At 38.3% G+C, this 72,089-nt stretch overlaps 2 protein-coding genes across 2 annotated transcripts; both read left to right on the top strand.

Moving 5' to 3' along the window:
- Nucleotides 1-6,197: 6,197 nt before the first annotated feature.
- Nucleotides 6,198-20,258, top strand: RAB21 (RAB21, member RAS oncogene family). Its single transcript, XM_027721941.2, has 7 exons — nucleotides 6,198-6,529; nucleotides 13,274-13,333; nucleotides 13,521-13,628; nucleotides 16,224-16,287; nucleotides 17,095-17,149; nucleotides 17,564-17,652; nucleotides 18,565-20,258. The coding sequence occupies exons 1-7, from the start codon at nucleotides 6,383-6,385 to the stop codon at nucleotides 18,702-18,704; spliced, it is 663 nt and encodes a 220-aa protein (XP_027577742.1). The 5' UTR covers nucleotides 6,198-6,382; the 3' UTR covers nucleotides 18,705-20,258.
- Nucleotides 20,259-33,431: 13,173 nt separating this feature from the next.
- Nucleotides 33,432-68,921, top strand: TBC1D15 (TBC1 domain family member 15). The gene is made up of 17 exons (XM_027721946.2): nucleotides 33,432-33,515; nucleotides 44,696-44,794; nucleotides 45,041-45,115; nucleotides 45,836-45,974; nucleotides 47,794-48,004; nucleotides 51,098-51,197; nucleotides 52,206-52,403; nucleotides 53,945-54,073; nucleotides 55,876-55,979; nucleotides 56,268-56,362; nucleotides 57,752-57,868; nucleotides 60,605-60,705; nucleotides 61,414-61,513; nucleotides 61,793-61,890; nucleotides 66,085-66,201; nucleotides 66,811-66,897; nucleotides 67,550-68,921. The coding sequence occupies exons 1-17, from the start codon at nucleotides 33,489-33,491 to the stop codon at nucleotides 67,754-67,756; spliced, it is 2,004 nt and encodes a 667-aa protein (XP_027577747.1). The 5' UTR covers nucleotides 33,432-33,488; the 3' UTR covers nucleotides 67,757-68,921.
- Nucleotides 68,922-72,089: the final 3,168 nt, after the last annotated feature.

Here is a 72,089-nt window from a genome sequence, read left to right as displayed (position 1 = left end):
TTCTATCACTACAGCTCTCCACTTCTCATAACAAAATGCAAACATTTTAAAAAAAAATACTTGATTGGTCAAAGCAGCAAGAAGATATTTTTTTAATGGGATGCATTCTGCTGAAAGTAATATGCAGTTGACCTTGATAAACTCTTTTTTGCATTTTGTCTATGTGACTTTCTTGAAACTGGGTTATTCATTAATTAGAAATTTCTAAGGGAAGAAATTATGAAGGAAAGGAATGGGCTGGCAGATTCTATTTTATTTGTTTGGTCAGTAGAAATGAAACCACTTGCCTTAAGAGTTTGCATGATAATCCTGGTGTCTAGTTACTTGTCCTTTATACAATATTTTAAAATGCAAGACCGAGCAGGAATGGTAATTGACCATGTAATTGTTGTTGCTGGTTTGTTTACCTGCTCATTGACAGTATCTGCACAGGAAAGTGCTTCAAGGAACACTTTACAAAGGAAAATATCTATAAAATTAATATATTGTGAGAGTAGCAGGAAGTTTTATATCAATTTATATTAATGGCGATATTAAATTTTTTTTCTTGTTTTGAGGACTGCTTTAGGATAAATTGCTTCAATTTAAACCATACACTGTAGTCCTGGGGTTGCTCCACACATTCCCATGAAGTATATGTTTAGAATACAAGTTTTCCTCCAAATTTTAAAAGTCTTAGTTGAAGGCACTACATTTTGGTGAGATGTGGTTTTCATTTGAGCCATTAATAATTCTGACTAGCTTTTTTTTCAGCAGTAAATATGATGAATACATTATAAAAAAAGAAATTATTTTAAAATTATTATTAAGTTTCAGAGCTAGTAGAGATGGTCAATCTCCTGTGAACTGGGCCTGATGACTGCCTGAAATACAATATGTGTCTGGCCAAAGTCATGCCATTGAGCTATCCATCAACCCTCATGCAAAGCTGCCAGAAGATGATGAATTGTTTGCTTCACTTGATAATTTGTCTTTGTTTTAACAACTTTTGTTTCATTTTGAATCTGAATGCTCTGGCTTTAGATTCCTCCTATTAGTTCTTTCTTTGCACCTATTCCTGCTACAGCACTGATGAGCTGACCAAAGTGAGCCTTTTCCTGCTCTGTGCCCTGTTTTTAAACTGCATGCCAAATTCCAGTACTACTTTTATCGACACTATGCACTGAGATAAAATAACCTCTTCATTACTTCCTTATTTCATATCCAGGAATTACCTCCACCCTTTTGCTGAAGTCATATACTTAGATACCTGTTAGGTTTTGACTCTGTAATTCTTTACATCGACTAAGAGTTAACAATTTTACATTCTTTACAATGTTTCTACTTTTCAGATGACAGCATTTTATACAGTTTTTGCTGGCTACCCTATTCTTACCACTGTTTATTACACTGACAGTACCACATCAAGTTTGATTAGCACTGATTTTATATTTACTTTACAGGCCATTTAGGAAACCCAAAAAGCCCTAAAGGAAACATCAGTTTTCAAATACACCTGTCTCACTGATAACTACTCTGAACCACTCATCCAGTTCTTGACGCAGTGAATTTGTGGTTTATTGCATTATAAAGCAATTATTTTTCTGATTGTTAACATGTGGTGCTAAGTCAAGAACCAGAAAAAATTAGTACAGCTATGACGTTACCTTTGAACAGTCAAGTCTGTACTCTCATCTCAGTCTCCTTTGATGTGACCTGTTTTTTCCTTTAGATTTTGTTGACTGGCACTCATAATATTTGAATGCTTCATCTAAGTATTAGTCTTTCTTTTGCATCATTACTTTTCTTCATGTCATCATCTGCTCCTCCCCACAGGGGAAGGTATGAATGCCGTGGTGAAGATGGGTGTATCAAGGCTTGTGTGTGTACAGAAGGCTGTGCAAGCCTATGTGCAACAGGCAATTATCATTACCAAATAGTTGGTCAGCAAACAGGCTGGTTGCTGTTATACAGATGATGATTTGGATGAAGATATATAGTTGATTAAGTAAGCCTTCCATGATTCAAAACAGATTTGCTCAGAGCAGCTCATTCCTATCCTCTCAGATAATCACTGCTTAACTGAAGCTCAGTAGCACTGAAACCAGTAGGCTTTAGGATGTCCCTGAGAAACTCTGTTGGCTCCCATGCTTCATTTCCATGTTCTCATTCCTGCTATAAGACCTCTTGGAAAATTTACTGGCTTATCAACCAGTAAATAAAACCCTTTCTTTTACTATTACTGCCGTGACTGACTCACAGTCAGCAAAATGCAAGATTTCACTGCGGATCTGCTTGCACACCACTGTCACCGAGCAGAGTCTGAGCGAGCCCATGGTGCCACTGACTTCCCTATCTCCTGCTGCACCATGCAGCAGCAAGTTACTCTGGTAGAAAGTTTCATCTGTTATACACTCCGGGAAGTAAATACAGCTGTGGGTCTGTCCTTGAAAGTGTCTGCTTCTGTATTTGAAAACATTGTCATGATTGTTTAAATAAGGTTTGCCAATGCCTGGTATTACTCTAGATAGCTTATGATTGCATGGGTCCCATTTTTACTTTTTAAATTTTGACCAGTTCTGCCTTCCTCTGGAATTTCCCTGGTCTGCCAGCATGTGTTTAATGTGTTTAAAATGAGCATTTCCACTTTTTCTTCTTCCTTTTTTTTTAATGTTTTCATTCTTAGTATGGTTATAACATAGATCTAGTAAACAGACTTCTGGGGGAGGGAAGTTTTGTCTTTCTAACTCTGACACTTTAAAACTTATTAACTTCGTAAGCCATGGGTTTACCCTCTCCTAGAGGGTTAGGGCCTCTCATTTAGAGCTGAAACAGAGCTTTTGCCCCTGCAAGTGAAAACACCAAGAGCAAGGGGTCAATGCATGGTGGAGCAGCTGTTCTTAGCACACATCCACTTGTCAATGAGAGGATCTGTCACGATTGCATGGGGATGATATTTGGCATTGTCATATGTGTTGCCCTGTAGGTATGAAAAAGATAATGCAAAGTGGCAAAGAATTCAGAACTGCTTACCCTGGGGGAATAACGTTTACAGACAATTCCTGTTCAACATGGAGAATTGAACTTTTAGAAAATACTAATCTTTTTTGTTACAAGAAAAAAACTCAGTTGTTCCTTGTTGGCATTGTTTCTTAGCTAGAAATTAGATTCTATGTTTTGCTTATTTCTAAATTATAAATTAATTTCACGCTGCACAAAGCCTCCAAGGGCACTACTGGACCTGTCAAATATATCCCTGTGGGTACATGAAGGCTCTCAGCAGTCAATGAGTAGATGAAACACATTCAGAAAAGTCCCTCTCAGTCAAGATTCTTTCTGAATTATTTGGGTTTTTTTCTCTTCAGGTTCACATGCATTACTCTTCATCTTTATTCTTTATCTTCTGAACCTGAATAGCCATCTTTCTTTTTGACAATACTGCTAAGTTCATTTTAAGTGGGTCTTTGTTGTTGTTGGGCTGGGGTTTTTTCCCTGTTCTGATTTCTTGCTTTGTTGGACATCTTGTACTCTTGTGGAGATTGATCTTATACAACTGTACATTATTTGGCAGAGATTTAGTACTATGTTTCTTTTCCAAGTAAATCTGATAAAATCAGAACGTTTTACTGTAAGTATGGCAAATTATGCTCAAAAATATTTTCCAAGGGAAAAAATGGAAATATAAGACTGACATTATTTGCAAATCAACTGCTACTTTTATAATTTGCAGGAAACTTATAATTATCCCAGAAATCAGTTATGTGTCATCCATGGCATGGAAGGTGCTGCTTATGCTGTTATAGGTTTGACCAGCTAGAGTATCTTCTCTGACAACTACTGCATGCACTTCAGTTCACAGTGGAATTAATACATCTAATATTTTTATAAGGAGATCTAATAATGAAAGCTGGAAGTAGTACATTATTTTCACTTTCGGAGATGACACCACCTGTGAAGTAAAAGACTTAAGTAAAATCACAGAATCACAGAATATTCTTAAGTTGGAAGGGACCTACAAGAATCATTTAGTCCAACTATTACCAAGAATGATAAAAGGTCATGGCAATGGATACACTGGTGTTATTTGTTTGCACCACTTAATAACATACAGAATATTGTAGCATCTTTGTGAAATATAAAATATGTCTCAAAAGACATTTTTCATGCAGATGTAATCAGCAACACAGTTAACACAGAAGGTCTGTAAAAACATTTTTTGGAAACGGTGTAAAAAGGAGAAGCGCACTAAATTACAGGAAAAAGAGCCATTCTCTTCTGAATTCGCTGAAACAAAAGAAACACTTCCCAAGTTAAATTAACACCATTAAAATAACTTGGTAACTGTCACAGATATTTAAACCTGCAGATTACAGTGAAATGTGACACTTCGGGTAGCTCTGACAGAACTTTCTATTATCAGCCAGATCAGCCTTCTAATTTCATTTAGTACTGGTGGCTGAAGTTTTGGAAAGTACAACAAAATCAGTAATCACAGGTTCCAGACAAGAGAAAGGAGAGCAGAAATGGTGGGATACTGTAGTTACTTGCAGCAGCCTACTGTCAGCGGGAAATGCATCGTTTGTCTCTGCACCACAGCACAGGATTCTTAGAGAAATAGTCAGCCAGAACTGAGCTTCAGTTGGTGTCTTATGCTTTGCTGTGCCCTCAGTTAGAAAAATGCTGTCAGGTGCATTCAGCACATAGACTTCATACAGGGTGTGTCTTGTGCAGCCCTTTCCAAAGCTTCAGGTCTCTTTCTCACTGGAAGATAACCTCTGTTTCAGCTACAGTGTCCAGTATAATAATACACTTAGGATTGATTAAAAAACACCCATGCAGAAAGTACCCTTTTAATGAATAAGATGTAACAGATATGTGGGTTGCTTCCATTCAAAGAAGAACTGAAAAGTACAAATGAGGTCTATTCTTCAATTTAATCCCATGTATTTATAAAGAATGTATGTATGCTTTTGTTGACAACAGTAGAAAGTTGTAAGCACAAGAAGGTTTTTAAAGACAGCATGTCTGTGTCTCAGCAGGTGCATTTGCCAGCAGTTACCCAGGAAAGCTTCAACTGCTGGGCCCTGGAAGCAGCTTGTGCTCATGACCATTGATTTCCATTGTCTCTGGCAATCTTAATCTGAACTCCATTTTGTCTCCTTCTTCTGTTCAGCCTGAAAGAATAACTAACACGCCAGTCAGTTTTATTGACTATACACAGAAGGCATGACTGACAGAAACAAGCATCACTTTCCAGCAAGACAGTATTTTTATAGTAACTTGCTGAAAGTACTTACATTCTAATAAAACTGGAAATTTATTTAAAGAAAAGATATGCCTAAAGATTGTGTGTTCATTGATTTTTTTACCTTGTCCCATTTCCTTAATTTACGAAAAAGGTTTATTTTATTTACATCTGGAGGAAATAAAACCAATCCATTTTGTGTGTGAATGTATTGCTTCTTGCTGCAGGAAATCTGATCTTTGTTCTCCTGGACGCATTCTCTGGTCATTCCTCTCTTCTTTCTCACACAACAGAGCATTAATACTATCTGACAAAAGAAACTGCACTATGGAGCCTTTTCATAAGCATTATTTTTCTTGTCACTACGTGATCACTAGAGAAAGACTGTGCCGCCCGTAGTTGTTTGGATCGGTTTGTGAGGATTGCTTTTAATTAAGGAATGATACCAAATTTTACAAGGCAGTTATCCAATTCTTGTGTATGGAACAGTACCGGACCCCTACAATCAAGGAACTCGACGGAAGAACGTTTTTCTCGTGCCTTTTTCCTTACCTGCTCCCACATCTCTGTTTTAAAATACTTTACTATGGACTTTTATTTTGCAAACATTTACAGACCAGTGTAATAGACTAGTGTAACTTAATCCACTGCAACGGGGCCTTTGAAGCTGGAACAAAATCCGTGCCTGTGACGTTTATAGCCTGTTTGTTAGGGGCTTTTCGTTTCCACGGGGAAACGCTCGGCAGGTACGTTCGTTGCATAAGAAAGCCTTAATTTGACACTTAAAAACAAACCCACCCGCGCGTGCAAAACCCGCCCGCCTTTCCAGCTCCGAGGAGGAGCCCCAAGCCCCGCCCCTCCATCTGGCCCCGCCCCGCCCCCTCCCTCCCGCCGCCGCCGCGTCCCCCCCTCCCATTGGCGGCGGGGGCTGCGCGTGACCGAGCAGCGCGTGACGTAGGAGGAAGGAGCCGCCATTAGGGGCAGCGGGGCTGCGGCCGCGGGGCAGGTTTGGTTGTGTTCCTCCTCCGCCTCCATCCCCGCGGCTTCGGCGCTGCCTTTGCGTCCCCGCCAGTCCTCCTCCCGCTCCCCCGGGGCCTCCCGTCCCGGCGGGCGGCGGCGGCCCGTTGATGTGAGGCGCGGCTCGGCGGCGGGGCGCGGATGGCGACGGGGGCCAGTGCGGCGGCCGGGGGCCGCAGCTTCTCCTTCAAGGTGGTGCTGCTCGGGGAGGGCTGCGTGGGGAAAACCTCGCTGGTGCTGCGCTACTGCGAGAACAAGTTCAACGACAAGCACATCACCACCCTGCAGGTGCGGGCCGGGGCGGGCGGGGAGCGCCTGCCGGGGTGGCCGGGCCGGGGCGAGGGGGCAGTGCCGGTGAGGGGGGTCCCGTTGTTGTTCTCCCCTCACCTCGCGCACCTCCCAGGGCTGCCGGCCCGTGCCTTGTTTACAGCTTAGCAGAAGCCGGAGTAACCATCTCCGCTCGCTAATGGTGGCTGTCCCAGGCCGTGTTCTCTGGAAGCCAGTTTTCTAGTTCTTTTCACGCCTCATATCTAAGCTTTCAATACTTTAAGGCCTCGTTTCTACTCTGCGTGCTAACTGCTCCGTTTTTTCCAGTTATATATATATGAATGTCTTTATGTGAGTCCTGGGAGGTATGATGCGAAAGTAATTTTGTTATTGTAATCACTGTTAGTGGACTGATGACTAAGTGTTTCATATGTGCTGCATGTCTGTTAATCATAGTCTTCCCCATGTTCTCAAATCCCAACACTGGAGCTGCCTAAATGCTACTGTTTAAAGAGAAAAGCTTTCACTAAATGATTGACAAGATTAAGGCTTATGATTTAATAGCAGGAAAGATTCTTAAGGCTTACTTGCTTGTCACAATAGCTCCCTGAATTATGGTCAGATTATCAGTAGTACTGTCTGCTAATTTATAAAGAACTACAAAGTCATGTTCCACTTATGAAATGTGGCAGGGTGTCTGCTTGGAAACAATGTTTTCTTCATGACCTATTAGTGATGGATGGCATGGTACAGAATAAGCTGCTTATATTGTGCATGGTGTCAGAAAATATGTTTTGAACTTAGTGTAGGGGTGGTATGTTAAGTCTTTTGGGATGTGTCAGCTTGCTTAACCTTTTTATTTGTGGTTACACCAGTTGCACAGCATCTTTCTTAGCAGTTGTGAGCATGTCTATGGAAGTGTGGGGTTTAATACATACTGCTCTTAATATTTTTTTTTTTAAATAAGGAAACAAACCCTGCCACTTGGGCCACTAGTGGGTTTTGAACTACTTTTGAGGTTCTTAAAGTACAGAAGAAATAGTGGGTGATGCCAAAAAAAAAGAGCGTGAGGGTAGTTATGTGCTGTTCTCGTGCATTTAGGGGAAAATTCTTTAATTGGGTGTCTCAGAAGTATTTAATAGTGAAACTCCCTAAAACCAAAGAAGCATTATAGATGCACTAGAAACAATACAGTGAATGTTTCCTACACAGATAATGTTGTTCCAGTTTTGCTCTGAAGAGCTAAAAAGAATATGTTCTAAACTCTGTTACCCTGTGCTTATACTTAGCTTTTGGGTTAATCTGTTGGTAGGTTTACTAGGCATGGTGTGGTATTTATGGCAAGCTGACTGTAGCTCTGATGCCACAGAAGATATTTGGAATGCTACAGATGTGACTAATAGCTTGTAGGTGTCAGAGGTGCAGCTGAAGTGCAGCACTGAGCAAACAATCATTTAAAGTGCAACAAAATGATGTGTAGCTGAATTCTCATATCCCATGTAAAATGAATAGGGCTGAGTAGGTTGTTGTGATGTAGCGTGTTTGTTGTTTGGGTTTTTGTTCTTTAAATCTGTAGTGGAAACCCTTAAATTATAAGCAAAAATAGCTTGAAATACAGACTTGGGTCACAAATGTCATAAAATGCAACTTTAAATAGCTCCAGAATGCTGATAGGAAAATATCTGTAGATAGTGTGGCTCAAGAGCTTCTGGTTTTGACTGTCTGGAGGGGTGTGTGTAAAGGAGTGGAAGCATGTGCTCACATTCATACTGAGATTTTGTTTCTCCACTAGGTTACTAGGTTTCTGGTTGCTACCTGTGTCTTCTGACTGACTGCATGGTGTTTCTCAAGTAATTTGCTTTTCTGTTCTGAGCCTCCTTAGCCACTGATAACATCTTATTGATCATAAAATATAATGTCAGTTGCTGTTGAACCTTACCATGCATTATGTGCACTTGTGAAGTATTATCTTTTTTATTCCTATTTTCCTACATCGTACAGTTCTAGAACAAAGTTGAAGTACGTTCTTCCACTATTAAATTAAAATATCCCTTAAAAATAAGAGAAACTAGGTTATCTGGTTAAGCAATGAAGTATCACATTTGGAAAGCATCCTTGGTTTGTTTCCTTTTAAGATTAAAGGCTTAATCTGATAAGTTTGCTTTGTTTCATGGAAAGAGTTCAAAGTATTGCAACAAATTCGTTTTGTTCCAATAAAGCCAAAATTAGATAAATGCTTTGCTCCTGGTCCAGCAAAGGAGCGACAGTGATGAATCATATGAAAAGATGACTAGATATTGAGACAAGAGGCTCTCCATCCACAGTTTTCTCTGACTTAAAAAAGGAAAGTATTGCATAGTGCTTTATTCCAATATGCTTGCAACAAAAAGGGTGGTGAGACTGAAGCCTTCTGGAAACTTCACTTAGGATGTTACTCTACTGTGAAGTTATTCTGTGTACACCCAAACAGGAAAGCTTCTTTTGTGCAACAGAAGACTTTAACTAAAAGGGAGCAGTTTCTCTGCTCTCCACACCCCCCTTCACTAAATGCTAGCTGGAGTGAACTGGAACTTCCTTTGACGTGTTGCTGTAGTTGTGTCAGGTCATGTACTTAAGATATTGATGACCTGCAGATGGAAATTAAGGTAGCTACTGATTCACCTAAGAAAACATCTAGGTGGAAAAATGTGGAAAAGCTGATGCAGGAGAGGTAGGAGTTTTTGCAAGCAATGAATACAATCCATAACGTGGTTATCAGATCTTGTGGGACAGTTACAATTGGTTCCCATTGTTTGAAATATTGAGGTCAGTGCTCTCATATTGATATAATAATTCTAAACTATGAGTTGATACCAGGGGAACTGTGCTAGAATTACTCCAATAATAAACTTACTGTCAAACTTTTTTTTTTAAAATCAGGTAGATACTTCATATTAGTTAGTTACTCAATATAAATACAACTTCTAAGTACTGATCTCTCAAATGTGTGGAGGACTTTCAAAATATCCAACCCAAGAGAGCTGCTGATATAATCATACTATAGAGATCCCGATGGCTTTGCTGGACTTGCATAAACTGGAAAAGCTGTGTTGGCTTTCAGGATACTTGGGGACTGGCAGAAGACAATGCAAGGAAGTTCAGTGCTGTATGCAGTGTTTGTATCCTGGCCTGCTGCTGTTGAACATGAAACAGTCAGGGGCAGGTGACATACACCTGCTTTTATTCATCGACTTCAGGAGAATCTCTTCCAGCTGGGTCTCTCTTGTATTCTACTCAAGCCCCTTTGTCAGCTCCTAACAGGGCCTGGTGGACATGTGAAACTGAGCTCTTAGAAGTAAGAATTAAAAGAAAGAAAAGATTTCTTACAGACATATAGAAAAATTGGAATTTTAACTCTTATAAAAGCATTATCCTTATTCTTCTAAGTGCCTAAGTATTCTTCAGACCAGTCATAAGACACTAGAGTCAAAATACCAAAGTTAGTAGCTTCCTTCAAAGAGTTGTTTGCAATTACTTATCTTTGAATTAATGGTGGTTTTGTATATCCATGAGTTTTTGAAAGTCGTGCAAAAATTAATTTTCATAGTAATTAAATCAATACAGAAAGGAGTTACTGATTGTAAATCAAGCCACAACTTAAACTTAAAACCGCAGTACTGGATTTGGTAATTTTTTGGGAGATTAGAGAAAATGTTGAATCCTTTTTCATGTGTAATTACCCAACACTGCATAGACTGTTCTGATTTCAAAGGCTTTGACTTTGAAACTTGGCAGAATTTGGAATCTTGGCAACTGACTTTTTCCCTAAATTATCTCAAAATAGAAGCTGAGACTCTTCCGTACATGTTGGGTTCCCCAGATTTCTAAAAGCTGCATAGTCCTACTGTTCACATGGGTTGGGTTTTTTTGTTGTTGGTTTTTTTTTTCCTTACCTCAGAATGAGTGAAGGGGTGGATATGTGTTTGTTAAAAGGTGGATATTAGTTGATTTGTCTTCACTACGTTTGCCACTGTGGATGTAAAATGCATTTTACTAATAGTAAATGCATCAAACTTACCCATACCTATTAAGAGCAGAGCCTGTTAACTGTATTCTTCCAATATATGGACACAATAAAGAAGAATGAAGCATTTAATCTGTAATGTAGAACTGATGGTTTCTTGCAGCATGTTCACAGAGCTTTCTGCTCGTTACTAATGATGACTGCTTCAAATACTGGCTTCCAGTCTTGTTATCAGACAAACATGCTTGTAATCAGGGTATCTGCTATAGGATCCTTTTTTGACTATAGGTCTAAGACTTTAGATAGACTAAAACTTAATCAGTACAAATTCATCAAGTTTTAATACAGAGAGGAAGTACAATAGCCCAATAGTAAATACCTTGACACAGTCTCCTTGTGGTTATGGATATTTTTGCAGGAGATACTAAAAACCCTTACTTGAATGTAGGGGTCTTCTAGTACTGGGGTATATAGAAGATGGAATATTCTACTCTTAGTGGTAAAAGACAGTATTCCTATCAAAAGCTGTAGTACCTGAAGGATTGGTGATAGTGAAGCAAAATTTAAGTATGCAGATGAACCTACTCTGATATTTGCTCTGTCAGATAGGAAATATACTCGTGCTATTAATTGGGTCAGTGTAACTACAATGATATAAGTTCATGCATACTGAGTTCTCTGTGTTTTTAAATATAAATCCTGTTTATTTTTCTGGATTTTTCTGCCTTTTGGTGCCAAAATGTGGTTCTAAACCCTGTGTGTGAAATTCATATCATCTAAGCAGATTTGGATTGTTGGTGTTGTGACAAAAGCAAACAGTGCTCAGAAGAGCTTTTCCTTTGAGATTTGCAATAGAATATTGAGTACTATAGTACAGCAGACCAATAAAATATTGGCAGGTAAGCTTGATTCGTTGTGCCTAAACATATCTTCTCTCCATATGGCCCAGTTGTTGCTGAATTAAAACTTCTGAAGTCACCTCTAAGCCTTTGGCTTTTAAACTTAGAACAAATTATGATATGAGGACTTGGTACTGATCAGATAATCCTCAAGGACAGCTAGCTGAAAGCTATCAACTACTTTCTATAGAGGTTTTGATTAAAGAATTAAATCTTTTCTGATGTTTAAAATTTGCTATTCTGCTGTTAAGCTGTTTGTTTACAGGTTAGCTAGAGGATCAAATCCACTTAACATGCTGCCTGGAACTTTTTCCAGACTCTTATGTCCTCTTACTGTGTACTGAAGGGGTTAATTGTTTTGTTATGTTGAACACAATGGTTGTAGTGATGAGTTCTTTGCTATCTGCTCTTGGAAAATATCTGAGTGTTTTTCTTCTGGTATGTTCTCTCTCTGTCTATTCTGTTCATCAGACTTCATGGAAAGCTTTAGGTAGGTACATGGAAGGTACAATTTAAATATGAAAAGGGGCTTTTTTTTTAATCATCTCACCTTAGGTCGTACAGATGCCAGAGTTGATATTAGGAAAGTATCTGAAGAGCAGGAGCTGCTCTAGCGGTTGAGTGTGGGATGACTTTGACTGTAATACAGGCAGCACTCCAAACAGGCACTTGGACAGCAATTTAGGTTGCTGTAAATCGAACTGTTGTGGTCTTGTGTAGCTAAGCAGCAAACTGGTCCAAGCACCTCATCTGGCCCATGGCACTTTCCACATATGTGACTCTTTTCTATGGCTGGTCAGTGTTCATACAGAGAACTCCTCTTAAGCTGCTACAATCCAGCCTAAAATAATCTGTGATGAGTGTATCGTAAAATACCACTGTACTTGTTTGAACCCAGATGCAGGTTGATGTGAAACTGAAAGGAAAACTGAATATAATTTAAGGCAGAAAACAAAAGTTAACCCTTGGCAACTGAATTGTCTGATGTTAACATGTTCTGCTAGTCTTCAGAATGGGGGGAGTGGGTTCCTAATGCATCAATGCCTTCAGACCCTGTTCTGGTCCATTAAACTGTATTAAATTATATCCCTTTTTAGCCATTGAATTATGGACTGGGTAACAAAGGTGGTATTTGAAAATGTGGATCATGCGAGACAACCAGATCTACTCAAGCTACTGAAATTAGACTAACCTTGCAATATGCTCTGGACCTGTAAAACATTTCTAGAAGTTAATGCAGTGGGATTCTGAAGTAGCTTGTATGCTTATTCTGAGGCTTTTCACCTCAAACAAACAAAAGCACAGAACCAAAAAGCAGAGGAGGGTGAGTTGTGGGCTCACTTTAGAGGGGGGGAAAAAAAAAGGGAAAAGATATAGACAAGGAAACTTGGGGAATACTAGTGTTCTAAGATGTTTAGTGATTAACTCATACTATTTTTTTGTTCTAGTAGCTCACTAACAGTGAAGTGCTTTGCCCAATTACTGCAAATTAAAAATCCAGTTAGGCTGGTTCCTACCCAAACTTCACGTACTCCTGTGAAATGCTTTGATTTCAGCTTAGAATATCAGTGTTGTGAATTCAGACTCTTCTCACACAACTCATCCTCTCTAAATCATTCAAAACAACAGCAAAAAGATGTAGTAAATGACTGGCTTAAGCCAAATTTATTTAGAACAGACTGTTGGCAAACTATAGTAAAATGACTAACTGGCTTAGTATTGACTCAGCCTTCTGGCTTACAGAGTATTTTGATCTGGAAATTTGTCTTTTATTGATTCAGATGTTTTTACTAATAAATTAATCTGAAGTCAAATGGAGCATTTGGTATGTAAAACTTAACTCTAATCTGTTTTGCTTTCCAGGCATCTTTTCTTACAAAGAAGCTAAATATTGGTGGAAAAAGAGTAAACCTTGCAATATGGGTATGTTTACTCCCCTATTTTTTCTCCCATAGCTAATCAGAATATTTTTCTGAAAAAAAAAATACTTAGGCTTACTATATCTCAAATGTTAGGCACTTCTTAATAAAGTAAAATTTGTAATTATTATGAGTTCCTTGAAGTATTGTTTGCTTTGTCTTAAATGCTAACAAGTGTATTTTAAATACAGGATACAGCTGGTCAAGAAAGATTTCATGCATTGGGGCCTATCTACTACAGGGATTCCAATGGCGCTATTCTAGTATATGATATAACAGATGAAGACTCTTTTCAAAAGGTACGGGACAGCTTTTTACATCTGTGTGAGATGTAAACTGATTAAAGAGTAATCTGTGATATGTGTAAATGGAAATCCTCTGTTTTCAGCAATATATATTACATTTGCAAATTTAGACCATAGAATGGAAGTATTCTTTTGAAGGCTGACTTTTTCAGTCTACTGATGTTCTAGCAGGGTTATTCAAAGAATACCAGAGAATTAGATATGTGACTTACCTGTGGCAGGCTGTAAACACGAACCAGGGCTGTTTTTATAGTATACTATACTGATCTCTACTGTATAAACCAAATTACTAAAAGATATTAAGTGACATGATTTCTTACAGATCTGAGAACGCTGAAATTGCAATACAACAACATTATGTTCTCTGGGATAATAGATATTTGTACTTCAAATCCTCATCAAAACCTGAAATTTGATAGCTAATTATTTAATAGCATTATTAGTTGATCAGTTTGAGCCGTGAGTTTTTTACAGTCCTGTGTCAAAGCTGCGCTATCACTCTATAGGATGTTCCAGCTGAAAACTAGCGACACTCTTTTTTTAAAGTTTGTCTCTGATTAGATTGTGGCAAAACTCATGGGACTTCTGTGTAGAGAAGTAAGAAATTGTGGTTTTATCAGCAAGGCTTGGGTTAGCAGTGATAGAAATAGTGTAAGGGTGCAGTTCCACAACGGTTGTAACTATTTTAAATAGCCTGGTGTAAGGCACGTAAAGCAGTTGTGCTAGTAGTTAAACACTTGCCCCAACTGGCAGAATTGTGACTTGTGAGTTTACTTCAACTTGTGCCTTTTCATGCTGAGCCCTACTTAGTAAAAACTCTGTGATACAAAAAAACAGGAAAAAAACAGGGAAGGCTGATTTGCAAAAGTTATTGCATAGCTACTACTGTATCATGTAGCCTAACTGTTTCTAGGTTCTTGAAGTGATTGCCTCTCTTCACGATTAAATTCCCTTAAAATAGCACTTCCTAAGTCAGTGCAGTGATCATACAACTTCAAAGAATGACAACAGAATTGATGATAGATACCTTACCATCAGCTGACTCGACACTCTTGTCCCATCCATTCTCTCAGGAAACAAACATCTGTTATAATCTAACCTCAGTTCAGGTGCCTCTACTTTTAAAGTATCATTTGTGATCATAGAATCAGCTGGGTTGGAAGGGACCTCCGAGATCATCAAGTCCAACCCTTGATCCACTACTGCTGCGGTTACTAGACCATGGCACTAAGTGCCACATCCAGTCTCATCTTAAAAATCTCCAGGGATGGAGAATCCACTACTTCCCTGGGCAGCCCATTCCAATGTCTGATTACCCTCTATGTAAAGAAATTCTTTCTAATATCTAACCTAAACCTCCCCTGGCACAACTTAAGACCATGCCCTCTTGTCTTGCTGATAGTTGCCTGGGAAAGGAGACCAACCCCCACCTGGCTACAACCTCCTTTCAGGGAGTTGTAGAGAGTGACGAGGTCTCCCCTGAGCCTCCTCTTCTCCAGGCTGAACAACCCCAGCTCCCTCAGCCTCTCCTCATAGGACTTGTGCTTGAGTCCCTTCACCAGCCTTGTTGCTCTTCTCTGGACCTGCTCCAGCACCTCAATATCCTTCCTGAACTGAAGGGCCCAGAACTGGACACAGTACTCGAGGTGTGGCCTCACCAGTGCTGAGTACAGGGGAAGAATCACTTCCTTGGATCTGTTGGCCACACTGTTCCTGATACAGGCCAGGATGCCGTCTCCTGCTGGATTTCTTTTGGGGGCAAAAGGGTGTGACTCCACCAGTTAATTTCCCTTTCACTTTCCCTAATACTTCTTAGTCATTCACCTGCTCGCATCGCACACAGACCCCACTCACACTGTCCTCTGGTACTAACACCAGGCTCAAACACTCTGCGCAGCCAGAGGCCTGAACAGCTGTGTCTGTCTTGGTGTCCCTCTTAAGGGGTTCCATCTGTGTGGACACACCCTTTGTCTTAACAGCAGCAGCAACAGCTTTTGCTTTTTTGGAAACCATTGCTGGCTTAAGCTGAGTTATGATGGGGAAAGAAAAAAAAAAGCTCCTCCAAGAGATCTGGGAGGTGGCTGGACCCCTCCTGCTTGCCCTGCCTGCATGAACTTCCTCGCTAACTGCAGTTTGCCTGCTCCTGTTCGCTGTGTTCTGGTTGCTGGTGCTCCCAGCAGCCCTTTAAATCCCTCTTGGGTGCTGGGTGCCGCCCCCTAGTCAGCTGATTGGCCTCACCTGAGACCTCCAGCACTGTCAGTAAGTGCCTGTTGATAAAAGATCTCATGCCTGACCTAAAGTGGCCCATGCAGTGAACTTGTTCTTTGGAGTGGGGCTAACACGAGTGTGGTGAGTTATATTTCTGGAGTAATTGAACCATTTTACCCAAGTCAGTTGCTCTTAATTTCACCTGTGAACTAAAAGCTGCTGAACAAGAGACATGTAGCTATATTTTTGCATCCATGTTGCTCTAAACATGTTTGGTTCAAGTTTAGAGTAAATGGTTAATGAAGGAAGTGGGATAGTTCTGCATAGCCTAAGCTAGTAGTATATCCATTGAAAATAAACTTGCCTCTCTTCTTTTTGCAGGTAAAAAACTGGGTTAAGGAATTAAGAAAAATGTTGGGAAATGAAATCTGTTTGTGTATAGTAGGTAAGTCTTTCAACATGTGATTCTAATGACTTAACTGGAAACATCTCTTTGATTAACAGCATCTTCCAAACACTGCTTTGACAGCTTGTACATGTGAAGAGGTAAAGCTTAATTTGATATTTGAAATTGAATTGGAGCTAGAAGTTTCAGTAGATCACATGGAGGAAAATAAGTGTTCAGTTCAAAACAATAAGCTGTTTAATGATGCTGTCAGAAGTGCATGGTACAGACACCTGCAGACTGTAGTTTAATAAAGAGAAACATACCTCAAATGTGTATTATCCTTCTTTCAAATACTCAGACTCGTGGTATTTACTGTTCTCAGTGCCATAGACTAGGTGCTTGTCTGTTTTCATAATCAAGTGCTTGTGGGGTGGAAATAGTCTTAAAGCTTGGATATTTCAATGTAAAGGAATGCAACAGAAATACTGGGTTTAGATTTAAATCTGATCTAATTATTAAAACACTTTCATGAGGTTAGATATAAGGATATCCTATACAAATTATGTCTGCAGCACAGGGAAGCTGCCAGTAAATCAAAGAAGAAAAGCAAAAGGTTGAATTAAGTGGCTTATATGGAGGTATTTAGCTATCCTGATCTCTCTACAGAAGTAGCACTTCATTGTCTCTAAACGCTTGTGTGAAAGGAGATTCTCAAATCATATCATTGATTTGAGACTTAGAAAAGAGCTGGTCTTTACTGGGGCAGCTTGTGAGAAAATTGTGGGGTAAAATGGTTACTTGTCTGGTTTATTTTGGGGTAATTCTGGAGTACAAAGACTTGAATTATTAACTTGTTTCCAACAGGTAACAAAATAGACTTGGAAAAAGAGAGACATGTTTCAGTGCAAGAAGCAGAAATGTAAGTCACACCAATTATTAATGGAAACAGTCATTGCAGAGTTATGCTAGAGTAATAAACTTGTTATGCTGCCCAGCTAGGCACTGCTGGTTTATGCCTGCCACTTGTTAAGTGTTCTGTTATTGTCCGAGTCCCAGTCCCCTTATTGACCAAACTGTAACTTGAGAGTTGTATGTGATTACAGTCAACATTTGTGGTTTAAATGCACTTCTAGTTATGCAGTTTTCCTAATTTCATCTAGTGTGTTGCATCAGTCATGGCAGTTTTAAACACAACTCCTTTTTTTATATAAAATCAGATTAACTCTGAAGTCAGAATAAAATCTCTTGTGATCATCTTACTGCTTCATGTAAAGTGGATTAGGAAGATTGAGTCTTTTTACTACAATGAAGCTCCGTATCTGCATTTCTACAGGTATGCTGAATCTGTTGGAGCAAAACATTATCATACTTCAGCTAAACAGAACAAAGGAATTGAAGAACTGTTTCTTGACCTTTGTAAAAGTAGGTATTATCTAGTTTGTTGGTACAGAGCTCGTTCATAAAATAAATTCAGAAAAGCTTTTAAGGCCATATAAAAAATGCTTGTAAGGCCAGAAAAGTTTTAATGTAAACTACTACGAAGAACTGACTTCATTTGAATCTACTTCAAGCCACTCGTATACTGTAATAGCTCTGGAAGCTTGATGTGTGGATGCTTACAATATTGCAAATTCATGCTGTCATTTGTTGGAGCACCAACTGCTGTTACGTTTACCGTGCGTAAATAGTAACCCAGATCAAACTTCATGTGACTGCCTGCTTCAAGCCCTCTGTTTCAGCCTCTTTCAAAGATCTTCTCAGATGCTGCCAATTACAAATCATAAACTCAAAGCTGTAATGGTGCAAATTTTACACAGCAGTCTAGGCAAATGGTAAAGATGGTATATGGGATAAAAATGTAACAAAGGGAGGTTGGCCTATTAACTGTGTTTCTATGATAGAAGAACTTAAGAAAAACTTATCCCGCATGTCTGAAGAGTTGCTTGGGGTTTGGTTTTTTGTTTTGGAGGGTGGGGGTTTTTGTTTGGTTTTTTTTTTTTATTGGTGGGAGCTTTTGGTTGGTTGGTTGGTTTTTTAACAGAATGTTCTTGATATGGGTGAGTAAACCTAGATTTTGAAGTTGCTAACTCCAGAACATCTGAACGTCATAAGGTCTCCCTTAGTTAACAGGAGCTGCTGGATGTTTGATGCTTTAGAAAGATTTTATTATGTTCTTACAGCTATGCCATGTGATACCTGAGTACTTAGTTCTGCATAGCAAATAGGAGAACCAGTCTTGCTGAACTTTGTGCATGTAACACGGACAGATTAAGATCTCAAAGTCTTGTGTAAAAATGCAGTGGAATGTCATCTAATACATTTCTTTCTTTACAGGAATGATAGAAACTGCTCAAGTGGATGAAAGAGCAAGAGGCAATGGTTCCAGTCAGTCAGGAATGGCAAGGCGAGGTGTACAGATCATTGATGATGAGCCACAAGTACAGAGCACTGGAGGGTGCTGTTCTTCTGGATAATTATAAAACTGTGCATCACTGCCCTCTTGATATGAAGACTGCCATATTCCAAGTCACGCGTTCTTTACCAATGGAGTAATAGAATTAACAGTATTTAAAAATAATCACATGTAACACTGCAGAGACCTTAAGTGCTAAACTAGTGGCATCTGTGACCAGAGAATTGGCATTTTCTACAGTGGTTAACAAAGCAATTACCAATGGCCTTTTTACATATTTTTCTTTAATGAGGAATAATATGCATGTAGAAAAGACCTACTTAAAGGCTTCATTTATATTCTTTTAAATCAGATCATTATTTAATAACTTATATACATTGTTGTTGGAATGGTATACGTTTTTGCAGCTCTTTGTATTTTGTGGTAGATGGAATTGTATCACTTCTAAAATGCAAATTGATTTTTTTTTTTTTTTTAATTACCAAATATATGAAGTAATATTTTTGCAGGGCCTCCACAAGCCTATAACTCAACTACTTTGATATATTCTGTTCATCCTGTATGCCAAGCTGGTAAAATACATTGTAAATTACATATTAAATATTTTATCTGCTTTTACAATTGCAGGTGCAGAAATATGTACATCAGTCTTGTCAGTGATTGTGAAGTGAATAAGTCAGTGAAAGATGCAAGCTTTTCATGTGTACTGTTGAATTGCTCATTCTAGTGCCCCTACCTGAAAACAGCTTTGTTTTGGGTACATCCATAGGTACAGCAATTTTTTAATCCATTTCTGGCAAACAGCAGTATTTAGAGTATCCCCTTATTGGGAAGAGAATGTGTCTTTGGACTGCTGTTTAACATTGAGGTGTTTGACTCCCAACTAAAACAGTTGATGCATGCATATACCTTGCCTCTGCAGTTACTTTGCCCTCTCAGAATACCCCTTGAAAGTCAAAGCAACTTTAGCCCTCATCTGTCTGGTAGCCAGTAAACCAGATGCATGGGAAATTCTTTAGCTGTTTTAATATGTTTGTGTCCCAAGACAGCATTATAAACTATTCGTGAACATCATTTTCCCCCCTGTTTTGCAGGGCTTGAGTGAACAACTTAATTGGCATTAACTAGAATTGTTTCTGATTTGGAGTGATTAAATGGAAGATGTGAAACTTGCCAGATGTAGCTGTAACTTTGGGGATTCTAGGCAGAATTGAACTTATTCCTGACTTACTCTTTCTCCTGTAAAGTGTTTTGAAGCCTACTTAAGTTTTGGGAAGACACTTTTCAGGAAAAAATGTATGAACTACTATCACAAAGAAACACAAGATGGTAGTACCTGAAACTTCAAAATGTTTTGTGCTCTGACTTTTTTTTACTTAAGTTGTCATGCTTGGAGAAACAGTAAAGGTGATGTCTATGACAAAGCAGAATATCCTTGGCCTTCCTTTTCCTGAAAGGTAGAATTAGTATGGCATATGAATGCATTGAATGGTGTGGGTATGTTCTGATACACAAAAAGAGTAGTAGTAGCTAATTAGTCTGTGTAAGAGAAGTGTGCTGTCTTGAATCTGATTTTATTTTCTCTGAAATAATAGATGGCTTTCATACAGACTGATCCTGGTGCATTTTTTTCCCTTTCTGCCTTAACTGTGGTGTAGATGCTTTCTCTTAGACTACCATTGTTGTGCTCTTCTGACATGATTGTATGCATGATGGAGAAAGGTGATATGTTCGTGCTAGTGAAGGTCAAGTTTCTTGGCTGTACAGAGCTTTGATGTAAATCTAAAATTTGTGATTATATGTGTGTATATGTAGCAACACAGTTAACATTCTCATCTAACAACAGTGAACTCTGACAAATTGAAAAACGGGTCAGTTTGATCTAAAATCAGTATCTAACAGTCAAGTCAGTCTTGTAAGTGATAAAATAGTGACATGAGGAGTGAAATTGGCAAAACTCAATGATCAAGACTGGAATCTCGTCATTATAGGAGTTCCATATTTTTCAAATTTAATTTTTTTCAATCTCTGCAAAAAAGCAATCAAACAACCCAACCTCAGCTAGACTTAGTTGAAGCAGTGTATAGAATACATCTTTCTGCCTGTAGCTAAAAGTATTTAGTGTATTCTGTGGTAGGGGTGTTCCATGTGACTTCTGGCAATTACAAAACTAACAAAGATGTGTTGATACTAACTCTTATGTCTCTTACAGAATTAAAACTATTACTGCTGAAAACTTAGGTGGGAGTAAGGAAGCCTACAATTTTGTAATGCTAAAAAGGTTCTGGTTGCTACTAGGAAAATATTTTTTAAAATAAATTCTCAAGTTACTTTTCTTACTTAAGCTACAATATAAGAAATACTCACTGGAAACCTTCTTGTCTAAGCTGCAGTTTGGTTGGACTTCATTTATGAAACTTATCCTGCAAAGCACAGGTTTTATTGTTATATAACCTTACAAAAGTATAGCTTTGCCAAGTCAGGGAAGGTGGTTTCCAAGAGAGAAGTGAAAACATGAATTGTTTATACTGATTAACGTAAGACTTCAGCTATGCCTTGTCAGCAGACAAAATACAACAGCTCCAGGAAAAAGCATTTTTACCAAAGATACTGAGAGTGTTCTTTGCATTTGATATATAGGAAAGCACAAATAGCTTGGGTTTCTATATTTGAGCAGGATCTTACTCAAGTAACCTGCTGTTACTGCTATGTGGTTTGCTTTTTAAGAGTCTTGCATTTGATCTAGATTGCCTGGTTTGTACATCTGAAGGAGAACTGTTTTCTTTTTGCGGACTTCTGTGGCTGAAAGCAAGTAAGCTATTTTTCATTCTTCTGAGAAGAGTGCAAGAGAACAAGGCCGTCTGTCTTTAGAAAGTACTTCTATTGTGGGACAGATAGAACCATCCAAATACCCACTACAGCATATGTAAGTCAACACTGAGCACACTTCCTCAGAGTAAATCTTGATAAAGATTACTCGCATACTCAAATAAAATGGTCTGACTTGCTACAAATACTAGAACAACTTTTAAGGACTTGCTCGCAGTCTTGATGCTGCTGTTATGAGTACTTGAGCTACCTATGAAACTTTATCACTTGCTGAAATAAAATTTAACAAACCAAAGTCCAACCACTTCAATGGAGCGGACACTATATACTGCTCTTAGACCATAGTTCAGAATTTATAAAAGACCTGATAGACTGGTTTAGACAAGGACACTAAAAAATTCAGATGTGTAGTACCTGGAGGTGAGTGTAACTAGCTGTAAAGATTGGGGATGATGACTTCATCTTTTGCATTGACCTTTCACAGGATTCCAAGATGGGGATATCTAATGTCTAAATGAACTGTATTGAATGATCTCTTGAAGCAGTCAAGTAATAGAGTGTTACCTTGATTACATTCTGTTCTTCAGTGTTCCTACATTGCGGACAGGTCTTCTTGCTTCCTACCACATTGAAAAGTATCCCCTAGTCCTTTTTATTCTACTGCTTATATTGTTCAGGTGTTTCAACTACAGCTGTTGAAGAACTTAGTAATTAAATTTCTACTTAAGGTTCCCAACGAGATGAAAAAAGCTTTGCAAAAAGGTACGAGGTTATGGAATGTGGTTGGATCTCAAATGGAGTTCTCTGCAAATGTTAGATGCTGTCAGGAAAAAAAAAACAAACCACACACACTAAATAAATAAATAAATAACCACCCTCACAACACCCCAAACACACACAAAAAAACCCTCAAAATAAAAAAAAAAAAAAGGAAAAACAAACAAACAAACAAAAAAATCCCCCAAAAAGACAAAACCCAAACCTAACAGTTTAAAGAAGGTAAGAGGAATGGGAATCCTTGAGGACAAATGCAGGTCAGGAATCTCCACAAGTAGAGTATGGGAATAAGAGAGTTAGAAGCAGCCTCCTCTTGTTACTTTACTACTTTTGGTGGAAGGAAAAGGAGAAGTAGGAAGAAAAAGGCATATAGGGTGCTGACTGAGGGTGCTGGCAGTAGGCTGCTGAGTAAGGTGCCGAGTTAACCATTTCTTTGAGTTGCTAGCAAGTCTTCTCATCAGTGATAATGCCTAATTCAAGACTTCTAAGGTCACTTCCTAGGTTGTTTTTCCTTCTGTGAAATACTATTTTTGCTTCATTAAAGAGAATAGAACTAACTTTGAACAGGCTTGTAGACACAATACTAACCTACTTAAAACTTAATTAGAATATGCCAATTTATGAACTATTTACAGTTCACTGACTTGGTTAATCTTAGTTTGCATCAAATCATAGGATTTCTTTTTCCTGAGAAGTCAGGAAGTATATCTTGATATGAGGGTAACTTTAGCTACAGTTGCGTCCACGAGTTCCAGATGATGACCATAGTTTTTGGCAGTATTTGCTGTGCAAACTCAACAAGGCCCCAAAGCTAGCTCTTAACTGTGCTGGGCATTTGCTTATGCTATTCTTTGGAGGACTCTGCTCAACACCAGGATTTTCTCTCTATTTAGACAAGCCTGTGTGTCTCAATGATGTAGGTGTCTACTAAATGTAGGCTTTTTCTATCAAATAGCAATGTATACTCTTTGCTCCTGCATTTTTGGAGCTGTCATTTGCCCCTGTATTGAGCAGAATGAGATGGAAATGGTGTTGAGAGTTGTGGAGAATCAGGAATATTTCTTGTAAGATGGCTTGAAAAGTGGGAATCTTTGAAACTTTCACCATTATGACATATTATTCTGTCCAAGAGAACAGAAAATACTTTGGCTTGGAGAAGCTTTTGTTGTAATCTGATTAAACTGTTAAACTGCTCTACTTCCAAAATGAAAACTTATTTCAAGATGATCTCTTGATTCTTAATCTTAAAATTTTAAGACTTAAGTTTACTAAAATTGGCCAAAACATAAAATTGAGTGCAATGTTCTACAGCCATAAAATAATCATTGATTGTAGGGAGGAGCTGGGTGCTCACTCATATTCCACTGGCCAGTTTTGAGCTTTGATTGTGTTTATTCAGTACCAGGATGTTGAATGATAGACTGCAAAAATTGTTTTAATCTACTTCCAATGCTTTATACACTCAGACAAGTAGCATGGACCTAATGCAGCTGCAGGGTGACTGTGAAAAGAGGGCTTCTTGCTTCCTGGTTTTTGCACTGATCCTTGTTGTTAGTGAATTACTACTACAGGAAACTTTGGGTGCTGGGGGTCCCTATGTACAAGAAAGGAAAGACATGTGTTTTCTGCTTGCTTCCCTAGATCTTCTAGACAGTGATAGGTAATACAGCAGTAATACAGTTCCCCTCAGTTTCAGAACATTGGGTTTTTTTCTCAAGAGGAGCTTTTCTTGTATCTTGACAGGTCTGGTTTTTTCAGTGTATCTAGTCTCGCTGATCCCGTCAAGGGGTTTTAATTCTTTGTGCTAGGTTACCCAGAAGATGCGCAATTTGAAGGCGTGACAAGGATGGATGATGAGTAGCAGTATTACAGCAACCTTCCCTGGCAATTGGTCATATCCTGTTCCCAAACCAGTGAAGAGAGAATATTGGAAGTTTAATGTTGAGTCCTTGCTACATCTGTGTCTGACTCCTGGTTCTTGGATAGTGGAAGTCTTGTGTAAGTAATCCAAGTTCAGAGGATTGGAAAGAGCAAGGACTCCTTTCTCCTCTGTTGCCAAATAGTTGCTATTCTGTGACAGATCCAAACTCAGGTAACAGATGTTTTTGAAATGCTGAAACTTAATTTGCAGGCCCTTTTTCAAGTTAGCTATCACTGCATTCTGAAAAATCAACAAATTTGAGACAGTGGAAGAGAACAAGTAATTTCTTTTTCAGAACAGAAAACTTACAACTGCCTAATCAGGCTTGTCATAGTAAAAAGAAGAGGAAAACACATGATACCTAAATCTTTAAGTGCTATCAGTGCTATTTGATCATACAGGCAGTATAATGATTTTTTTACTGGAGTTTTCTCATTAGATAGGCTCATTAAGTCTAGCAGGCTCAATCAATTAGAAAGAAAACTTTAGCAGAGCAAAAACAAACACCGAAAAGGACACAGCATTTTTAATGTCAAGTAACTTGACATTGTCAAATGTAGGAATACGGAAAATTTGAAAAATCATATTAAAAAATAGTATCTGACAGAGGCTTCACAAATCTCAAATTTCCCAGTGCATTGCTCCAGCTAGAGTTCTGAAATAAATCTTGGAATATCCTTCATAGAAGGTAGTCCTGTGATAATTCCAAACGATAAATCGACTACAAAAAACGGAGCTTCTTTATCATGACTGCTAGTCTATCAATGCCTAATGTTAGAAGTGATCAATTCATGCAAATGGATCAATAGAAAGGAGGAAAAAAGGTGTACTGAAAATCAATACAGAAAGAAAACACTGTCACATCTAAAAATTGTTATATCTTACATTTTATTATGTTACAGAATTTGAAACTTGATGACAGTCTGTAATAAAGTCACCCTGAAAGTTACTGGATGTTAGGGCAGTGGCCTAGCTTACAAAGAGATTTGCTAAAAAACTGAGACCACAGGTTTTTTATGTTACAAATACAATATTTCTGAACCCACCTGAGCATGATGTGATGAAAGATGGCATTGAGATGTCAAACCAGGCTCAGCAAGGTGGCTCTAAATTATGCTATCATACACCCCAGAGAGTGTAGTGTGAGCATAGCCCGAGTAAAATGCAGCTTTGATTCTCAGAGCTGGTTTTCGGCAGTTCAGAAAAGTTCATGAGGAAAAAACAGTTGTTGTTGAACCACATTTGTCAGTTTAGCAATAGCCCCAGGGCTACTGCATATGTGCAGCAAAACGAAGTCAACCATGGAACCAAGACTAAGGGGAATTTTCTACCAGCTATGTGTTTGTAATCTACTGTTGTCCTGCCTCCACAATGAATGCTTGTTCATGCTTCCCTAGTGAAAGCTGTTCAGGTGATGCTGTGGATTTGAATTGAATGGACATTCTGAGTGAAAATGGCAAGCAACAGGAAAAGCAGGGCAAGATGAGAGGAGTTTGCACAGGTTTTGTTTTGGCTGTTTTTAGCCCTTTCACTTGCACTTTTTTTAAAAGTCAGTAGCTGTATCCTACTATCTTTGTGTCACAGAGTCACAGAATGGGTAAGGTTGGAAGAGACCACAGTGGGTCATCTGGTCTGACTTCCCTACTCAAGCAGGGTCATCCCAGACCACACTGCACAGGATTGCGTACAGGCAGTTCTTGAATATCGCCAGTGAGTGTCTCCACAACCTCTAATGTTTTCTGTCAGAAGGCATATTTTCTAGTTGGTGAGATTTTTTTCACCGAGAAACTAAAATCTAGAGATTTCTAGAGTAAATGTAGTTACTTCACAGATTTAGTCTTTCCAAAGTCTGTCAGCATCTCATTAAAGGGGCTGTATTAAGTGGTGAAGAGCAAGTGTACTACTTGTAGTTAACACCCTGCAATCGGAGTCCTATGGTGAATATTTCAAATAACAAGAGACAGCAGAGTATCCAATGCCTCTCTGATGGCAAGTCTGCTCTCCCACTGTTTTCCAACATAAAGTAGTTGCAAAACAATCCTCAACTATAAGATGTGCCCATACCGAAGTTGGTTTGAGGCTTAAAATTACTCCAGTGAAGGTGCCTTCAAGGAATCTTGACCATTCTTTTAGTATGTGTATACTGCAGTGCTTAGCACCATGGGACACCGATTCTTTTTCAGGGACTTAGGGATTTCAGCCTGTATGGGAAATGAAGTGGACTTTGAAGTGGGTTATGATGACGAATTAAGTTCAGGAAGTAAGTATTGCCTGACCCCTCCCCCCTTCTGCCCTTTCCCTGCCCCAAACAATTGTTCCTTTTGTTTCCTACTCTTTCCAGGAAATGTTGCTTGTTGGTATTGTAATGCATATGTAGAAGCGGTGGGCTATTTGTCTTTCCCTCTGCATTCCTAGCTCTGGTAATACTCATGTGCCAATCAGCAAACAACAGATCAGTTTCTGTTTAGTCATCACTCTCGGATAGCTTCCAACTACCTTCTGTGGAGGCTGATGCAATCATGAATCTTTCCTTGCATGACAAATGTAGAGCATTCATGTTGGTATCTGCTCTGCTGCTTTTATATTTTTTAAAAAAAAAAAGTTCTTGTCCCACTGAGAGAACAAAGCTATTGTAAGCTGGTGATCAGTTGTACCAACCATAATCTCTGCTTATGTGACAACTCCTGTATGTTTTGCATGGATTCATATTCTGGAATTCTATTGATACACAGATAAAAAAAAATCAAGTACACAAACATGAACTCAGAGCTGTGGTTATGGATATACAAAATGTGATGTAGTGCAAATACTTCAAGAAAGCTCTCATCCAGTGTACTGCCTTCATGTCTTTTTACATCTCCATGCCTTTACACTCTAAATACAAATAAGTGCTGCTGGGGAATGGCGTTTCCTTCCTTTTAATTTTGGTCTAGGTGTACTTCCTTTGTTTGTCTGTCCCCTTGTGGAGGTTAGGGGTTTGTTATGTTTTCTTTGAGGAACAGGTTAGAAAGGCTCTCATATCTTCATCTCTCAGTTTCTGCTTTGAGGTAGAAACATTTGGTGAGTAGAGAAGATCCTAACTGGTGAGTTAGGCTAGATTTTTTACTGACAAATAAATTAGGCCAGGGTGCATAAGGAGCTCTGGCCTTGAGAGCAGATGGCACAGTAGTACAGCTTTAATCCATGTGGTTAAGTCCTCTTCTGCCCTTTAAATCATATTTATATGCTGCTTGCTTGGAGTGGCTGTGCTGTTCCTTACATTGTCTCTAAGCATTAGTCTGAGAAGCCTTAAATGGTATGGGCCATAATTATATAAAAGAGCAGGCTAATGATAAAACAGAAAGGCTGACTGTAGGTCAGTACCTCAGGCTTACTTGGTTGACTTGTATAGATGTAGCCAGGGCCTGATCTCCCTCCTGCTCTCTTCATTCTGGAGTAGGATGGGAGGATTCCTTTTTTAACCTTTTCCTCTTGTGTGTGGAGAATAAGAGCATTTGACAGCTAAATCCTTGGACATTTCCTTTACTGTCTACAATACAATTCATTCTGAGGACTGGTACCTCTTAAAATATGGGGAACTTAAAAAAGCCTGGTCTGCAGCTATCTCCTGGGTGTCTTGCTGCACCCAGAGTCCAGGACAGCACCCCATGTACTATCTGCTTATGATCTGCAACAAACTGGAGTAGCCTAGAAAAACTGTGAGTTGCATCTGTCAAAGCAAGGCTTGGAATATACCCATTTCTTGTGAGGAGAAAAAAAGGTCAAAGGGAAAGACATTTTTGGCACTATTTGTCTTTGTTCCTCTGCTGTGGGGTTTTTGTTTGTATAAATTAAGCCTGTGATGGAAGGACTTGACAGAATCTGCACTAGTCTTGTGTGGGCCAGGTTTTCATGTGGTTGAGCATGTGGGCAGCTGACACTTATGAATACAGGAAAGTATCTTGGAACTCTGCTGAAATAGCTGTGTGAGCAACAGCAATAGCAGCTGCTGCAGCTTTTGGCACAGCAGTAATAGCTATGCTTGCAGCTGTGACAGCAACAGAAGCCACAGGAAAGCCAGGAACACTCTGGCTGCACACTCAGTGCTGGCTGGTGTGCTGTGACTACCTTTATGTGACAGAAGATTCCTTATTAGAGCAGATGGTTAATTAAAATCCAATGAAGAGTGAGCCCCTAGGCTAAAGATACCTTCCTTCTTAGATTCCCATCTGTGTAGTGTGTGAAAGATTGGACTTTAGGATAGCGCTACTGACTGTCCTGTTGTTTCATTAATGGGCTTATGGAGGAGGGAGAGGAACCTGCTAACACTATACTGGCCTATGGAACTTGATATTCTATATCATTCAGGTTTGTAAACTGAAATAATGTAATGCATCATTACAGGCTGGGAAACAGCTTTGCACAGATGTATCTGAGTGTCGCAGTGCACAATAAGTTAGTGATGAGCCAGAAAAGAAAGCCATCCTGAGTTGCATCAGGAAGAGCACTGACAGCAGGCTGAGGGTGATGATAACTCCCCCAGCCCTGGTGAGAGACTTTTGGAATGCTGGGTCTACTGCTGAGTTCCGTAGTACAACAGAAACACTGACATCCCAGAGTGAGGCCTGTGAAGGGCTATCAAAGATGATTAGCAGACTGGACCATCTGTTATACAAAGAGAGGCTGACAGAGTGGGGACTGTTCAGTCTCTAGAAGGCTCAGATGATCTTGTCAATGTCTAAAAATACATTATGAGACAGAGTAAAAAAGGTGGAGCTGATCTCTTCAGTGGTATCCAATGAAAGAACATGACAAAATGGACCCAAACTGAAATACAAGAAAAATGTTTTGCATTCCAAAAGTGGGCAAACACTGGGGGGCTGATGGGATTCATCCTCAAAGAGCTGGCTGATGTCATCGCAAAACTTCTCTTGATGATTTTTGAGTGGTCTTGGGAATCTGGAGAGGTCCCAGCTGACTGGAAGCTGACTGGTGAATGTTGTCCCGATTTTCAAAATGGGCAAGAAAGAGGACCCTGGAAACTACAGGCCTGTTAGTCTCACTTCAGTGCTTGGTAAAGTTATGGAGAAGATTATTTTGGGAAGTATTGACAAACAGCTGAAAGACAACACAGTCATTGGCCACAGCCAGCATGGCTTCATGAGAGGAAAGTCCTGCTTATCCAACCTGATTTCCTTTTATGACAAGGTAGCCCACCTAGTCGATCAAGGGAAGCCAAGTGATGTAATCTTTTTGTATTTCAGTAAAGCTTTCAATACTGTCTCTCACAGGATCCTTCTGGACGAAATGTCCAGCACACAGTTGGATAAACACATCATGTGGTGGGTTAGCAATTGGCTCACGGGTGGATCACAGAGGGTGATAGTGAATGGGGTAACATCAGACTGGTGACCTGTCACTAGTGGGGTTCCACAGGGCTCCGTCTTGGGCCCCGTGCTCTTCAACATATTCATAAGTAACTTGGACACAGGACTGGAAGGGATACTAAGCAAGTCTGCAGATGACACAAAGCTGGGAGGAGCTGTTGAGTCCCTCGAAGGCAGGGAGGCCCTGCAGAGAGACCTCAACAAATTAGAGGATTGGGCAATCACCAACCATAGGAAGTTTAACAAGGAGAAGTGCTGATTCTGCACCTGAGATGGGGCAACCCTGGATGTTCATATAGACTGCAGAATGAGACACTGGAAAGCAGTGCCATGGAAAGGAACCTGGGGCTAACTTTGGAAAGGTAAGAATTAACTGATGTCCAGCAGTAATACAAATGGGATTTATCTTTTAGTTCTTTACTTAGTTGACAGCTCCAGGAAGGTCAGCTTGAGGAAAAAGCCTTCTACACAACTTCTTGAATGAAAATTTTACAAATAATAGGCAAATCTGAGTTGACTTGATAGGGAAGCGGGACCTTTGGCAGTGAGTGAGAGTGGAAAGTAATTGTCCTTAAAATGAGTAATGGCATTTTATGTCGGTCCCTGGAGAAGGGTGAGAGTTAGTAGATAGACAAGAGGAGCTAGATGAGAGGGGTAAAGTAACATGGGCTAGACAAATGGTAAAAACATTCTGCAGAAGTCCAAACAGATCAAAATCGTGTCAGTCACTGTCAGCAAACAAAATGGTACAAGAAAAAATATTTAGCTGTATGGATAGATAGGGAAAGCTGTGTTTTGGTGTTATTGTACAAGAAAAAGTCTGCAAGGGAGCGAGCTATAACATGAAAGACAGAGTCCAGAGAGATCTCTAAGACTGAGGCATTACCGAGCTGTGGGCCTTGGAGATAGATGGATATTGATATTGAAGAGAGAGAGATGAGTGCCAAGAGAGTCTGGAAGAAGATAAAACCATCTTGTCCATTAGCTGCCTGCAGACTATAAAAAGAGATTTTAATTTGGATCAGAATTGATGGTTGTAGTAGAAACGTGGTGGTGAGTCATGAGATAAATGTGTATTTATTGACACAATTTCCTACAAAGAAAGAGAGGCTTTGATTCAATATGCTAATGATCAAGTCCCAGAGACAGGAGAACTAGAAGATGGCAATCATGCTAGTGAAGAAAGCAGACTTCAAGGAGTCTGTTGTAGATTGTGATTTGGCTAACAAAACTGAGACGGGAATCTTAATTCTGAGCTTCTTCTAGGAAAGGAACTTTGAAAGAAACCTTGACAAAGCAATTTCATTGAAGGGCCAGAATGAGGGAATGCAATGGAGCTGAGTGAAGAAGTCCCCAGTGTTCACTGCAGATTTCAGGGAGATTAGAGATGACAACAGGATGCAGAAGGGAATAGGATTACAGATGGGTGTGTAACTAATGTATTGTTATATTGCAAGGAGAAAGAAATAAAGGAAAAAGATAAGAAGGGGAAAGGATTACAATGGACACATGGGAGACCAAATGAGATGAAACCAGTGTGGGTGTGAAAGATGGCTGTAACAACTGCATCTCTCAAAGCAATTAATTAATGGTGATGCATTTTTAATGTGTAGCCTTCTCTTTTATATTCACCATAACACACAGTTTTGCACTTTCAAAATTCAAAGAAAGAAACAACCAAAGAAAGGATGTCCATTTTTGCTACACCCATACAGCTTTCCAGATCTAGACATTAATACAAGGACTTGTGTTCTGACTGTGTTTTTATTTCATTTTCTCATCTTTATGTATGTTTGTATACAGTCACAACCAACTTTGAAACAAATCAGTATTTGTCTTGAGAATTGCAAATCTAGTTTTCCATGGTGAAAAGTACAGTACTGGGTGTTAATCTAATCAAATGAGTTTTTAATTTGAGAGGTCAGAAGCAAGTTATAATGCCATTTTGTGACAGAAACAAAAAAATCCAAACAAACAAACAACCAAAACCCACCCCAAACCCCAGCAAATTACCTTTGCTCCTTCAGAGTAGCAAATCACTTCCATGCAAGCATCTCATTTGTCCATTTCAAATAAACAATATTTGAGGATATACTATTTGCTCAAAATATTTTATAATGGTGTTGGAATATAACCAATATCTTAAAAAAAATCTTTATTTATGGCTCTCAGCAGCATCCTATGTTGCAGACATTAAGTGAAAACCAGGGTTTTTTTAAAGTAATACCACACATTATATACTTTTCCAGGTAAAGAAAACCAATCAAACCAATCAGAAGAATTATTTCAGGCTTTATAAATCTGTACATATACGAAAGCTGAATATTTGCTAACATGGATGAGACTGTAATTAAGATTTGCCTTTGTCCCATGATGAATATGAATGTGTTACTTGGTGAAAGCCATCATCTCAAAAATGGTGTAGTTTTCACTAACATTAACATCCACTGGTCAGATTATGTGACCAATACATCTGTTCTAGAACAAGCAGCAGTCACAAGCATTGAGGCCATGTTGCTGAGAACACAGCTGCGCTGGGCAGGGCACGTCTCCAGGATGAAGGACCACCGCCTCCCTAAGATCCTGCTTTATGGTGAACTTGCCACCGGCTGCCACAAGAGAGGAGCCCCAAAGAGAAGATACAAGGACTCCCTGAAACAACATCTCAGCCTTGGCCATATTGATCAACATAACTGGTCTACTCTGGCCTCCAATCGGGAGGTCTGGAGACACACCATCTATAACGCTGCTGATGCCTTTGAGAACGCACACAGGATCGCTCTTGAGGAGAAAAGGCAACGCAGAAAGAATTGTGTTTTGCAGAATATACCACCTAAGGAGTCCTTCTGCTGTGCCTTTTGCAACCGGACATGTCTCTCTCGTATTGGCCTTTTTAGCCACCAACGCGCCTGCAACAAATGTGGGTAAAGCCCTTCCCAAATCTTCATCCGCGAAGCCCAGCTGTGATGAAACATCTGGTATATGAGTGTTGGGGCAGCTTTGTAGTGCCTATGGGCACCCTGATATTTACATTGAGACATTAGAACACCTTCCAGTACCTAAAACAGGTCAGCAAGAGAGGTAGAGAGGGCTTTTTATAGGGGCACGTAGTGATAGGACAAGGGGTAATGGCTTCAAACAGGCAGCGGGTAAGTTTAGAATGGCTGTTAGGAAGAAATTCTTTACTGTGAGGGTGGTGAGACACTGGAAGAGGTTGCAAAGACAAGCTGTGGGTGCCCCATCCACAGTGTGTTCAAGGCCAGGTTCGATGGGGCTCTGACCTGGTCTAGTGGGAGGTGTCCTTGCCAAGGCAGGAGGGTGGGAACCAGATGTTCTTTCAAGCCCCTTTCACCCTAAGCTACTCAATGATTCTATGACTAGACAACAGCAGGAAGGGAAAGAAAACAACTACAGAGAATATGATGTGTATTTTATATAAAACTTTCAACATTGCTCAAATTATAATTGTGATCTCAGGTGGCTCAGGAAAAGCTTTAAAAACACAAAAAAACCCGAAAAAAAAAAAAATTAAAAAAAAAAGAGTAATCCCGTCTTTCCCCCTCGCTGCCGCACCCGCACATTTTCGTGGGGCGGTCACCATTGCTCCGGCCGCTGCGGGGCCCACACCTGGGCACCTGCCAGCCTCACGGAGGCCTGCGTGCGTGCAGGGAATTCAAAATGAGAGAAACGGCCGAGGAAAACAACCCCACCCTTTGCAAAACAAGAAAGGATTCCCCCCTAATCCCGCCCCGGGGGCGGAGCGATCCAGCCCCGCCCCGTAGCACTAGCCCCGCCCCGCCCCGTAGCCCCGCCCCCACGTGGGAGCGCCCGTCCCGCGTTTCCCCGCCCCGACTCAGTGCGCATGCGCGGGACGCGGCGGGTGACGCGTTGTTGTGGCGCGGCGGGGAAGCACGTGAGGAGCGCGACGTCACCATAAACACTCGTGGGCAACATGGCGGCGGCGCCGCCGAGCGGACAGGTAACGGGGGCGGGCGGGGGCGTCGCCTGTCCCACATCTCCCCGCAGGGGTCGCGCCGGGACCGGCGCTGGGCCGCCCCGGCTGATGGGAGTCCCAGGTTAGCGACAGTTGTGCCGCTGCATGGCCGGGCGGGGGCTTTTACCCCCCTGCCCTGCGGGGTCTCCTCCTGAGGCCGCCCCTCGGGCGGGCCGGGCCCTGGCACCGGTCGCTGGTCCTGTGCGCCGGAGGGGGCCGCAGCCGGCGGGCGGGACTCGGGCCCTTCCCACACCTGTGGCCCGGGCCGCGTTCCGCGGCACCTCGGCTCTGGCCCCGGTCCCGGGTTGTCAGGGCACCGCTCTCCGCCGGAGGCGGGCGGCCCCGCGTCCGCGCTGGCGCTGAGCCGGAGGTGGAGGAACGGGACTTGTCCCTTCTACGTGGCCGCGTGTCCCAGCGGTGCTCAGGGACGGCGGTGGCCTTTCCCCCGCCGGCGCGCTGGCAGTGTGCGGGAACCCGCCTGGCGCGGGTACGTAGCCTTGGCAGTCGAATGGTTTGGTAATTGAAAGGTTGTTATGTGCCGCGGACCCTTGCCGAGTATTCCTGAGTGAAGCAGTAGACCATGACAAGGATTCAGATCTCAGGAGGGGGAAGGTACTGGCAACCCTCCCTGCCTCCCTCCTCCCCCGCCAACAGACACGGGTTGTGTCTGTATTGGTTTATTGTAGAAATATTTTTATTTCCTTACTGTCTTCTAAGTGCGTTACTTCGCAGTGCCGGGCTCCCGAGCACGTGGATCTTTTATTTAGGATTTAAAATCTCGGTGTCGTGTCTGACTGTGTATGTAGCCACGGTGAGTGTGTGACAGGCTGTGGAATCACTTTTCCAACATAAGGCAGAAAATGATTGTTTCAGCTCATGCTGATCTCTGCACAAGAGAACATGCATAATTAGCCACGTTGGCACTTCTCCGAGGATGCTGAATAGTGCACCCAGCTAGTGTAAAAATTCAGTAGAGATCTTGCTTTGTCCCAGTTTACCATATCTGTTTCAACCAGAACTCGTGGAGCAGGCAATTCGCGCATCTGGAGTTGATCCAGTTTTATTTTTATGTTCATTACTGTTGTTAGATGCTGTAAATATAAAGATAGCCTTACTGCCCTCCCAGCTGTTTCTAGCTATGCACATCCAGTTTTTATGTATACAGAGAATTTCTTTTTCTGATTTTGTGTATTTTAAGCTCAATTCAGAAGTTTATGGGATGATGGGAAATACTTCAATTTTTGCAGGTTGGTTCCCCCTCCCCCTTAGGCTTTTGTCAGGATCTTCTTCATGATGTTTCTTCTGAAAGCAGCTATATTGTCATAGTTTATATGAGAGGCTAAAACTACTGTGGATTAGTTGCTTGTGAATTTGCTATGTATTCATTGTCCCTCTAAAAGAAGCCTGTTTGCATGAGATTAAATCTCTTAAGGCATTGCAAAACTCTGTTTCAGTTATTCCACATCCACAATACTAATGCAACTTGTTAATGCAGCTTCTAATTCAGTAACATTCTTTGCCTCTTTTAATGCAGAGGAAAAATGACTTATATTTTCTCAAAGCGCATGAAGTGGATGGGCTGGTTTGAAGTTTCACTGCTCTTGGGAACAGTTCCATCCTTCTCTTTATTTTGCCACCTGTGTGTCACACTTCTGCTTTCTTGGATACTGTACTAATTCGATTTCTCAGTGGCTTTAGTGAGCTGAAATAACACATAAAACTGATTGTGCTTATTTTTATCCGCATTACTTTTCTGTTGGGAGCACACTGGACCACAGATTGGTCCTTTGGATGGCAGCACGTTTTTAGAAGGGCTCACAAACTAGTGGAACTTCACTCCAGCTGAAATAAACACTGTGTAAGTTGGTACAGCATTCTCACGTCAGGCATTTTGTATTTCAGCGTGTTTCCAAGCTGTTGGTGTCGTGAATTAATTACACTGTTCATTATGGTAGTGTGGTGTTGTAATGAGGTGTTTCAAGCGGTACCTTTCTGCAAGAGTAGTAGGCATTAGTTTGTGGGGTGCTTTAGTCTCACTTGGCAGATCTTATCACATGGAAGTGATGTATTTTAATGTATGGGTTATTTTCTGCAAAATATTACACCAAGTAATTCTATGGAATGTGCATGACAGTATATTAAGCAGTTGGGAGAGCCTTCATTGTCTCAGCTTTCATGAAGTTTTGTTTTAGCAAACTATGTAAGATTGTGGTTTCTCTTATATTTTTACTCTGTTTGCCTTCCTCTTCCTCATTTTTTTAAATTCGTAGACATGATTAATATCAGTGGATTCAGAACTTGGCTATTTAATATAGTCTCTGGTTTCTGCTCTATACATTAATGGAATATGAATTATAAATTTGGTTACCTCACATACTACTTTACCTGGATTTTTGTCCTGTTATTTTTTTCTTACTGTTTCCTGTCTCAGAATGTTCTTATCAGTGTTTTTTCTATATGGATGGTTAACTCAGTTCAGGAAAACTTAAGTTAATGCAGTTGAGTTCTGGAGTCGTGACTCATTCTTTATTAATGACCATCTGCCCTAGAACAGAGTGTGCTTCAGTTTTTTGCCCTTTCTTAGAGTTGCCATTTTTTTCTGCACGTAACTTGGCAATAAAGTCTTTTGTTTTCAGAGCTTTTGACTTCATGCATGAAGACAGGTGTATTTTTTCTCTTTTTGTTGCTTAGCAAATGAGAGTTTCTTTACTATATTTTGGAGAACTGACTGTGGACTCACACTTATAACCATGTTAGAAAATGAGGTAAAAAGTTGTGTATGGAGAGAAGTACAAACTTCAGTTTTAGCCTGTCAGTGTATAGGCTATTATTGCAACCGGTCTAAAGACAGTAACAATTTTTTTTTATGTTCTTGGAGTTCAGAGTATCTTCAGCACAAGTGCTGTTAGATCTTTCTCAAATTACTAATTGACACGTGGGCTGTCAGAGAAGTTATTTTGCACTTGACTATGCTCTTGCTCTTGGAGTTAAACTTCAGAGCATTAACTGGCCAAACGTCTGAGCTTTAGTTCTTAAGCTCAGATGTTTGGCCAGTTCAGAAACTAGAAGTGTTCAAGTGGTACTGTAGCTGTTACTAAACAATAATGTTCTAAGTGCTGTATTGTTGGGGGATGGGATGTGTGTTTACAGTTGAGTTTGGTTTTTTTTCTTATAACCAGGACTAGCCAAGAGATTTCAAATGTGGTATGTTAAAATTAGCTTTGCATCCTTCAGGTAGTTTGCTGGCACACATGCAGTGAATTATTTTAGGTGTATATGTATTCTGTAGTATAGGCAGTTTCTTGCTCCACCTTGTACTCGTTAAATTTGGGTGCACAGAGGCTGCTATAATATGCTTGTTTGTTGTAACTTTTTCAGCCTTTATAATTTACTATGTATACAATCATTATTCTTTGTGTTTATATTGTACTTTGTAGGTTTTATTTGAACAGAATTTAAATTTGAATTTAGTTAAGGGTCATTAGGCTTGAACGTAAAGCAGTTCAGTGATAATTGTGAAATTTCTGTATCTTCTTTCTGTTTTCTATTCATTAAGGATTTCTCTTCACAAAAGTGCTCACAATAGGAACAGCACGTTACCACCCCAAGCTCTTACTCTCGGTACCCTGAATAGACTTGTATTTGCACTGATATCCCACTATTAATGGATATTGTAGTAGGTTGACCCTGGCCAGATACCAGGTACCCACTAAAGCTGCTCTCTTACTCTCCCCTCTGCAACTAGACAGAGGAGAAAACAAAACAGCTAAGAATTCATGAGTAGAGATAAGAGCTGGGAGAGGTCAGTGACTGATTACCTTCACGGGCAAAACAAGCCTCAAAGTGGGGATAGGACTTACATTTATTACTAACAGGATAAGAGCCAAAGAGTGAGAAATAAAACAGTCTTAAAAACACCTTCCCCCCACTCCTCCTTCCTTCCATGTTCTCCCTTCTTCCCTCAAGCAGTGCAGGGGGACGGGGAATGGGGGTTTCGGTCAGTTGTTGTTTCTGCCACTGCTCAGGGAGAGGAGTCCTTCCCCTGCTCCCGTGGGGTCCCTCCCACAGGAGACAGTCCTTGATGGACCTCTCCAGCGTGAGTCCATCCCTCGGGCAGCAGTTCTTCCCAAACTGCTGTCCTGTGGATCAGTCCTCCATGGGGTGCAGTCCTTCATGAATGAGCTGTACCGACCTGGGTCCCCCCAGGGGCCACAAGTCCTACCTGGGAAAAACCTGCTCCAGTGTGGGCTTCCCTCTCCACGGGCCATGGGTCTCTGGCAGGACCCTGCTCCATCCTGGGCCTCTCAGGGTCACAGCTTCTTTCATGCATCCACCTGCTCCAGCATTGGTTCTTCCATGGGCTGCAGGTGGGTCTCTACACCCCGATGGTCCTCCATGGGCTGCAGGGGCACAGCTGCTCCACCATGGTCTGCACCACGGGCCGCAGGGACCTCAGCTCTGGTGCCTGGAGCACCTCCTGCCCCTCCTTCTGCACTGACCTTGGTGTCTACCTTGTTATTCCCATGTTCTCACTCTGCTCTTCCCTGACTGGAATTTTTTTCTATGCAACAACCTTCTGTTCTTAAATATGTTATCACAGAGCTGTTACTATCACTTCTAATTGGCTCGGCCTTGGCCAGTGGCAGGAAGTCCGTCTTGGAGCTGGGTGGCATTGGCTCCATGGGACAGGGGAAGCTTCTGGCAGCTTCTAACAGAAGCCACTCCTGTAGCCCCGCCCCTGCTACCAAAACTCAGCCACAGAAACCCACTACATATATGTAGCAGAAATATTTTGTGTTTCAAGAGATTGGCAGAGCTTGAAAAATGTACTGTTGTCAAGCAGGAAACCTTTCGTATGATACATGGTTCCTGGTGTTGTGAGCTTTCTCCTGTTTGTCACAGTATGAACAGTATTTGTGGGATTCTGTCCCTCCTCACCCCACCCCCACTTAGAAACTTGGTGTTTTTAAGACTTTATCAGGGTGTGAAATTTTACTGTCTTAGGAAAAAAGTTGAGCCATAGGCTAAGCAAACAAAAGACATAAAAGGCTAGATGATCTTTAAGGTCCCTTCCAGCCCAAACCATTCTATGAATCTATGATTTATATTTTATTAAAATTTGAATGCCAGAAGTTGTAGCATATCTTCTGTGGAGCAGAAGATCATGTTGGTCAAGTAATGTTAACTTGACGTTTTGTGGAGCACTCAAATGTGCTCGCACCTGGTCATTGGAAGCAGGCTCTTGATGCAGTAGGTACTTCAACACCCGGTGACAGTTAAGCAGTGGATATGTGAATAAGCTCTGGGCAAACCTCGGCTATTCCAAAGAGGGAGATGGAAATTCAAGCAGCAAAATGCAGAGTTGAGTTATGTTTTAAATTCAGTTATATTTCTTCTTACTTAAAGCTTAATTCTAAACTAAGATGCTTTCTTTTGTGGATGTAAGATCTCTCAGGCCAACCATTGCCTAAATTGAATTTATTTTAATGGCCTGTAATTGTTTCCTTATGGTGTTGAATCTTTTGTTCTGTTTACTTCCCTTCAGAATATGAAAATAAGGTGCTGCACGGCTGCTATATCTGTTGTTACTGTTTGTGGACAGACCCATTTTTCTTTAATTTGTAGTCTGTGGAGCATTCAAATTTTCTTACTCTTTGACTTTCTTATAAAGCACACCTGCTTGCTGCTTCAGCTCTTGAATCCACAGCGAGGTCCTTTACCTGATTCTTTAATACAAGGCAAAAATGAAGTAACTGTTATTGAAAAATTGTTAAAATCAGGATTTGCACAGTGCAATAATTACTGACTCCAGAGCAGTGGCTGATTCACTATACAAATGCTGCAAGCTGTGTCTGTTATGAGAAGCTGGATGGCGTCTTGGCAGAGTAATGCTGGCCCCAAGCTGTACTCTCTGGCAGAAAAGGAGAGTGAGTTGAACACATTCTCCAAGAACATAGGGTATGAGTGTGAAGTGTCTGAAACATGGGATGAGCTAACTGGGAGAGTTGCAGCGCTTCTCCATTCTCTTACATGTCCTCAGTTTGGCAGGTTATTGGTGTGTGTTACAGACCTAACAGGAGTTACAAGTTATGAATGATCAGTGCCATGGTCACAGCTAGTACTTAGGTGCCCAGCACAGGCAAGGTGGAAAATGGCAGGACCATCCTGTTCTGTGTAGATCTTAGCTCTCCTTTTTTTGTTTTCTACACCTCATAGGCTTAGGGTGCAATGTTGTCATCTTTCACTAGCTGGTAGCACAGGGCTGTAAATTGCCATCAAATGGCAAGCATTAAGTCACAAAGCTTTGCTTGTGTTCTGGCATATATTGTAATTGTGGGTGTGGTATGCTGGAGGCTTCTGCTTATGGGTATCTTTGGCAATAAAAGCTACAAACATGTCCTGTTGACTGCTCATTGTTAGCAATACAGTAAAGATACGGAGATATGAATTGTCCATGCCGTGTCCTTATGATATTAAGAATGATACAATTTCTTTCTCAGAAAATGTTACTGGGGTTACAGTGGGACTTCAGAAAGCTATTTTTTGCTGGACATGGACTATAAATACTTGAACAGTTTTTCCATAACCTTAACTAGCATATGCCATGACGCGTAAATTGAGCCTACATCCTGCTGCTTCCATCTGTTTTTTTTTCATAGTAGGTGGATAGACAACTATTGCTTTGTGCAGCTTTCCTGAATTTTCTCTTCTGTTTCCCTGTTTATACAGACCCTCAGTCAGTGTATGAGTTGGAATAGCTGTTATCTCTGTGTGGTACTATGCTTTCTATGACTGCTTAGAATGAATTGTGAATTCACCTTTGACTTCTGTAGCACCTATAGAAAAAAAAAAACCCCAAACAATCAGGTCAAGGTGGCTTACCAGCATTCGAAAACTCTTGCATCGATTTTTATCTTTTGGTAGGATTCTGAAACAGACAGGCAATGGGTCTAGTTTTTATTCTGTAGAACTGGAAAAATAAATATGGTGTGAGTCATGCTTGCTGTCTGACAGCGTGGACTTGCTCAACAAGCAGGAAAGACCGATGAATGTAAGCTTCCTGGGTACACAGTATTTCAAACTTGAAATTTTAGGATTATTAAAAAGTAATACTTTAATAATCTTTTTTCCCACCTTCTCCATAATTTTCTCATATAAAAACATTGCCAACTGAATGCTTTCACAGTCATAAGTTGCCTTAGGTAGTCATGCTTATGATTGGAAGCATTCTAGGAACTTTAGGATACCAGGGATGGATAAATCTGGAAACTGTTCTGCATAGAGCTAGCTTTAATGAATGAAATGTCTCAAATGTCTTAAATGCCTGAAAACCTTTCAGTAATTCTGATACATGTACAGCTACCAGGTATAATTAAAATTTGTTTGAAATCAAGTAATTTTCAAAGTTGTTCAGCTCCTGTCACATTACATGTTCATTTGCTTTGGATGTGTTGGTGTGTGCCTTTGACAAACACTCTTCTTTTTTCATTTGTGTTTTTTTTGTGGGACCAGCAGGGTCTGGCTTTCATTTATGTAATAACATCTAAACCTGAGAAACATGCATCTCTTGGACAGTTCAACAGATGTTTGCAAACAGGTATGGAAGAAAAAACAAAATCGTCATTGTTTAAATGTGTAGTTTGGCCTTTCATTGCTGGACAGCTGTTTTGGCCCTGAGCATCTGAGTAACAGATGCTGCTTTTCTTCCCTGGGCTTCTATTTCTGCAACCAGTGGATTGACTGTGCAGAGCACAGAATTCTGATTAGGTGGATAGGTTGAAGGGCCGTGATACTGGGGTGAGGGATACCTTTGGGTTTTGATTAAAACCCAAGGGACGTGTTAACTTATCGCCTGTGGTGTGCACTTATTGACATGAACTTGTCTTTTTTTTCATGATGTGCTTATTGATTTTGTGTAGACTTAGAGGAAGAGTGATGGCTCTAATCATATGAAAAAGCAAATGAAAGATTGAGCTTGACTCTACCTGCTTCTCACCTTTGAAAAAGAGACTATGATGAAATCTGTAAAATAACGAATAGTACAAAATGAAGGTGAGCCAGTGGTGTGTTTTGCTGTCTCGTGATATAGGAAGTATAATGGACTAATTGAACTGATGACATCCTTTAAAACTCTTTAATTCTTTCACACAGTGGGTAATGAGGCCTTCGTAGTTCACAAATGTCCATCACTAAAGGCAAAAAGTTATAAAGATGTAAAGAGATTGAGTTGCTTTTCTGTGCAGAGGGTGTTGAGAGGTAATACTGAGGCAGATTTAGGTCAGGTTTGGAGGGATTATAGTTATTCCAACTGCTAATAAGGGGGCAGTGGTCTCATTATCCTGCCCTGCTTGTATGTAGTTCCTTCTAGTGTCTCCATATGTACCAGGATCTCACTACATAGATTTTGCATGCACACTTTACACAAGTCTTTCGTATTTTAATGATGCTTCTGATTGTCCTCCAACATTTTCTGTCTTTTCTCTCACATGTTATTTCAAGACATTCATCTTTCATGTTCTGCAGTAACCTACTCTTTAGGCAAGAGGCAGTGTATGATGCTGTTGCCTAGTTTTGAAATGTCTGTTCTCCTGGCTGCTGAAGAGGTCCAGGTGTGCTGGCTGACCAGGCATTTCCTTGATTGTTGTGCTGCAGAGGCACTGAGCAAATGGACCTTTGTGGAGCTTTGTGGACCATGCGTGGGATTGAGCTACACAGTGTAATTCCAGTTGTCTACTGTTGGATGGGGTTTTATTCAAACCTAACTATTGACATTCTTTTTATTTTATACTTTCGGTATTACTAATTACTTGTATGTGTAATTTAGCATTACTTTTCCTCTTTGAATAGCTTACCAGTGTTGCAATACCATAAAAAAAAGAATTTGTTGCAAACTACATTTTACTGTAAGGTGCTGTAACAATACTTAGTAGCATTTTTGAATTTTAAGCTTGATAAGGATATTGTGTGAAATACAGTTGCCCAGTGTAGCTAATCTTCAGGTGCTACTACTGTAGAATCATATTTTCAAAATCTATTTGTTCAAACACAGTTATGGAGTTAATCTTACAAGTACTGCTGAACAGAGCAGCTCAGTATTTGCAAAAATTAAAGGATGGTAACTTCTAAAATGTTTTGCATTGGGATTAACTGTGAAAAAGCACTTTCTAGATATTCTTTTGTATGATTAATGCCATCTCTTTCTTCAAATTAGTTATGTTATTGTGTCTTCTAGACTCCAGTCAACAGTTGGAAAAAATAAATACAAGTTTGCACTTGTTATTGGATAAGAAAAATCTTAACAGCTTGGCCTTCTAGCCTCTCAAACTTGGAGAAGTTTTTTTTCTTGAGTAATAGTAGGAGGGAAATAAGCTGCATTGTGAGAAGTCCTCTGTTTTACAAATACCCTCCAAACTTCTGAGCATATTCTTTGGTTTTATCACCTGTTTTGGTGGAGGGCAGGGCAGGGAGCTGATGCTGTTACGAAGATTTTTTAGTTGCATGACAGCTGTGGCATTGGGAACACATTTTCTTTTCCCATGAAAGGAATCATTTGTGCTTCTGAGAGATTAATGAATTGAAAATAATAAAAACAATTATTAGATTGCATACTTTCTAGACTGAGAAGGTATACCTTGTGATATATTATTGGCAAAAGTGCTCTTCTATCAGTATAACTCTTAATACTAATAGGGTTTTTTTCTGGAGCAGCTATCTCAGTGATAGATAACTGGTTCATATTTCTAACTAGTTGTCATGATAGATCAGGCCCAATTAACTAGAAGGTAAAATTTAAATAAATTTCAAGGTTACCTTGTTTAAACAGGAACTGAATTTGAAAACAGATAGTTGGTAGAAATAGAAGGAAGATTTTTTTGGATAGAAAAGAGAAAAAAGTACTAATAGAGAAAAGGAAAGAAGGCTTCCAGTATGTGAAAGGTAATAATAATCCTTCAAGAGGGCAATATACTAAGTGACCTTTAGAAGTTTCTTCCAAGTGATTTAAACAGGACACTTCAGAAATTTCTTGCTTGTGTAAAAGGAAGGGAAGTTTAAGAACAAAAACTAAACCAGAAAGGGTGATTTAAGTGAATTTTACTGCTATTTTTAAGCCATGTTTTCTCATCTGGCTAGTTAAGCTTACACACTTAACGTTTTAGTTTACTGGCCTGACTGCAAATGTGATGATTTTAAAAACTTGACAAATAAGAAAGTGAGAAAAAGAGATACTGATACTTTAGTACCAGTGGAATACAGTATCTGTTTCTGATCAGTTGAGAATTACTAGGTTTTGCCTTCAAAAATATGTATTTCTTAAATCAGTGTTTACAGCTTGGGTTGAAAATGAACATGGTTCTAAAACAATTATTGTTACTATTTGATGTATTTCACTTTCACAAAATTGAAGGGACTTTTCACTCTTCTTTTAGAGTTGTGTAAAACAGAACCCATTTGCATTGTTATAGAGCCTGCTGAATTTTGACAGACAAGAGTTCTGAATTTTTGTTTGTTTGTTTTTTTGTAAGAGCATGATCAGAATGCTGTGGGGAGTTTTGTAAATGCTTAAATGCAAAAGTTACATGGGCAGTGTGCACTCCCACAAGCCTTTCTTATCCGTCATGTATTCTACCTTTCAGATGGAATCTTTGCCACTGGCCCTGAATGTAGGACTAGGCATTTAATCTCAGACTGCAATTTTTTAGATCTATGGAGTTCATCTTTCGTAAACCAGGTGGTCCATTTTAAATTTAGATTAAGGTTATAATTTCAACATGCTTAACAGCATCTGGGGGAAGGGCAACTGTATAAGAAAGCCTTCTAATGTCTTAAAAACTGTATAGTGTTTCCATATGAACTTCTGCCTGCTGACTTAAGAAGTGCTAGGTATGGAGTGTGTTTTCTTGTGGTATACTGACAAAGTAGTAACAGTATGTTGCTTAGAGAGGAAGTTTGACAAGTTCTATTTTCTATGGTTTCTTGATTTAAGTAAGTGAAATACTTAGATCTTGGAGGTGGGTTACCTTTGTAACAAAACCCCTAACAAGGTAGAGGTGTTCATTTCAACTTCTGTAGGCGAGTCAAAATGATAATGAGAACCACAGGAGAGAGAAACAATTTTAAACATTTTAAAACCTTCTTTTTTTTTTTCATTACCCATTTTGTTATAGGTTGTGTATGAGCAAGATGGAGTTTTCATTCATTCATCCTGTGGAAAAAATGATGACCAGGACAACTTAATAGCAGGAATACTACGTGTCATAGAGAAGGTATTTGCATAATACAGTTATGGAAACTTTGTATATTTGTTGGCAAAACACATAAAATGGTTGGCAAGCCCTTTACTTAAAAAGGCATTTAGGATTTTGTAAATGAAAAAATATCACATAATGTTTGACATTGTCTGCATCATTTATATGTATATGTAAGTTGTGCCATAATCATACCATGAATAAATAGTGTGATAGGTACTTTGTTGTGTAGTGTTGAATGTTTTATGATTGTTTGTATTGTAGGAAAATGAAGTAGTAGTAGACTGGAGACCACTGGATGAGACTTTGGATACTTCTAATATTCTCTGTGCTGGAAAGGTATGTTTGTTAGTTATCTGTGTTCTTCATTCTGTTTCTCCAGAGATTTTATTTTGTGTTAACTAATGCATAGGTGATCTTGTAACTGGAAGCAAAACTTCTTTATCATTGATATTAATAGCTTCATGTAGGAATCTTATTTGTGTACTGCAGCCCAGGTTATTAGGATACATGTGTAGGTTGACTGCATTTAGTTTTTACTTGGCTCACGAATAAAATAGAGGAGACTAACCATATGAATAGCAAAGACAAAGTGAGTGTTAAGTATATCGCATCACCAGTCCCTCTGCATCTACTATGTTGTAGTCTGGTGAATCACTCTTCATAGTTAGACACAAAACTGAGAGGTGCTGTTCTAATGCAAAATAAAAATAGAAGTCTGGGGGGCTTGCAAGATGCAATGGTATGTGGTATTTAGGTGGTATTAAGATAATGTGACTAAAGATGAAAGATTTAAATTTTACATTTAAATAAAAAGTTTATGTTGATAAAGTTTGTAAGAGAGGCAAGGATATTTTAGTATGTTGAATTCATTAAGTAAATCCACTTAGTCATAAGTCCAAATTTCCTGTGTTGAACTGTATCATGTTTCTGAGGATTTTAATACATTTTGTTTTAATATATGAAATGAAGATGCTGGTTCTTCATGTTGGATCTGGGAAACTAGCTTAGTTTTCATGTCTTGTGGTTTTTGATAGTTGCTTTTGTTGTTTTTCTCAGGATTCTAGTTCTGTTGTGGAGTGGACTCAAACTCCTAAAGAAAAATGTTCCCGAGGAGCAGACCGTCCAAGTAGTTATGAAGCAGAATGGGACATGGTCACCACAGTCTCTTTTAAGAAGAAACCTCATTCAAATGGAGGTACTTAAAAATAAGTGTGGAGGGCTTTTTGTTTGTGGGGTGTTCTGGGGTTTTTTTTCATTATTGTAACTTGTAACTGAAGAATTGCCTTTTAGACACAGTAAAATGGATTTTATTAGAACTTGAAAAGCTAGGATTCATTTGTGGTAAGAGGTGAATCTCTGCATGTGGAAAAAAATTCACAAATAGAATAGCTGTCATCTGCCTCCAATCTATTTTTTCCTTTGAATTGCTAGAGAATTGTATTGAAAATGAACATTAAACCAGACTTCTTGCTGTGACAATCATTAGATGAAGTGGCAATTTTATCTGCATTGGACTCTTGCATTCTTTGAAACAAATGGAATTCGAACTAGGTCATGTTAGAAATAAAAATAGAAAATAAGTGGTTTACTACTCAAATGCCTTTCCATACTGCAGCAGCAGGGGGAGATGGAATGTGCAGTTTTGTGTTCGTGGGTCTTTTATATGGTCTTTTTTTACTTTGGCAGATAATTTTGTAGCTACACAATTTTTGTTGTAGTGTCTCGGTAGAGATGTTGAAAAACAAGTTGTGGAGAAAGGACAGTGATTCTCAAGTAATCTTTTTTTTTCTGATTCTCCCATTGTGGTTTTTTTTATACTACTTGTTTTCCATGTATTATTTCACAGCCTATAACTGGGGATTTTTTGCTTGTTTCACCATCTTTATGATGGTTTTAAATGTTACCTATGTCATGAGTGCAGGGTTTGGACTTCAGATTATGAATGTTTTTGGGTAAAGCACAGTCCTTGCTCCTTAAATACTCTGTTTGAGAGAAGCTTTGCGTTCTAGCGATATATATCTATCTATATATATATAGAGAGAGAGATATTGATCTCTATATAGCTAAGCCCAGCATCTCTGTTGAGTATAGAGGGTTTATTGCATCACTAGTTTGTACTGATTTTTCATCTTCAGGCACCAGAGCATGTCTTCATCCCCAGTGAGTGTCACTGAGCACTACTGACTTGAATTTTGCTCTTTGCTACTTCTTGCTTGTTTCCAGTTGCTGTAATTTGATGGGAGTAGGCCGGGGTGTGTGCCAAATTCCTTCTAGGCATGCTGGCAATTTTGTGTCCTCTAGTAAAGTAAAATTTAATTCCTTCTCTGTAAATGTATACAGTCTTGCACAGAGTGTATACATGCTTCCACAGTACGGGAGAGAGGGGTGAGGGGAAGGTTTTCAGTTCCTTCACCCTTCCTTTGGTAGCAGTCTTACACAACACATGGCTAATAACTGTGGGCGTCAGTATTGTAATGTATATCGTGCACTACATGGTGGAGGTACTGGTTGGATTTAGCTTGCTGCTGGTATTTGATATGGCAGTTGTACGTTTAACTGCTGGATCACCTCTGTCATAGAATTGTAGAATATCCTGAGTTGTAAGGGACCCACAGGGATCACCAAAGTCCAACTCCTGGCCTTGCACAGACAACCCCAGGAATCATACCATGTGCCTGAGAGCGTTGTCCAAACGCTTCTTGAACTCTGTCAGGCTTGGTGACTACTTCCCTGGGGAGCCTGTTCCAGTGCCTGACCATCCTCTGGGTGAAAAACCTTTTCCTGTAAGCTATAAGTACAGCTTTAGGGGAGCAGTCTGATGGACTTGCTCATTATTTTAGAAGTCTGTAGAAGACTAACTTCAGAAATAGCAGTTAGTGTGCATTTTATTATTAGAACCAATGCTGGGGTTTATATTTTGGGTTTGTTTTTTAGGAACAGTGACAGATATGATGCATTTGTATTTGCTAACACTGGAAGTCAAACTGAAATCATGTGGTAATTTTGTTTTTAAGATGCTACAACTCATGCAAATGGAGAAAGCAAGTGGTCATTCCTGTTCAGTTTGACAGATCTGAAATCAATCAAACAAAACAAAAAAGGCATGGGATGGTCCTATTTGGTGTTCTGTCTGAAGGATGATGTGAAGCTTCCGGCTCTTCACTTTCATCATGGAGATAGCAAACTATTGATTAAATGCCTTGAAAAGCATGTTGCGCTGGATGAGTAAGTATCAGACAGTTTAGTTCTGTAAAATACAGATTATTGGTTTACTTAAATCCTGTAATGAATTTCAGATAAGTAGAATCAATTTTCAAGGTGACTAAAACTGTGATTTCACATATACATTTGGAATGTAAACTGAAGTTTTAAAATTGTTGGATCGATTTATGAAATATTTTAGAATCTGTTGAAGTGTTACTAGTTTCGAATGCCTTGGTAGCTCCCTCTAGTGGGTGCAGAAGCTTTTTAAGGGGACAAGTCAAGAAGACCAAAGGAGAGGCTACTGGGGCGGCAGGATGAACTTGTAAATAAGAATATTCTCTATACAGCTGTTGATTAAAAAATCCAGGATGACAACTTCATTTTAAATCCTGAGGTTTTCTCTAGGTTCCAAATTAATTCTTCCTTAAGCCTCCTTTCACTTAGTTTCATAATTTCACAGCTTTGCAGGCATGGGGAAATACTGTCGTCGTGCCACCCCCCACCTCTCTCCCTTTCCCCCAGAGGAAATTGTTCCTTTTTGAGCAGACTGCTCTGTGTTTACTTATTTGTGGATACCTTCTGACCAGTTGCTGGTAGGCTGGGGCAGGTTTTTGAGGCAAGTGGTGTAGCAACCACTTGAAAAACACCTGTGTTGTATGGTGAGTCACTGAAAGCTTTATATCAGGTCTGTGTGATCTGTTGCCGATGTACTGCAGCAACATATTTCAATTTTTCTAACCCAATTGCTAAAATGAGACAGGGAAACTTGAGGTGTTGTTCAAGCTTGCAGGGTGTGCTGAGCTGCTTAGTTTAGTATTGTCACCTTGAACAGTTCTAAGCATTAATGAATGCAAGAGCAGATACTTCAGGAACTTTAAAGCAGAAAGCAATGGCAGTATGGAAAATAGATGAACTTCAGCATTGAGCTGAGCAGGAACTTCCAGTTTTAGTTTTCTTATCCAGTTAAAGTCTGCTTCTGGCACCAAATTCTTTTCTGGGGTCTAGTAATGAATTATGATGATAATTTTTTCTGAGGAAGGAGAAAAGAACAAATATGCCATCCAAGTTGTGATAATAACAAACTTAATCTGCATGTTTCTGTTGTTTCCTAATGTTTATTCATTCTTTAGTACTTAATGCATCTAAGCTCACAATCTCATTTAGGAAAAGATGTTTACTCAGCTTCTTGGATGCCACAAGCAAATACTCGGCAGCATAATTACTTGTTATCCCAATTTCTAGTTTACAGTATGTGGGATATTGATATTAAGGCCAAAATTTTAGCTTATCTCTAAATTATCTTTCTCTCATAGGTATTTTCTTATGTTCCTATTACCTCAAAAGTTTTTGCCCTTCTCTAACACCATTCCTTATAAAATGTCACATCATTGATGAAATTAGTGGTTATGAAGTGACTAAACTCACACAAAATATTTGTAATTTGTTGCTTTAAGGATTATGTGCTTCCTAATTTGGTTGCACTGGTCTAATATTGAGAAAACACTATGTGTATGGGTGACATTTTCTAACTCACAGGATTATGAGTAAGTTTAAGAAAGTGTCTAGCTCACAAATTTTTGAACATTACCGAAGTAACTGTTGATGCCCACCTGACTGTCCAGAAAGAGCGTTTAATTAAAAAGGAGATATGGTACAAAGTTTTCATTCTTTTAGTTAAGGCAAACATAATACGTGACTTGTCCTTGCCCCTGTGCTGCTTTTTAGCAAAAGCCAGTTCAGCTTCATTAACTGTTGCTGCCTCAGAACTATGACTATGATGTCTGGCTGTCTCAAAATGAGATCTCTTGTTGCATTTCATATCCGTCAGTGTTAACAGTGTCCTGTCCTGTTGGAACAGGGTAGAGATAAGGCTTATTAAAGTTCTTATCTTTGACTTTAATAACATGGTAGATGATGCAGGTGCTAATAAAAAGAAAAGTAATTTTTCTTTCAAAGACTGGAAGTAGTGGATTTAAACTTTGGGAGAGAGCAGTAGAGAGGTATTTTATAAATATAAGTCTGTGTGATGGATTAGAGTCAGATGGCAAAGTGCTTGGCTTTCTCCTGTCTGACTTCAAACTCCAAGGCTTGAATGTCAGCCTGCTTTCTGAGCTGTTCTGTCTTCTGTCACCTATTGAGCAGTAAATTTGTGATTGAGGAGCTGGTTGAGGAAGTGATGGGGTGCCTGTGCAGAAGAAGGAGACAAAATAGGATATTGCACTGGGAGAGGGTGTGAGAACAAAAGAACAGATTAAATACTAGGAGCAGCATGGTTCCACTGTCTTTGTTATTGTTTTCATCTGCCTGTGCAAGCCTGTCGAGAAGTAAATGTTGTATTGAATGAGAGTGAGCAAATACAGTGTTAGGCCAAATCAGGTTTGTGTTCCTTTAGCTTTTGGAGTCTACACAGAAATACATTTGTACTGAAATGGTTCTGTTTCACAATACAGTGGCTCTGGTGTTTTTTAAGCTCCTACCAGTATGAATCTTAGAATTATTCTGACAGTGTCTCTTGTAATACTGTTGGTTAGAAATGCATAGATGTGTTTCCATACATTGAAAAGCAGTTTGTATTCCTTGATGTAATGTAATTCCTTAATGTAAGATTTACTAACTAGTAGAAAGAATTCCTTAACTGTATAGGGTGACATATGCTCTTTTCACTTCCTCTGTTACGTTAAAGGAGTTTCAGCATATATTGTGTTGAGGCTGACTGTGTCTCACTGTATTTCCTGTGTCACATCTTCTTTTTGTCCATTGTCAAAAATAGAAAACTATCATTGAAGAAAACTTCTGTCACTTACAGGTAAATGAAGTTATCTTCCAGAGTAATTTCTCAAAAGCTTTTAAAAGCTTCATTATTAAAAGAACAAAAAAGTGCAATTCATAATGAATATGGCAAAGACTAATCTTTTGAAAAATTGAAGTCCTGTTCTGTGTAGCATTAGCTTGTTAGCCTGTGCTAAAGGACTAAGAGTGATCTTGCATGAAATCTACCTTTTTTTTTTTTTTGCACAAAGCCTGAAATGTGACTTCAAAAACCAGTAAATGTTCTAAAAATATATTCAGAAAATAAAGGTGGTGCCCAGACAACCTTTTTTAATTTTATTGCAGATCTCCAGATCATGAACAGGTTCTTCTCGTGAAGACTCAGAAGTCACTGTCTCAGTCTTTTGAAAATCTCCTTGATGAACCATCGTATGGTTTATTACAAGTATGTATTGTCTTGCAATTTTTTATTCTGAAGATGCATTAAAAAAATCCACCCTACCATGTCACAGAAATATTCCCCGAATAATGATTTCATGCCATTATTGAAGTAACAATGCCATTTATGGCATTATTATTAATTATCGCCAATAATAATGACATTGTAGAAGCATTGACTGTATCCTACACCAAATGCCTACTATAGAAAGTACACTTAATTATAAGTTGTTTTCTATGATCTAATAACTTCTTATTTCCCTCTGGCACTATTTCAAACCTATTCATGTTCTCTGTGATTCTATACACTTGTGCAGAGAAAATTTTAGAGGAAAAAGGAAAAATTTTAGTTGTTACCAAAACATATTAATTATAATTTTTAAGTTTTCTTTGACTAAATATTTTTCATTGATATTTTCTGACACTTTTGAAAGGATGCTGGAAATACAGCAGCAAAGAGGACAATATTGCCTAAAAAAAGGCTTTTTTTAATGCTAAAACTGCTTATCATTTGGTGGGGTCTATTGATTTCTGAAAGTCAGCAGCAAAACTTTCAGTGACTTCAATGAGGCCAGAGTTTTGACCCATTGACCTATTTAGTTAAAAGAAAATCTTCATGAGTGAATTACATTACTTTCTGGATTTAGTTGTCAAATCAAATTTTATGTGAGATTCCTAGCAGAGTACATGATGGCTCAAAGTGTTTTTTCTATGAAAGTAGGGAGACTGGGCATAAGGATGATGTTTTGTGCCATTAATCACTGGAAGGTAAACAGGAGATCTGTTCTAGTCCTATACATAGCTCAGGCTTACCAAGAACACTGGTATCCAATCTTCATACTTAAGTATATTTTTTTAATCATGTGATGACTGCTCTGTGTTACTACTTATACACTAAACTTCAGTAACTTTGAGACCTATGGGACTTTCCCTGATACTTTGCTTTGAGTGCAAGAATTACAAATAGTCTGAGGCTTTTTGTGTTTTGCTTGTTTTTTTTTTTGTTATAACACAGAAATTGAAGAGAGATCCATACACTGTAACAATGGGAAGATTTTCCAAAGTCACAAACTATATTTTTGACAGTTTCCGCTTAAGTGACCCATCAAATCAAAGGCGACCACCATCAGAGATGGCAGACCTTATCCATGATACTATTCCAGGGCTGAAGATAAATCAGCAGGAAGAACCAGGATTTGAAGTCATTACCCGAGTGAGTGTATAAATGCATGATACAGAGGCATTGATTGTTTTTATGCACTCCTTTAAAGGAATAGTAGGACTTGAAGCATGGTGAGTTATACTGTTTATGCAATTGTGGTACATGCTGCGTTGCCATTTATTCACAAGAGTTAGGATCATCATCAGTTACTTCTGAATACGTCATTTTTATTCATGCAAGTCCAAGTTTTGCTTTGAAAGGAGATTTGTAACTAAGGAAATGGTGACTATAGTTATCTTAGAGTCACTCCCTTAAAAAGCGTCTGATTTTATGTTTTATATTTACTCTGATGTCAGAGCTAGGTTAAATAAGATTGGGGAATGCAGATTAATAACTAACTTTTTTGCCTAATCACTTTTAACATTTCAGTTTCTTTTAAGAGGACTAAGATTAAAACAAAGTATTTAATTGGATGATTAATGTCTAGGGTGTATAAATTACAGATTTATATATGATTGGAACCAAAGCTGGAATGAACTTATAATTGGATCATGAATCACTGTGGGCTCCTGTTGGTGTCTTTTACAGATAGGTGGAAAAGGTTTATTTTTAAGTGCTTGTGATTACTATTTAAGTGGCTTACATGTTTTCAAAGCATTATCTGTTTTATGCCTTTTTTTTTCTTGAGTTCAAAGTAGTGTTAATATCTTAGCAGTAGCTGTTTGAACCAGGTAATTCTAGGAAGTTGCTGCCTAGCACTTAATCAGTTAATTTATCCATGAGAAAAAGTATAAGGAATGTTACATATGGAAAATAACGCTGACCTATATGTCTTAATCTGACAAATGCCTTGGACTTATGAAGAAAGAGTTGAAACACAAATTCATTTGGGGCTTGCTGTCATAAAAATATTTGTAGGAAGTAAGGAATTACTGTCTGCTGAATTCTGCTGTGCTTAAACATGCAATTTGGGATCTGAGAGAGACTAACCACAAACTGAAACTTTGGATGGGTGTTAGAAGTTCTGAAGTACATACAGTCTTGCGGTTTCTCAAGAGGCCTTTAAGTGTACTGAAATGGATCTCTCAGTCACACTGTGCAGTCTGTGTGGGGATAGCGTCTCTGACCACAAATTGTTTTTCAGTTCTCTCAAGATGCACTAGTGTGTATCAGGAATTTGTTTTTGAAGTGAAGTTCTCTATTGTCCTTGTTTGCTGAGTTGCACATACCTAATACATTTCCAGTTGCATAGAGGCTTTTAGTTTATGAGAAGCTAGCTCAGAGGTCTTTTGGCATAGAAGGTTATTTAAAACACACATACATCCTCCAAAATCTGAAATATTAACATGTATAGCCAGGTCTTCAGTACAGAGTATCTTACTCTAAAGATCTGTTTGTGTTGGTCCACACTCCTGCTCATGTGGACACAGCCTTAGATCCTTAGAGTTGCTGCTGAGGTATGTGCATGTGAAAATGTTGTTGCACTGAATATAAGAAATTGACAAGCTTAGTGCGATTTGGGCAGTTTTGTGCAGTTGTTTGTAACTACTGAAGCACGTTGTTGGGATTAATAAAATGCGTTTGTGTTTCAGATCGATCTAGGAAAACAGCCTGAAGTTAGTAGAAGAGAGCCTGTGTCAGCTGAAGAGTGGGCTAAGAATATGGATTCTGAAGGAAGAATTTTAGATGTGGACTACATAAAGCGATCAATATTCAAAGGGGTAACTTGTTTTTCTGAATTTCAGAAAGACCTATGTTATGATTCTGGCTCCTTTTACTTTCCTTCCCAAACCATGGTTATGCCGTTTTCATTATACTTGTAATGCTTTATGCAGGACTTTGAGCATGACCCGGTCAGTATTGTTAGAGACTTCATAAAGCATGGTTTCATGCTAACCTATACCTCAGCAGTCTTGCAGACATACAAAGTGCTCTACGAGGAGAGGGATCTTGCGGTGGCTAGCTGAAGTGAGTGACTTGAAAACACAGAGGCTTAAGTGATAAAGAAAAGAAAGCAAAGTGGCTTTCCGGAAAAGACCAGTGCTTTAGTGCTAGGATATTGGGTTTATTCTTTTCTTTTAAATGTTTTTTTTTTCTTACCCTTCTCCAGCAAAAACTTCTCTTTTTGCCCAGGAGTGTGCCTGGATTTGACCCTCATCAGAGCGGTCCTAAACACTTCTGCTGATATTTTTAATTGAACTGAGGGTTTTGCAATATGAATGTGAATTTAGTCTCAGTGATGGAAATTGTGAAAACTGTGGTTATGTCCTGTGGCTTTTCTACCTAATGTTACTTTAATATTTCTATTTTTTGGTGGGAATCCAACTGCCTTAGTGCATTCATTGTGTGTGTGTTGATGCATATTTGCAAGCATGCAGTCTGTTTGAACAGAAGTAGAGAATGATAGTGTTGATATTACAGATTTTTAAAAGACCTATATATATTAAGTAATGTACTGTAAAGGGGGTAGAGTGAAAAGGAGGCCCTTTTTGGTTTCTGTGACTGTTTCTTAATATTCATGTGCCTGAGGTGCCCAGTTAAGGCCCTTCCACAATCATGAGAATTACTACAAATCTGTTCTTCCTGTAGCCCATTTTCCCATTATCTCTGCCCTTGCCAGAGGAGTGAGTGCTCTATTTTATTTGTGACTTAAGATCGCAATAACTTCCAGTACATTAAGTGCACATCCTGACTAAAGAAAAAAGAAATGAAAGAAGATAAAACGCATCTCTTAAACTGTTGGCCTGCTACTGGAAAAGTTCTAGTTTCGACTTAGTTTTGTATTGGATGATGCTGTTGGTAAATGAAGAAATATAGTGAGGAATCAAGCCGGCCTTGGTCTGGTAAACTGAGGACTCTCATAGCAAAAGTACCTCATTCTTACAACTGTACTACAGGAGTTGAAGGAAACTCCTTTGATGAGAGCGGGCTGTGATTAGCCAGTACATCTGCAGCTTTGTCATCTACAAATGTTGAGCATTACTTGGAGAGATTCCTGACAAACACTGTTCTTGAGTGGACATTGGTAGCTTTAAATGGAAGATTGGTCTGAAGGTTGGCCATGTCTTGCTAAGTGAAAATATTTATTTAAAAAAATAAATATATAGAAGCTTAGTCCTCATGATCAGTTTGTGGTAAGACCAGAAATTTGGCAGTTAAGCAGTGTGATACTTAAATATACACATTTTAAAGGTACTTTTTTCTTTTTAAAGTCTGTGATGCCTGTAAGTTTTTTATTCCTATCAGCGAAGCAAAAACATAGGGAGAAAATTATTTTCTAAGGTTGTTTTCTTATCTGAGTATGAATCCAGTGCTTCTACAGTTTTTACTTAATCATAGTCTCTTCTGTCCGTTTTCTCCAGATGTGATACCTAGTTAGCACATGAGATTTGGCTACACTGTAAGAAGAAACCAACATATTCTATGAAGTTGTTACTTTGAGAAGTGTTGTATAGCTTTAGGAACTTTTCCTCACAATATGAAAATAGTCTTTTGTTGATATTTCATATCCATTTTCCCCTAGGGTCTCTGCCATACTTTAAGAAAGGAGGCATGGAAATTTCTCTTGGGGTATTTTCCTTGGAATAGCTCTAAAGAAGAGAGAGCAAATCTGCAGAAAAGGAAAACGTGAGTACAGTGATTTTTTTGTTACAAAATAAATTTAAAAGCTGCATCTTTTCTTAAGATAAAAAGCTTTTTGGAATGTTGAAAGAAGCTGCTAAAATGGTTGAATGCAAGAAGCATGTGAGACTTTCTCAAGAATTATTGTTATTTTAAAGTAAAAATATGATATAACCAGGGTGATGTTATTCCATTTATGTCAAAGAACAAATGGAATGAATGCTTAAATTAAAAAAATCAAAGAAATGTAGTAATTGAGAATGTTTTGGTTTCAAAATTATCTTTCTTCTTCAGAGATGAATATTTCAGGATGAAACTGCAGTGGAAATCTGTCAGTGAGGAACAGGAAAAGAGAAATTCAAGATTAAGAGATTACCGAAGTCTTATAGGTAAATTTAGATTTGCAAATATATCTAACTGGACAAATTCACACACTTCTACAGTTTAATATGAAGTTGAAAAAATGTACCCTTTTGAGGAACCTGTATGTAGAAACACTAAAAACTAACATGTTTCTCTTTCCAGAGGTGTCCAAACTTTGTTACATACTTAATACTAAATATTTTTTAACTAGAGTAATTCAGAGCCTTACACATTGGTGTTACAAAATGGCTGGATTTTTAAACTTCCTTTACTTGATAACAAAAGACTCTTCATTTTCTGTTATGTCATGATTTGTTTTTACCAGAAATGTTGTTAAAATAATGACATCCAATAAGACAGTGAAAATGTGTCTGTCCATATTTTATAATTTCTTACAGGGATTTGTGTATGTGCATTCTGACTTGCAGGGTTTTATATCTACTTTTAAAAATTTCATGAAATTATGCTGACTAATAGCGGTTTGTATCCTCAGTTCTCTTTGGTAGTGAGATCTGGGCACCAATGTTTAGGATTACTAAATAGTTACTTCAGGAGGCAGGACAAGATTTTTGTGTTATTCTGAGATATAGACTAAATTTATTTCAGGCAGTTATTCAACAGGCAAGCTGAAAGGGTCAGAGTCTTGGTAGGTTAGTAAACTACATTTTTAGAGAGTTATAATATTCAGAGTTGAAAAAAGGCCAGTTGCTTGTTTCTGTTGAAGCAATTTTTTTGCTTTTTAAGTATTTGAAATGTAGGTGATAATACTAGGCTTATATTGTAAAATAGATCCAAAACTACAAAATACTCCTTTTATCAAAGTGCATTCAAAATTTTACTGATTTCGTGACATCAGTTTTGAATTTCAGATTATTAAAGAGTATGCTGTGTGCTTGGTGTGTTTGAGGCATCAAAACTGCCTGATGAAAGAGCAGTTTCATCTTGCTGTGAGTTATAGGAACTTGTTAAACAGGATTTGTTAACATGCTGTCATGAACTATCACAGTGTCTTCGAGCTGATCATATGGTAGTTTTCCAACTATGGTTTATGCTGCATAAGTATTCATAACTGGCATTGTATAGCTAGCTGACATCAAATTTTTCTTAATCCTCATAAATGTAAAACATTTTTGCTGAATTATAATCAGGAATTTTGCCACAAAATATATTAACAAAAATAAAGGCAGAAAGCTTTAAAATATGTTTATAAGCAAATCCTTTTATTGCAGATAGGAAGGATTTTCTTTCTTTTAAAATATTCTTTATTTTGCAATGATAATCAGTTATACAGTTGTCTTCAAAGCTTTACAACACTTTGGGGAAGAAATCAGCAGCTTAAACATTCTGAATTCATTTGGTACTGGCTTTGTAGAACTGGTTTTGAAAATGTTTTTAAATCTGGACTGTTTTCTTAGAAAAAGATGTGAACAGGACTGATCGAACAAATAAATTCTATGAAGGTGAAGATAACCCAGGACTGATTTTACTTCACGATATTTTGATGACCTATTGCATGTATGACTTCGACTTAGGTAAGTTGTGTCCATCTGAATGTAAAAGCCTTTTTGATTTCTGATGGGCAACTTTGCTTATGTTAAGTCCTCTTAATAAAATTGGACTTGTATTGATTACAATGTTTTTTGTAAATGCCAAGAGTTGTATTTAATAATGTAGATAACTTTGTTCAGCTTTTCTTCCTCTCTTCCATTTGATGCTTATTGTAGATATCTGAATTCATCAGCTGAGATGGGATTGGAAATTATGGTGAAGACAAACTGCCACTTAGACCTACTGTTGTGGGGTTTTTTTTGTTGGTTTTGTTGGTTTTGCTTGGGTTTTTTTCCTTATTTCTTTTTTTCAGAGTTTTAAATGGGTTTGGGTCTATTTAACTTGAGTGTTATATTCATTTTTAAGACTGATATATCAGTAAAAATTATAAACAAGCTGCCACTGCTGTAATTAAAGCTCAGCATGCTGAACCAGCTGTTTGTAAACATGGTGTCATTGTGAATATTTTAAAAGCTGGTTCTTGAGGATTGCACTTAGCAATCTGTCAAAAATTACACTTTAGTGCATGCATCTGTTGCAGAGGGAAGAGCATATAACATCTTGCTTTAATCACAGTGTTCATGTGATACCTAAATCTTGCTTTTTGTTAACTGTCTTGGGAGGGAGGGAAAACATACTTCTAGCTGGTTCCCCCTCCACTCATGGCATGGCATTTTGCTATTGTATGCTTGGGAGGTTTTTTTGGTATCCTGTCTCAGAAAAGTTTTGGTGTTCAAAAAGCCCACTTTGTGCCAGATTTTGAAGACAGAAAGTAGGAATAAATCTTTAACTGCTAGTAAACATGCTACAGAGCTTTAGTTCTTGTTAGCTTTTGTCCTTTCTGAAAGTCTTTAGAGTGTCTTGATCTTTGGCTGGAAAAAGGAGAAAACCGAAACTGATTGAGATGGTTTAAACATGTATCTCTGTTCCACATCTTTCCACATTTCAACCTGCATTAATGCACAGTGACATTTTAAGTGAAATTAAAGTAGATTCACCACCCACTCTATTAAGAACAGCTTAAATGTGGGTAAGTATTTTGTTTTATAAGCAAGCAAGAATAATAATAATGGAAATACAGTAAATTTGACATAGTAACTGTCCATGGCTTCTAAGCTACTCAAGTGCTGGTGCAGTACTGCACTTAATCTTTCGACAGCAGATGTAGAGAGATCTATATAATGCCACAAACTGTGCCAGATAGGGAAAGGGACAGAACAGCTTTTGATACAGTATTTTTCTGAATAAATTCCTTAAGTCTGCATTAATTAAATTGTTTTTATTATGTAAGAGACTTTTTAACTGTCTTGAACAGAATTTTCTCTGAATTTATTTTTAGTTGGCCATAGTATGAAATGTGTGGGGAATAAAACTTTTTGAAATTTTGACCTTTCAGTTATTTATCTTTTTGCTGTTACTTGTTCTATTCTCACTTGTTCTTCTCACACCTGCTCCATATTTTCAGTCATTAACTCTAATCCTCTTTTCAGTTATTCAGTTACCATTACTTCATTAAGAAATGGAGTCAGCCAACTGAGAAATGTCACGTTGAACCAACCACTGATGATAGGCATACACATTAATTGTCTTCTCTTACTTAGGGAGGTCAGCAGTAAGGCAGTAGATAAGCTGACACTAGCATCAGTGATAAGGTAATTGGAAGAGTCATGAAGAAGGGGAAAAATGATCTGTAAAAATCATTGTCTTCTCCTGGTCTTAACTGGACGGTTAATTCAAAACAAGAAAGCTGGAAGAGGCACTAAAAAGCTATAAAATCGTGAATTTTTATATACAACTAAAATGTTACAGGTGTTTGCAAAAATTATATGCTTTATTGGGCATTTCCTTCTCCTGTTAAGTGGAAGCTTTTCTTATAAGGTGTGCAAGTGTTTTTTAGGGGGTATGAACTTGATTGACCACTTCTAGGCATAGAAACGTAAAAGCACATCCTTGATTCAGGTCTAGATATATTTTGTGCTTCTTGCAAGCAATACTTTGCTATTAATTCCCTTCCTTGCTTTGATACGTAATAGTCTTTGTTGTTGTCTACTTGGTTACACAAATGGTCTTAGGCTTGGGTATAAAGTACCATCCAAGCAGAACAGTCCCTACTTCCCTAAATAAAGGAATCCTTAAAGCATATTCAGTGCCAAAAAAAAAAAAAAGGTGTAAAGTGTGACATTTTCTTCATAAAAACTGTTGCGTTATGTATTCCTGGAATTGAAACTCAACATCTCTTTAAATTAATTTGAGATGAAAATCTTCAGTTGGGAGTGGGTGGAGGAGTGGGAAGACAGTAGAAAGTTTTAAATGTCTTGAAGAAGGCAACCAATTACAGATAGAAAGGAAACTATTTACAAGTTTGTATTTGTGATGGTGAAAGGTATATATTTAATCTTCTTAAAAATATCAATATATGTTCCTGAGCTCTAAATGGGAATTTGTTTGCTAAAAATCTATTGTGATGTCAGCTCAGTTTGTACATATTTTAACTACTACTAGAACAATGTGTTTACTTCATGTTCTTTTTAGATTGGTAGAAATGGCTAATAAATCTTATTAGATCTTCTGGATTACAAAATCATTGTTGAATTGTAGAATTACAGTATCTGTACAAACTTGGAATGCTTAGCAGTCATTCATCACACTTGAAAAATTACTATGTAACTGCTGATTTTAAATTCCTATCTGCTTTTTCCTCCTCCTTTTTCTCCATCAAGGTTATGTGCAGGGGATGAGCGACTTGCTGTCACCTGTCTTGTATGTTATGGAGAATGAAGTAGATGCCTTTTGGTGCTTCGTATCATATATGGATCAAATGGTAAAATAAGGCTTTTTTAGTCCACGTAAACAGATAAGCTACAGATAGCATTTGGAGTTAATTGTAATTTATAAATTGCATTGGGTTTTTTGAATTCTTTTAAAACAGTCATTTTTATGTTTGGAGTCAACATACTTTTTCTGATTGTTACAGATCGCAGTGGGTTTGCAATACTATTGCTGTGCAGTACAGACAAACTTGTCTCCTTAAGAGTTCTGAAGTAACTCAGAGCCATCACAGACAAAGTTGTATTTATCGGGAGTCTTAAGCAGGATTTTGTTCAGGATAATTGTTCCCTGTCATACCTGCCTTTTGGTATTTATTAGATGCAATTTAGACTTTCCACAAACTGAAGCTTATATGTGCATGTGGTAAAACAATGTGACTGTAAAAAAACAAGTTGTCTTTTTGGTTTGAGTGCAGTCATGCTGCTTGGAAGTACAGAGCTTGGACTGATTTAAACTAACATTTATTACATACAAAAGTGCTAGCAAAGAAATAGAGTTCATTGCTTTAGTTAAACTTCTCAGTAAAAGGCAGACATTTCATTAGATAGAAGTATGGTTAAATATCCATATGTTAAATACCAAAAGGATGAGAATCACTGTTGCAATAACAAAACTTTTTTAAAATTTAAAAATAGCTGCAAATCTCAAAATTATCATAGAGTTAATAAAAATGACAGTGCTAATATTTTATTCCATACAGCATCAGAATTTTGAAGAACAGATGCAGGGTATGAAGACACAACTAATTCAACTGAGTACTTTGCTTCGTTTGCTAGACAGTGGATTTTGCAGTTATTTAGGTAGGTGTATTATTCATGCACAATAACTGAAACAGCTTACTGCATTCTGTGTGCATTGATAGCACAATTAATAGCTCCATGCCTATTGAAAAACAGGGTCAATTTTAAAAATATGCCATCCTCCAGCAAAAAGCTTTTATTTTGAAAAGGGGCTACCATCTTTAAAATAAGTGGTATGAATGGATACCTGTAAAGTGGGAGGGGGTTTTGTTTATTTTTTTTTTCACCTGCTGTCTTACCAAATTTGGTGCTTATGAAATGTAACACTCTTATTCCTAGAATCTCAAGACTCAGGCTACCTTTATTTTTGCTTCCGGTGGCTTCTCATCAGATTCAAAAGGGAATTTAGCTTTCAAGATATTCTTCGACTCTGGGAGGTAAGGAGATATTTCATCACACAAACACCAGCAGTTTTTTGACTTTAGAACAAAAAGTGTTAATACTCTGTTAGATTTTAAAAAAATTCAAATATTTAGTGCAATGATCTGAGGACAAATGAGCATATTTTATGACTTTTTAACCAAAAGAACAACTTTGGAAGTTAATAAAAAAAATACTTATTGGAGCTGGTGGGGATAAATTGGCTTTTTCAAAAAGGTTTGGACAGGATCCTTCACATCAGACTCTTGAGTGTAAGTAGTAAGTGGAGAGTACCAGTTCACTGTTAATGAAAAACAGTTCATGCTAGAAGAAAGAGCATTTGTGTATGTGTGTTTGATTAATTCCTTGGTATTGGTAGGACTTTATTAGATTAAGTGGAGTAAAGCACTGTCAGGGTAGTTTGTGTTAGCCAAAACCGTAAGGAGGATGATGTCAGAAGATCAGGGTAATCTTGATGATAAGGCCCTATGATGCCAAAAAACATGATGTAAAACATGAAAATGTTGAAGTTCCAATAAATCCAGGTTACTGAGATCCTTTTTGATTTAGGCAATATTGGGATAGGATGGAATAATTAAGATGAACTAATATTTTTGTTGAACACTTTTTAATTCTTTGTTCCAAGAAAATTGAGAAGTCTTGTCAGCAGTACAGGTTTATTGTCTAAGATGCATTTAGCAAGGGCACTTCATCCAGTGAAAACTCAAACAAGAGAATAAATGTTCAGATGAGTGGAAGGAGTATTTTCTAGGACATAACATCACACGTGTTGGGGAACAGAAGGGTAATGAAAAGAACAGGGCTCAGATGCATAAAGTTTGTAATATAATGAAAAATGTTTCCGGTGGGATGAGAAATAATGTTGATGCTTTTATTCACTTTTTCCACTAATGAAAAAGGAGTCACATAAAGAGGAGGACCAGTATTTAAAACTGTCTAAAGTAAATATTTTTTTAGGTTTTTATCATTAGTTGGTGGAATTTACTATCATAGAGTATTGAGGTGGTATTTTAACCAGATGGTGGAAAAGTTTACGAATAACATTCATAAATAAGGAAACCAATATGTACCAAAAGAATTCTCTTATGCCAAGGTATAAAGGATAATGATTCGGTGGGGAAATTTAGTCATCTCTTATCCCCAGTATTATGTTATCTTCTCAGTATTTTTTTAAACAGTAATTTTTCTTTTTAAGTTGATGACAACAGTATTTTTATTTACAGTTTATAGTCCTAGGCTGGTTTGTTTTTATCACCTCTGTTTTATTGTGTGTATATGTGTGCATAGAGAAAAGAAGCACACTATATTTCTCAAGCGTTTTTTTTCCTCTCAGGGAGATGATGGAAACCTATTGATATGATAGTCTTGTAGGTTCCTTCCTGCACATCATGTTTACTACAAGTGTTAAATTTCTTTGCTAGGAGATATAGAATGGGAAGGGGAATATCTTGTTTTCCTTTTTAAAGCAAACTAATTAAGACATTATGTTGATGTTTTTATGTAAAAGCTAGTGTCACCTTTATCACAGTTAAGTCCAGCTTACAGTGGGTTGTTTTTTTCCTGTGCATAGCCATGCAGCTTCACTGGTATCAGGGATATGTATAAGTGGGATATATGCAAGCTATAGGCACAGGAGACATTTTCACATTGTAATCAGTAGGTATCTCAGTATTTTTTTGATATCTCAGTCTGAGCAAAACTCATGTACTCTTTTGTAATAGCACGTGTATTGAGGGAATCCATTTAAAGGCGATATTATCCTGTGACGTACTCACTTGTGGAGGGTAGAACGGGAAGGAGAGGTACCATCTGAGGTTCCAGAACTTCTGGGGCTTTTTCTGTTTAATCTGGTAATTTCAGGGTGTTCTTGTGGATCTCCGTTTCTGTCCTCTGACTCGTATGTCCACATTGGACAGTTTTTCCCTGTTCCCACTGGCTTCATGACTTCCAGTGTTTTATCTCAAAAATGAATGAAAAAGATTCTTCACTAGACTGGTTATTAGACATTCACCCTGGAGATGGGAGATACCAGTCCTCATCAGCTGGAGTAGAGGCTAAATCCAAGCTCTCCCACTTGATGAGCAAGAGCCATAATCAGATTGTGGTAGGAAATGTGGGTGGTTGTACCAGCGCTCTGTGACAGAGTTGCACGCGATAGAGAGGTGGCATTCTACCTTGTGTGGATAAGCTGCGACATGTTATGTGATTGCAGTTATTTGCAATGTTACGTGCAATGCCTTCTTACAGAAATATGAAGGTGGGTTAAACTGCTGTGTCCGTGGGTGGGTTTACATTTTAGCATTGTCTCTCAAACTCAGCCCAGATAGACAGCATACTGACCTGCTGCTTAGATGTCCCAAGATTGAGAGCAGTTCAGTCCCTCCTTGACAATGGAGAGGCAGGCAATATCACCTGGTAATTCCAGCCAGCTCTTAAATCTTTAGATTGCACAGGGGGTTGCTTCATTCTCAAGATAGTGCAGGAAGGCTGGGTGGAAAAAGAAGAATCCCAAAAGAAAAATTCTGTAACAGAATGACTCAGCTAGCTCACACCTACCTCCAGTAGTGTAGTACTCTAGAATACCTCCAGTATTCTAGTACTGCTCACATAGTATAAAGCCAGAATGACCTGGTGGTGAGTTACTTTACATACGTGCTAGTATTGATTACAAATATTCATGGATGCAGAGGAAGCTCTAGAACAAATGCATCCTTACTTGTACAGCTTTATCAGAAAGAAATAATAAGAAAAGAGTTATCACTCTTAAGTGGTATGTTTTGATATTATTTTATATTTATAATTTAAATGCTGCTTTTCTTCCATTCTTTCAGCACACTGTAATGCTGCTGTTACGTATTTATATACTTAAGTGCATGCTCTGCACCAGACTTCAAAAGGTTTATCAAAAATGGTAGCAAAAAGTATGGATTTTTTTTTTTGGCAGCAATTTCATGTTGAATCAAATCAATGTACACTTGTCAATATTTCCTTATGAAGTAGAAGTTAAAAAACCCCAACACAGTAGTGTGTAGACAGACTGAGGTTGGTAGACTATAGGCATTTTTGTTCAATTTTTACTGTTAATCAGCCTATTTGCATTCCAGTCTTTTTGCTGGAGTGAGAATGCTTTAAGAGAATATTGGATGTCTGAAAAAGATGGAAAATTTAATTCTGGACCGAAGGAACTGAATCTTAATTGAAACATTCAAGATTAATTGCACCTTATTTTGGGTGAACCTGGTTTGGATATCTTTCATATTGATGCCGTTCTGTTTACAGGCTACATAGTTCAAGTAGAAGTAAGCTCTTGCTCAGCTTTAAGGCTGGACTCCATCAATAATGATGAAAAAAGATTTTTACTAAAATCTTTTAAGTAAAACTGAATCCTCATGAGTCTACTTTCTTATCTGCCTTTTTTGAGACTAAATCCATTGTCTTAAATCCTGCATCTGTTTGTCAGAGCAATTTGTGCAAACAGATTTTTGCTTCTTTCTGGTTTTGTTGTCAAAACTGTTTTCCAGCTTTCTGCCCACCACACACATTCTCTTCAAATACTTTTTTAGAAAAATTTTCCTGAATTTGCTAAATGAGGGTATTAGTACTGAGGTTGCACATTTTAGTCCCAGTGAACTTGAGAATGGTGAATTGTGTCCTTCATGGGACCAAAAGCTAGTGTGTCTGCAGTCAGAAAGTAACACCCACCCACCCCCAAATACCTGCATGTACATATCTTTAGGTTCTTCTAGTAGGGGGATTGGGAACAACTTTATCACCTTATTTATAACCCATAGGAACTTTTTTAAGGCATTGCTGAGCATGACACACTTCTACTAATTCACACTTGCAGATACTAATAATTTTTTAGTTTTAATTACTTCTGTTTCACATGAGCTGAGGCAGAACACACATTCACAAGACCACAAGCTCAAGCAGCTTAATAGCATTATAGTGGACAATGTGGTAGACACAGAAGTCTTAAAGAACCAGATAAGCATTTGGTGACTCAGACTTGCAGTTATCACTAATGGGCCAAAACAAAAATTCCAAATAATTGTACAAATGCGTAATTGCTTTCAAAAACAGTTTATTGTTAGTTAAGCAACTCGGCTTGAGGAATTATTTATTTTCTAAGAACTGCTTTTCACAGGAGAAGTATAAGCATTTCAGATGTGTTTTGTTTATTTCAACAGGTCATGTGGACAGAATTGCCTTGTCAAAATTTTCATCTTCTCCTTTGTTGTGCTATCTTAGAATCTGAAAAACAGCAAATAATGGACAAGCATTATGACTTTAATGACATATTAAAGGTACTGAATTCTTATGCATTATCGTGCTGGTTTTGGCTGGGGTAGCGTTAATTGTCTTACTAGTGGCTAGTATGGGGCTGTGTTTTGAATATTAAGTTAAATATTAATTAACATTTTGCAGTTAATGCAATATGATTGTGGTTTATATCGGGGGAGGAAAAGATGCATACTATATTCCAAGGGGTTGAATGTCAACTGATTGTCTATCCTCCATGCTTTCAAAATGGTTTATTGGATGTCTGTTTAGTGATGAGATCATTAAATGGTTCTTCCCCTCAGACTGCTGCTCAGTATGTTTAATCTTAACTTTTGCTTTTTCTTCTGTCATCTAATTTATCTCTGAAAATGTGAGCTGGGGAAGTACGTAGGAGGCCTACATAGTTTGTCACATTTAGAAGTACCATGGATTCCTCTTGCAGATCTTGGATACTGGTGAAAGCCAGCTGTTGCAGACTATAGCTTTGAGTAGCCATTTCTTAAAGCAAATAGACTATGTCTAGCATTTCATAGCTTAAGGGCAGGCTTATAAGGTGATGCTTATATGCAGTGTATTTTGCAGTAAAGCGTACTTACCATTTATCTCACTATCCTTTGTGAATGAATTTTTAGCATATCAATGAACTGTCAATGAAAATCGATGTGGAATATATACTCTGCAAAGCAGAAGCAATTTCCATGCAGATGATGAATTGCAAGGTAAAGATATTTTGAATATATCTACTGTGAATATTTATAGACAGTAAAAGTATGTAGTTAGCTGTAAGTGTTCATGTATGACTTGTGAAATAACTAAATGCCTAAATAAAGGATGTTCTGTAGCTATGCAGCACCTATATTCTGAAACTCTGTAAGCGAGAGTGATTTATTTTATAGACTAATACTGTTCACTGGTGGAAAGCTGGATTGTGCATATTGGTTGTGATTTCTCAACTCTCACTAGATAACCTCATTGCAAGAAATTTGATGTTCAGTGTGCATTGCTGACTTATTAGGCATACCAGACTTATTAGGCAGAAACTAAAAGGTAACCTGATAAAACTAATTTCAATAACATGAAGTGTAATTATAATAGTTGATTAGACTTTTATTTTTGTAATGAAAATAATACTGTTAAGTGGGAATTGATTCTTGAGCCTGTTCCCTTTGCTGTCTTTTTGAAAAGCAGCTACAGAAGATGGTAACTGTAATGCAAGTAATGCTGAGAGAGTAGCTTTCAGTACAGCTAAATTGAGATGAATGATTAGTTACTGGGGGTGCAGAACGGACAGAGGGGGACCTTGTCGTTATTAACTTTTTTTCATTTTATTACAGTGATTTTTAATATTTTCTCCTGCCTCCTCCTTTCCAGGAATTGCCTCAAGCCGTTAGTGAGATTCTGGGGATAGAAAGCAGTTCTGTAACACCGGATTCAGATACTGGAGAGGATGAAAGTGGAGCTGAGCTGAGTTGTCCAACGTCGTTATATCAGAGTATCTCAACACCTGTAATTGCTGCCAATGGAACACAAGACAGCGCTCAGCAGATGTCTGAGACGCAGAGCCTGACACCTGCGTAACTTCAGTTGGTTACATTGAAGAAAGACTTTCACTGAGCACACTTTTTCAAGCACTTGAGAGATGGATATTTAAATTTGGTGTTGATTAAGCTTTAAGGTTGTAAAGAAAATCTGTACTGTAATGCTCTTGCATTAAAGCTTTACAACATGACTCAACTTAACTATTTTTGTAGTTTCTTCTACCAAGATAGCCTTTTGTTTTCAGTAACATTCCTTAATATTTTTGTAGCCAAGTGCATTTTGTTTTTGCTGGAAAACTGGAAATGGATGGTGATTAAGAATAGATTTGAAAATTCTGCATTTGCTGAGCTTTCACACATTGATCTAAGACAGCGTGAGCTCTTTGATTTGAGCAGATTCACAATATGCCATCTGAAGCTGCTGTACAAAATTTTCAAGCTGAAGAGATGCTGATGTGCTAAAGGAAGATTGTTTTGTAAATGGATTTTCCCTATCTCAAATGTTTACAAAAATACTTCTAAGTATTTGTTGCTGGTTGAATGTAGATTTGAAATGGACATTCATACTTACACAGTTTAATGTCCAAATACTTCATTTTGTGTAATTGGGAGCGGATGAACAGTATATTTTTACATTAACATATCTTCACTTTATATATACCTATATATATTTACACACATACACACACTATATACACAAATGTTTGTGAATAATAAAAAGGATAGTAATATTTTCAATATCGGAATAAACTTGACTGTTCATTCATATGAATCAGTTTGACCAAATTAATGCACAGCTCCAACATGGGCTCTTTTTCAAAATTTTTCTAACTGCAGGTAACTTTCACGTGAATACATTTAGTTCTACACTTGAGGTAATTTTGCAATTGATTTCTTGCAAACTTTACAAATGTTCATATTTGCTAATATATTAACTGATCAATTAAATACTTACACTGTTTTGTATGGCAACATAATTTGGAGAATTAATAAGCAGGTTATAAAAAAAACAACCAACAAACCACAAACCAAGATAATAATCACAATTAACATTAATGCTTTTTTTTTTGTATCTGCAAAAGGCATTGAGCTTATTCCATGCCATGCTGATGTCCTTTGATGTTATGTGAAATTTAACATAATTGATTAAGTGTATTCATTATTTGGTATCTATTGTACATATATAAAATAAAAGTCAAAGCTGATTTAGTGTTTTTAATTAAATCATATTTAGAGAAAAAAATCAAGTTGTCTGGTTGTTGATATAAGAACATGAGATAGAGGGGAGAGCTAATGGTTAGTCCATGGATATTATATATTTTGTTAGTAATGAAGGGCAGTGGGAGTATATTACGGAGTGGAACACACCTTTCCTCTCTAGGCGGTTGATGTGTGGGACATGGTGGAGCTTTCTTTTCTTCTGAAGCAGTTTACTTTTACAAATGTTATTTGTGCCATCTTAAGCAAATATAAGTAATACAAAAAGGCTTTAATAGATAAATCAACTTGTTACAATAATTTGGGAGCTGATTAAACTTCTCTTACCAGTTGTGAACAAACTGGACAGCTGAATCGGTATAGATTTTGGTTTTAATATTGTCAATGTGCTATCTCTCATCAGTTAATAAGAACTTGAATCTTATGCAGTGAAAGTCAGGGATTCACAGCTCAGCATTATCTGTAGCCTTTCATTTCCTGTTCAGGAAATTACTGTGAAGCATCATGCCTTTGTTCACTGGTAAGCATTGTACTTCTTGGCAGTTAAATTTAATATGGCATACAATACAGAAAGGCATTAGAACTTGGATATTCAACACTTTGGTTCAAATACAGCAAGCAAGTTACTTTCAGTATTTTTTGGAGCACCTAGTTCACTTTGAAGTGTACTTGCAAAATGTTTTTATCAAAAATTATGTTAAACGAAACTATGGAAGGAGGAGGGAAATGTGTACAACAGAAATGCAGTGGGCAAGCCTGTCAGCTAATTATGCATGGTTCTTTCTTATTCAGGATATGCAGCTATAAAAAACTATATGCAAGACACTAAGGTCTTGAAGAAAACCATAACTGACTGAACATGAATACTCAAATGTTTAGGAAAAGCTTATTTAAGTGGAACTCTGTCATTTGTTAGAATTACAGCTATGGCTGCTAAGAGAGACTGTCAGCCTGAATTAAGAGTGAGCAGCAGCTGCTGTGAAAGGCTTGGGTAGGTAGGCTTGTTCTGCTTCCCAACAATAAGATTCAATGCCCCTCGCAGCATTCCTTATCTGTAGTTTTCTTCCTGCTGACAAGCAGCCTTGCCAAGAGTTGCAAAAGGAACCTCATTGTCCACCAAATTATTCCCGATTGTTAGGGATGGATTTAGTCTAAGTGGAGACTACAAATGCTGTGAGAGGCCTTAATGAGGATCACAATGGCTGAAATGCCGTGGGTTCAGGAAGGTTCAGGATGTACAAATTTCTTTTGTATGTGAATGATCTAGATTACAATTATTACATATGAACCAATTCTGAACGCAGTTTTTGTTACAGTTGTCAGGCTATAAAAGAGGGAATACTTGTATAGTTCCTGCAAACCTGTTTTGCTTTTTAATGCTTGACTTCAAAATAATTATCTTTTGGGGGCAAGTATTTAAAATTTAATACTTTTCAGGCATAGCAGTTTTCCAGTGTTATCAGTTCCAAGGGGAAAATAACATTTATGTAAGTTCTTTTCAAGACAGACCTTTTTCTTTTGTCTGTTTGGACAATTTTATTTGTTTTGAAAATACACTCGATGTTTTCTTCTGTTTGTGGGCAAGATGATAGCTTACAAAAAGGTGAATAGGTGGAGGTTTTTGCAAGTTTAGACTAATATTAATGTTTATGGAATGGTTTTGATACTGGGAGGTTGAAAACTATAAAAAGATGATTCTAAGTTGCCCACAGTAATCACTTAGGACTTCAGTTACGTTGAGTAGTGCCAGTCCTGTTCACCTACAGTGACTGTGTTTGCACAGAGTGAATGTCAGAGCCAGTGGCCTTCAAACCCATGTTGGGTGTGGAGGTTTTGTGTTGGTTGTTGTGGGTAATCTTCCTAAGGAATTTAAGACTATATATGTTATATATATATATATGTCACAATGGGTCCTGATTGCTTTCAGAATCAGATGTAGAGATACTGTGATGTTTATTGTATTAGCAATGTGTTTGTTTTGATCTGTAGATTAATTACAATTAAGGCGTTGATGTTCAACAAAGCCCAATTTTGGTGCTAACAAGATTTTTCCTAAAATCTTTGAATTATTCTAGTGGACAATTTTAAGATGCTGATGGTGCCTCATAAATAATTCTCTCCAGTTTTTCCTCACATATTAATCAAAAAAATTCTTTGGCCCCCTTTAGCCAAAACAATGAGGAACCAGATTCCTCATTACTTTCAAATATATTCTTAAGCACCAAATTAAAACTCCGTTGATGAAACTTTTCAGAAACCCATAAAAAGTATTCTTCTAACTTCCAGTTTTTGAAGTAATGTTTTCGTTCAAAATAGGTGAGGCACTTTTTCCTTGCTTTTCTAGATAATTTTCTGTTCCAAGACACTTGCCTAACTTGAAAAAAAGATTTTATGGGGAATGATTTATCATTCAGAATTTGGATTGTGAACTAGTTTTGGTATTGCTAGCATGATTTGTGCATCCTACTGTGGTGCAGATGAAGCCTTACCAAGTATGGGATTGAATTTCTGTACGTAGAAGCTATGTTTTCCTCAAACCGTTCCCTGCTGGACAACAGAAATGACAGTGCTGAAGAGGTTAGTGATACTTTAAAAATGCATCTGCATTACAGGATTCGAAAAAAGTAATTAAATGGGCTGTATTGAAACTGAATTTTGGTCTGTGGGCTGCAGAAGAGTGGTTAGTAACAATAATTCTATGTGTGCCTGTCAAAATACTTTAAAATATATTTTTCAAATCTATTGCCTGTTTTCTGAACATTTGGTCAGTGGCTGATGCCATCTCTGTATGACAGAAGTATGGCAGAGAGATCAGTGCTTGTTCTTAAAAGAAAAATTCCATGAGCTGCCCTATGGTGGCTGGGATTAATGCAGAAAATCCTAACCCTTGGTTCTCTCTGTGCAGTTACGTACCTACGTCTGGCTCAATAGTTGATGTAATATGAGCATTGATAAGGTGATAAGACACAGATACATAACTGAGCACTTAACAGACAGATTTCATATATGTGTGATATACTGTTTTTGATTTAAAGATGCTTTCAAGTGGGTTTTTTATGGTTTTAAAAGATGAGTTGTGCTTCATGTTTAGTGGGACTTGAAAATGTGCTATTCAATTAAATGATATTATTGCAGTGCAGGCCTTGTATAAATTA

The sequence above is a fragment of the Pipra filicauda genome, unplaced genomic scaffold, assembly GCF_003945595.2.
Source record: "Pipra filicauda isolate LSUMZ 115617 unplaced genomic scaffold, ASM394559v2 scaffold93_size3172892_pilon, whole genome shotgun sequence".
In the NCBI taxonomy this organism is placed as follows: Eukaryota; Metazoa; Chordata; class Aves; order Passeriformes; family Pipridae; genus Pipra; species Pipra filicauda.
This window is presented reverse-complemented; position numbering and strand designations above follow the sequence as displayed.

What these genes read in the sequence shown, in the direction of transcription:
- RAB21 (XM_027721941.2), top strand. Translation starts at nt 6,383, where the DNA reads ATGGCGACGGGGGCCAGTGCGGCGGCCGGGGGCCGCAGCTTCTCCTTC. An exon ending in AATCTGTTTGTGTATAGTAG is followed by an intron (nt 16,288 to 17,094) that starts GTAAGTCTTTCA and finishes TGTTTCCAACAG; the next exon opens with GTAACAAAATAGACTTGGAA. An exon ending in GTTTCTTGACCTTTGTAAAA is followed by an intron (nt 17,653 to 18,564) that starts GTAGGTATTATC and finishes CTTTCTTTACAG; the next exon opens with GAATGATAGAAACTGCTCAA.
- TBC1D15 (XM_027721946.2), top strand. Translation starts at nt 33,489, where the DNA reads ATGGCGGCGGCGCCGCCGAGCGGACAG. An exon ending in AATCTGCAGAAAAGGAAAAC is followed by an intron (nt 55,980 to 56,267) that starts GTGAGTACAGTG and finishes TTTCTTCTTCAG; the next exon opens with AGATGAATATTTCAGGATGA. An exon ending in TATCATATATGGATCAAATG is followed by an intron (nt 60,706 to 61,413) that starts GTAAAATAAGGC and finishes TATTCCATACAG; the next exon opens with CATCAGAATTTTGAAGAACA.